At 40.6% G+C, this 70,495-nt stretch overlaps 4 protein-coding genes and 2 long non-coding RNA genes across 8 annotated transcripts in view; 2 read left to right on the top strand and 4 right to left on the bottom strand.

Moving 5' to 3' along the window:
• Window positions 1-4,255: 4,255 nt before the first annotated feature.
• Window positions 4,256-6,993, bottom strand: LOC106939141 (uncharacterized). Of its 2 annotated transcripts, none has more exons than XR_001422768.1 (3): window positions 6,679-6,993; window positions 5,516-5,644; window positions 4,256-4,384 (listed from the first exon to the last, which is right to left on the bottom strand). It is a non-coding gene; the product is annotated as an uncharacterized LOC106939141 (long non-coding RNA). The 2 variants fall into 2 exon arrangements; XR_001422767.1 differs by having other exon boundaries at window positions 5,523-5,644; window positions 6,679-6,969.
• A 5,635-nt stretch (window positions 6,994-12,628) lies between these two features.
• Window positions 12,629-25,424, top strand: adamts13 (ADAM metallopeptidase with thrombospondin type 1 motif, 13). Its single transcript, XM_015021450.1, has 30 exons — window positions 12,629-12,874; window positions 12,911-13,044; window positions 13,580-13,625; window positions 13,766-13,899; window positions 14,178-14,261; window positions 14,457-14,581; window positions 15,389-15,535; window positions 16,071-16,205; window positions 16,797-16,947; window positions 17,081-17,185; window positions 17,279-17,430; window positions 17,508-17,571; window positions 17,963-18,089; window positions 18,176-18,324; window positions 18,407-18,527; window positions 18,616-18,696; window positions 18,784-18,965; window positions 20,059-20,212; window positions 20,317-20,446; window positions 20,555-20,734; window positions 20,897-21,095; window positions 21,171-21,273; window positions 21,360-21,489; window positions 21,768-21,947; window positions 22,062-22,266; window positions 22,541-22,865; window positions 22,948-23,091; window positions 23,201-23,380; window positions 24,791-24,966; window positions 25,049-25,424. Exons 2-30 carry the CDS (start codon window positions 12,967-12,969, stop codon window positions 25,202-25,204), a joined length of 4,143 nt encoding a protein of 1,380 aa, XP_014876936.1. The 5' UTR covers window positions 12,629-12,874; window positions 12,911-12,966; the 3' UTR covers window positions 25,205-25,424.
• Window positions 25,301-34,056, bottom strand: LOC106939143 (carnitine O-acetyltransferase). 2 transcript variants are annotated; one of them, XM_015021451.1, is made up of 14 exons: window positions 33,901-34,056; window positions 31,417-31,686; window positions 30,455-30,573; window positions 29,212-29,265; window positions 28,927-29,092; window positions 28,637-28,811; window positions 28,344-28,522; window positions 28,161-28,261; window positions 27,957-28,076; window positions 27,718-27,840; window positions 27,477-27,612; window positions 26,222-26,284; window positions 25,992-26,129; window positions 25,301-25,865 (listed from the first exon to the last, which is right to left on the bottom strand). In XM_015021451.1, the coding sequence occupies exons 1-14, from the start codon at window positions 33,925-33,927 to the stop codon at window positions 25,650-25,652; spliced, it is 1,887 nt and encodes a 628-aa protein (XP_014876937.1). In that variant the 5' UTR covers window positions 33,928-34,056; the 3' UTR covers window positions 25,301-25,649. The 2 variants fall into 2 exon arrangements, with proteins under 2 accessions (XP_014876937.1, XP_014876938.1); XM_015021452.1 differs by lacking the exon at window positions 33,901-34,056 and adding an exon at window positions 30,902-30,967 and having other exon boundaries at window positions 31,417-31,495.
• A 3,598-nt stretch (window positions 34,057-37,654) lies between these two features.
• On the bottom strand, window positions 37,655-39,384 carry LOC106939146 (immediate early response gene 5-like protein). Its single transcript, XM_015021454.1, has one exon. The coding sequence runs from the start codon at window positions 38,620-38,622 to the stop codon at window positions 37,726-37,728; it is 897 nt and encodes a 298-aa protein (XP_014876940.1). The 5' UTR covers window positions 38,623-39,384; the 3' UTR covers window positions 37,655-37,725.
• A 27,274-nt stretch (window positions 39,385-66,658) lies between these two features.
• Window positions 66,659-68,163, top strand: LOC106939145 (uncharacterized). The gene is made up of 2 exons (XR_001422769.1): window positions 66,659-67,034; window positions 67,204-68,163. It is a non-coding gene; the product is annotated as an uncharacterized LOC106939145 (long non-coding RNA).
• Window positions 68,164-68,178: 15 nt separating this feature from the next.
• LOC106939144 (ankyrin repeat and SOCS box protein 6-like) overlaps window positions 68,179-70,495 on the bottom strand; it is a 3,776-nt gene continuing 1,459 nt past the window's right edge. Inside the window, exon 4 of the mRNA XM_015021453.1 lies at window positions 68,179-69,036. Coding sequence (XP_014876939.1) covers window positions 68,315-69,036 — 722 coding nt within the window. The 3' untranslated portion in view covers window positions 68,179-68,314. The remainder of the gene's footprint in view (window positions 69,037-70,495) is intronic.

Consider the following 70,495-nt stretch of genomic DNA (forward strand, 5'->3'; position numbering starts at 1 on the left):
TCGAACCATTATACCTAGGATTCCTGTCGGCTAATGTGTCGTCTCTCAGGTTTTGAAAATGGGCCGACAGTCGGCCGACAACTCGTGTAGTGTAAGCTGGACATTACACTAAGGAAATGAGGAAGGGAGGGTCAGTGGAGAGCACCGGAGATGAGCCTTTTTTCATTCAGTGTCATCAAGAGAAAGAAAAAAGGCAGGAAGAGACGATAAAGCTGATAACTGAAATGAGGTCTATGGGTTTAATTTATTGTGTGATTAATTGATTTATCGTTTATCGTGACAGGCCTAGTCACAAAGGGATTGACACAGACAGCAATGCGATGCTCACGCAGGTGGTGACAAAAACATGCAAAGAAAATATGTTCAAAACCACAATCACCAGCCAAGCAGCCATCCTTCCATGTCTTTTCTGCCAGATTCAGGTTCAGTCACTGCTAAAAATCCAGTCTCATCAAACCAGGTGATGTGTTTCCAATGTGTTGTTCAGGTGTGGTGAGCTATTGTGAATTTTAGCCTCAATTTCCTGTTCTTAGCCAACAGCATTGCAGCCTATCCATGAAAGGCTCAACATGTGAATTCAGAAATGCTATTCTGTGTTGCACAACAAGTGGTTAAGCTACTAAGGTATTTCTATCATTCCAAACCGGCTTCTCCTTTCTGACCTTTGACATCAACAAGGCATTTTCATCTACACATGTCATGAGTTTCTAAAACGCAAAGACCAACAATCAAACCACAAGTAAAGTTACTGAACCTCTCTTCCCCACTCTGATGCTCTGTTTGTATTCAAGTAAGTTGACTTCACCTCATCGAGAGTCCATGTTATTGCCTCATTTACGAGTTGCATTAAAAACCAATTAAAGATCAGCCCATACATAATCTATACCCGCATATCTGTAGTGCCCATCTCCATTGGTCATGTGGCCCAGTGCCCTGCACTGGACAAACAACCACCCTCTCACAGCTAAGAACAATTTAGAAAGACCTGTTAAACTATATTTCATTAAATGTTTTTGGACTGTAAGAAGAAACCGGAGTACTAGGTGCAGAAGGAGAACAGGCAAAATCCATAAGTCCAAGAACTCTTCCACCATTTGACAAAAGAATTAAACAGATGTATCAAATAAATTTGACCAGGGAGCGGGTGTTTCAAAACCAAAATAATAATCAAATGTTATTGGTAATGTCATTTTCAAACACACTGTCTTTTCTGATTTAAGTAAAAGCAATAAAATTTTATTACACATTCTTTTTTTAGAAATTTGTGTTAATATCAAGAAATCATGTTTTGTTTTTGTTTTTTTCCCCACACATTCACCAAGCTCAGGCTCTGTTCGGCCAGAGTCTGCTAGAACACGTCCTGCTTGTTACTCTGTCAACGATGAGAGCCATCAACTCTCAGGACTTACTCAACTGTCGTGCCATCACATGGCTCTGCCCCACATCCCGCAGAGATTTGAACAGGACTGCTGCTCTGTCCACGTGATGCCAGAGTGGTTATTAAGGCAAAAATAAAAAAAATAAAAACTCCGTCTGGAATTAAGCTCTTTGGAAACAGCAGGTGAGACCCAGAATTTTTTTGTGTGCAAAAAACAGGAAAACTATAGACTTTTATCCACAATCTGTACAGCTTAATGCTGCCTTTAACTACAAAGTAAAAATAATTGCAATACTACAAGTGAAGCTTTAAAACAATAGATAATGTCACAACAAAACAGAGGAAAGACATGTACTGTGCATAGATTCTTTAGAAATAAACATGCTTTGCTTTTTTTTTTTTGTTGCCTGTTAAAACATGGGACATTACTTGCTGGGAAAATGTGCAGCTTTTTATACCAGTCAACTAAAAAGAGACCTTAGCACAGAGAAATTTAAGTCCCCAATCTGTCAAGAACTAAAAGAAAGCACTGAATAAGATGGCAGACGAGGCTCCTCGTGGGAGGGCAGGAGAAAGATGCAATAGGATGAAAGAAAGCAGAAATGATAGAGTCTGAATGCAAGCAACAGAACGGGGGGGGAGTGATCACAGTGGGAGAGAGAGCTTGGTGCCCCTCTCAGCGATGCTAACCAGATAAGATCCTAATTACACTATTCCATTCCCCACTCAAAGAGGGCAATTAGGGGGTAAAGTGAAAGAGAGAGGCAGGGTGAAAGGGTAAGAGAGAAAGGGAAAGACAAGGAGCGCAGGACGGCAGCGAGCGGTCCAGCCCAGCGTGATGCCTAATCTTTCTGCACAGCAATTTCCTGCGACAACAGCCCTCCTTGCTTCTGCTGCGGAGACACCATCCACACAAATAACAGTGTCATTAAGCAGCCAATGGAAGTCAACTCCCACCCACACCTGCACGCTTGTACCACTCAAACAATAATAATCTTGTGCTCTGAAAATAACACGCAAACGATTCAAATATAGTCTCCGGAGAAAAACGCTCCTGTTGGTCATTATGACTCTCATTTCTGCTCAGGGTTTTGATTTAAAGACAATGAGAGGACACAAAAAAAAAATAAGAAAATAGATATCAACAAGTGGGCAGAGTCTATTTTTAGACATTTCCTGTATGCGAGCTCCCTGTTGAAGTGATGCTCCAGTTTGTAAGAATGAAGTTCGGCCAGGAAAAAAAAAAAAATTGTGCTTTAGAAATTATAAATCTTTCTTTGATACCGATCACAAAACAGAATGAATGAATCCCTGAAGATGTTCAGTATCAGTGAGGTTTGTAAAGGTAATGTCAGAGAAGGCATAAAACAGGGTAAAATGTTTAAAATAAATATTCTATAGAGCCAATTTAATCTGCCATAGAGTATGCTGGACTAAAGAGCAGCACATCATGTCAAATGATCACCACAGTTCCAGTTTGTGCAATATGGCAATGTATATCTCAGCTATAATGCATTCAAACTCTGTAAGCCAAGAACACATTTGGCCAGATGAAGGGACTCTTAACTTCCCTTGATGCACCAGAGGACAATTTCAGTAACCGAGATGCTAAAGCTGACAGAAATATTGTGTACAATTTAATCTGAAAAGAAGTAAAAAATAAATAAATAAATAAATAAAATACTGTAAATGATGTACATGATTTTCTGTTGGAATAGAAAGAGATCTTATCGAAAACTCAAAGTTGGATTTAGGTTAGTGCATTAAACATTCTTATTGCTAATAAAATGCACCAAACAAAGCCTAAAATCTTTATACCAAAAAGTCTGCTATATTTTTTTAGCTGGGTTTCGTTTGAAGTGATCCCTGTTACATAAACTGGAGAGCAATATGGGCATTATCGTCTGTTTTGATAATTATCATCAAACCATTTCAAATTAAGTCTGTTTTTTGAGATAGTATCTGTTTCAATACAAAGTTTAAAAAATAATACGTAACAAGTAGAAAAAATAGTAATATTTCCTTACGAAATTAATTCTAAACAATTATGATTAAATTTAGCTTATAATATTAATAGTGGCACTTTCTTAACTAGCAATAAATTAACTTACAAATCACATTTACAGGACTATTTAAAAGTGAAGTTTGAGTACAACCAGAAAATAATGCAAATCAAATCCAAATTACTGTTTGCAGTCTCTTCTCCATCTTGCAAAAAGGCTAAAAATGTATTCTCCAACTAAATTTCAAACTTTTATGATTATTGTTGACATTGTTTATTTCCCATCATTTTTCTCAATGTATTTTTTGATCCTTCAGTCACACAGAAAGTGATTCCTCTATAACTTTGTTAGGTTTTGGACCGCTTTACTCAGAAAGTACACTAAAGCATTTTGTCATTACTTAAAGTTAATAAAAAGAAATTGGATTTTTTTTCTTTTAAATCAGCATAGGCAGGTCAGAATTTCACAAAATGAGTAATCAGAATTTGGCCTCCAAATTAAGAAAATAGTTCAGATCCTCCACATTTTCTCCCCCAAAGCTGCAGAATATTGCTTCTCGACTCAGCCTTTAACAAATTACAATTAAATGTAAATCAGATGGAGAGCTGACATTTAGACGCAGCTCTGGTTCATCGATAATCACCGTTAAAAAGTGCTAAGTCAGGGCAGGGCTGGTCATTGTGCAGCCTGGGTGGCACACGGTGGGTGGAAAACATCGTTAGAAGACCGCACCACTAAAATCAATAGCTTTTCTTTTTTCATTGCGCATGTTTAGTCATTCCTTTTAATCTTTCTAAAGTTCAGAGAACTTCCTTCAGGCTGTTTGAAGTTAACGAAGAAGAAGCTTCGGGTACTCACAGTAGGTTTTTCTTGTCAACTCCTCCACCACTTCTGGCTTGAGCTTGCTGTTTGATTTCCCCATGATCTTTCAGCTCTCTTCCACACCTCCAAATTCACCTTGGCACGCTGCACCTGTTACTACCTCCTCTCCAAGCGCGCTCGTCTGCCAATAACATACAACAAATTGTGGGTGCAATGACACCAACAAGGGGAAAAAAAACCCCAACAAAAAACAAGGAACACTGTCTTCTTGTTTGGGTAGGAAAAAAAAAAAGACAACATAAAAATATCAAAAGAAGAGGACAAATTTCTATTCACAAGAGTGGATCCTTCACTCTGGCTGCTGTCATGATTTGCTCAGTCATCATCCCCGGCACATCAGACAGATGCATCAGACCCCAGGGGGGAGGAGGAAGACGAGGAGGAGAGGAGGGGGACTCTGTGAAACAGGGCCAGGCAGGTTGTTGAGTCTACAAGAGCGCCACCGAGTCCCCGCTCATCGTCCGCCTCATTTCTTCACAGCAGTCCGTGGGCGAAGAGTGGCGTTCGGATGCGTTGCTACCTCCGTCCTTGGATACAAGAGTCACTCAAAGGCTGGGTTAAGCACGCTCGCTCCCTCACAGTCGTTCACTGTTCTTCTCACTCCACCCACCCCTCCTTTTTCCCACCACTATCTCTATTGCTCGGGGTAAGTTACTGTCGAACAGAATCCTCCCTCTTGACAATCGAGATAAGGAGGTGTGTAAACTAAAGCACAATGAGCCGAGCTTTTGCTTGGATGCAACCCTCTTCTGCACTTCTGACACTCTCACAGCACTTTTAACTCTAATCCTTGAAATTCATACAGACATAACGTTGTTTAATTAAAAGGTTTGGAGTATTTTACCAATAATTGGTAGAGCACAAAAAAAAACAAAAACAAAAAAAAGATGCCAGGTCTCCTTTTAGTCCAATACTTTTGGAAGCCAACACGGCATCTGGTGCTGCTCTCAAAATAAGCACGAGAGTCCGCCCGTCTACGAAGTTTACAGGCGGATTTGAAGAGTGACGTTTTTTTTTTTTCCTTTTCCCTCTCCTTCATTCTGACTCATAATTCTTCCTCCTTCCTGGCCTCACGACAGAATAGCCTGGTGATTTCCTCCTCCGTCACAGCAGCCGAGAGATAGGGATAATGGAATTTCTTTGTATCGCGGGCCCTGGCGTTGTCGTGCAATGATGTCTTACGACAGAATCAATCTGAGGCAAAGAGCACACAGAATAGCAACAACAACAACAAAAAGAAGAGGGTATGTACTTGGCACCTTCAATGCAAACATCTGCTCTCTGTGTCCGCAGCCAGTGAAGTACTTCTGAGGGGCGCTACGCTGGTAATCATCATCTTTGGTGTGCTTGAATCTTGAGATGTGGGGTTTTTACTTAGGCTCTAAGGAGATAAAAAGAGAGCAGTTAGAGTCTGTATGGCAAGCACGAGCGCTACATGTTGACAGGGAAAACAGCTGCTTTTGTCCACATGTATATCTAACTGTAAGCCTGTAGATATTACTATACAACAACCGTACTCCTTCAACATTACATTACATGTTTTTCATGTAAAACCAACCAACTTCAAAGTATGAAATTAAGATTTTATGCAATAGGTCAACACAAAGTAGTGCATAATCACACTTAAGGCAGTCCAGTCATATGACAGTTGCTTTGATTGACATTTGGGCAACATGCAACACCTTATGCATGACTGTCATCATTGCATTTCACTTTTAATACAAAATCCTTACTGTGGTGGCAGCATCATGCTGTGGGGAGTATTTGTTTTTATTAGTTTAGCTAAATACAAGAAAATCTGCATTTTCTTTCATTTGGGGTATCAGAGTAAAGGGGGCTAAATAAAAATAATAGCACGCCACATATTTTTAACTTGCAAAATATGTTGAAAATCCTTGTCGCCACTTTGCAATTTTGCTGGTTTATCATATAAAAGCCCAACAACATGCATAAAAAGTTTTTCGTTCTAACGCGACTCAAGGTGAGAAGTTAACAGGGTACTTCCACCAAGCGCTGTAAACCCACCCAAAGAACTTTTTCCAAGAAAAAATGTATACAGACCAAAAGCTGGAAGTGTTTAGGTAACAGAAACCTCAAAACTTGCGCACTCGCGTTTCCTTCACAGCAGCTTAATTAGGTGAAATGCGCTTTGTTTCAGTTTAACACCTTTACAAGAGGGGAGAAACGCTATGGTCGCGGCAGCAGCAGGTGGGATGTTGCCTTTAGGTACCATAGCAACGTAGTTTATGGCTACAGCACAACAGCGACAATGCGGGGAAAGCTTTGCTAGTCACTGGGCACTCGCCACGTTTGGTACCCACGCCACTCCATGTTGCCAGCCGACAAGAAGAAAAAGCGGCAAGCGCGCCCTGAAATGAATAAAAAGCGTTTTCCAAGTACAGAGAGAGGCTTTACCTGAGGCGAGCTGCCGTCCAGACAACGTGTCCCGCCGCTGTCCTCTTCCGCTAAGCTCGGCGCTGCTGCGCTGCTCCTGCTCTGGAAGCCGTCCGCGCTGCTCTGATGCCGCTGTCAGGCAGTGACGTTGCTGCTGGCCCCGACCAGCTCGGCTCAGAGACGGAGACGCTGACGTCGCGGTACCGACGGGCATACAGTGACTCTTTGTGTGCCCAGTCTTCACACGTGTCATTCAGGACTGTATGGATTACCTTTTAAAGTTATACTACACTCTTCGGCTGTATCATGAAGTTGCCAAAGATGATTTAGCTCAGATGAAAAAAAAAAAAAAAAAAGTCCTTCTCTTCGGATTAGTTGACCACTAAGTGTTGGCATGGGCGGATTTTAACTCGGGCTGTGTCTGGGCACAACTACGCGAAACGCCCCCAGTCCTCCACCCCAGTTCCTATAAAAGATGCTTCCACAACTAAAACTGATGTAAACTATTCAGATAGAATTTCTGTTTTCCTTTCTTTTTTTTTTTTTTTTTTACCTGCTATAGTTGTATTTTGTCCCTTTTTCACTATTTCTGTCACACTTAGATTTTTTGTTGTTGTCTGTTTTGTGTCTCTTTTACTTTTGTGACTGTGAGGAAGATCTAAAACACTAAATAACGCATTCAGTGTAGAATGTATTTAATTCACTATGCATTCTTTAAAGATTGGGTGTTCTCATTAGAAACCAGAAATGTTTAAACAAACTCAAAAACAAGTGGTTATAAAATAGAAGCTATATTTCTTTCTCATAGTCAGAAGTGGAAGAGGAGAAACTTGAATTTAGATTTTATTTGTGTGTTTAAAATTATAAAAATGAAACCAGCTGCAAAAGTGAATGCCCATTTTGTCACATTCTGACTCTCTATACACCCATCTTTGCCCTAAAGCTTCACTTTGTAACATCACTGCAAGAAATGGTAGGGGCTAATATTGACATCTGGCTCAAAATATTTAAAAAAAAATGTTTATCCAAATTTGTTTTTATCATTTTAAATATTTTTAATTTGTGGTTTCTTGATCAATTCCTCTTGCCCAAACGTGGATCATATTGAAATGTAAAAGGGTTAAATGCATTGATGTACATAGTTTCCTATGGCAAAATTTAAAAATTAGGTTTTATAAAAAAAAAAAAAAACGATCCTCTTATATTTAATTTTTGTTAACTTCTTAGTCTTTACATCCATGTTTTCAAAACAGCTAAATAAACATGTTTACTGGACCCAGCAAAATTTAGTGTCCATGAGTATAAATACTGTAACTATGCTAATTCTTTATCTAAATAAATTATCCTGGTATCACTGAGGCGGCTAGGGTTAAACTTGTCATTTGATGTCTTCTCTTGAATAAATGCATGTATAAAGATAAGAATATGCATTTGTGAGAAGGTACAGCTAATTGTAGCAGTGGGAATGAAACAGTGGACCTTTATTTTGTTGCCCTTATTTCACAAAAGTGGGAACACTGACTCCTTTTGTCCAGTTGTTTGGCTATTTTCTGTCAAAGACAAACTCTAAAACCCCAGTTTACATAAACTATCATCTAAAACGTGTAGAAGACCAATTTGAATAACTGGGATTGTCCCAGTTATCTCATTGTAATTGATATATGTGCAGATTTTGCTCATTTTTGATACTGGCATGCATCCACACAGAAAAAAAAATCTAACTTGGAAGTGAAAGATCAATGATCTGTTGTTTTCATTTACGTTAATCTGATTTCCTTCTGCTCCACTGATGCAATGCCAAGTCCTTTTCCCACAAGTCTTATTAATAATTTTTTGTTGCCCTGAAAGTCAACACTTGACTTAAAAGCTCATGCAAGGCATTTCCAAGCACAGCCTTTCATTATTCTCCATGCATCCGCAGCATGTAGACAGATGTTCGTTTTAATAGATTTGTAAATGAACACTTTTGCGCCAGTGTTGCTCTTTGGCCTGTTGGAAGGGTTGGATCAGATAGGCTGCTTGACATTGGCAGCTTAGCTTGCTTTGCTTTGCCCTGCCTGCCCTGTGCTCACTTAATGCATTCAGCTGAATCTCCAATTATCTCACAGGTAGAGAGGACCTGAGAGCGTAGAAAAGAGGCCATTTGCAATGTGGAGTAATGAAAAACTGAACTTCAGATGCAGTTAAAACTTGCAGGATTTTTTATTTTTTTTTTCAAATTTAATGAGGTTAGACATAATTGAAATAGCTGCACCTGTACTGACAAACTCACATTGCAGGAATGCAATTTTTCATGAGCAGCCGCATCCAGTACAGGGATAAAACCGCAATTGCTTTCCTTCCAAGCTAAAGGACGGAGGTGTTTTTGTATGGGAAGCACACGTATTGCTCTCCTACTGTTTTTAAACTGGCACTACTTCAGGGCCCAATTTACATTCCTTTTTGTTTTGTGGCTGTGACACTGATAGAGAGCTCAAGAGAACATGCAGCACATTTAGGTCATCCCACGCTCATTTCTGAATCGTTGCTTCTGGAGACCTACACTTGCGGACCGAAATATGTCAGCGTTACATGTGACTCCCACTCTTTGATTATTCATTTACATTTAAACAGAAGCGAGATCTAATGCGGGCCTATTAAAGCAACAAATACTGTTAACTGTTGCCGCTTGTTTTTTTCTTTCTTGTTGTTTCTTCCAGGCATTACAGGAGCACTTCCCTTGAAAGGATTCTGCGCAGTGACTGCATAATCGTCCATTTATAAGACAGCATACCCACACTACGATCATTAACTCATCAGCAGCGGGGCGTCATTAAATTCTCTTGCAACTTTTTTTTTTTTTTTGCATCACTGTAACATGGTGACATATGCTAATACAGCTGGAGTGTCTCCTGGAAGAAAGCCTAAAAGTGGAACGTATCTTTGTACGTTGTTGTGCCGTTGAGCTTCGGCTCCCTCAGTGTTACATTACGCCCTGGAAAGTTATCATCTCATAGGAGGACCAACACAGTATTCATCTTAACTCAGCAAAGAGAGAAGCATGGAAAGCAGTGAGAACGTCCGTCAGCAGGAGGGCAGGAACAGTGCTGGGTTTGACAAAATTTCAGTGCACTGCATCTTGAAGAATGAGACACCTGTCTCAATGATTGAGCAAAAGATATTTGGAAAACAGATTCTATAAGGCCATTTTATTGTTTTTTTTTGTTTGTTTTTTTACGCCTCGCTATAAGTTTTATTCAACATCTGACCCATCACTTTAGCAGTTTTATAAATAGTCATGCACTTAACTTGGAAAAGAAAATGCGATGAGTCAGACATGAATGGAGTGCTAGATTTAGCCAAGGCCTTTTGGTTGTGGCAGCAATTGATAGCTTTGAAAGATAAAAAAAAAAGAAGCACAATCAAGCCAAGGCAATTCGTTCTTTGCACACATCCGGCTTTTAAATCACCAGCTAGACTTCCAGCTTCTATAATTAACTTTTTTTTTTTTTTTCTTTTTTTTTTACTTTTTATAAATAAATACAGCCACAATCTGGCATTTATTATTATTTAATCCTTGGGAAACCCATTGAGGGGAAGCCCTTATTTATATTGGTGCTGAGGTCCATTCATTACAATGAAACTATTTGGCACTGTGAAGAAAAAAAAAAAACACAAGAAATGCAATTAAAACAAAATAAAAAACAGAACAAGCAGCTGAAGTCCATGAGAATGATCCAGAGTCATTGGGTTTTAAGCTTCAACTTTTCATCAAACCAGATGCTTTCAGATATCGTTTTTTCAGTTTCTCAATTTCAGCGTTGTGAACTGAAAAGGTTTCTTGGCTCTCATAATTAATGTTTTAAGAGTCTGCAAAGAACATAAATTTAACACATGAAAAGTCTAGAAGAGTTCAAACCTAGTTAAGACTTAAGTAGCTCTTTTAAATGAAATCTAGAATGGTGTAATGAGAGAAATCTAAACATCAATAAGGATTTTTTTTTTCCATCAACATAAAACTGGAAGCAAAAACTGGATATTGAAGAGATAATATGGTTAATATAAATGATAAACATTAATGGTTTAAGGGCAGAACCCTGGAAACTCCCAGAGAAACTGAATGAAAAGAAGATTGATCAGAATCTGTCAGCGAGCTATATGCTGTATTTATCATACAAAAGGAAATATTTTATCTAGTCCTAAACATAAGAACTCTAGTAATAAATATGAGTGGACATCTGTGTAAAAAAATCCTATTTTTTTCGGTACGTTTCTGCATTTTAGCTAAGACGGCAGCCATGTCACGTAAATCATGGGTGGCAGCACCCAATAGTGATATGTGCCTATTCGAAGTTAGACTGGTATGGTCTTAAAGTATGAATAAATTAAATGTTCAGTGCTGTGAAAACATATTTGCCAAATAGATTTTTTGTTTGTTTTTGTGACATACTTTATGTGTCATTTCATCAAACAAAAGTTAAAAATCAACACTTGATAATTATTTAGTAAGAGTTAAAATGCTACTTATACCAACCTGATCCTAAAGTCCTTAAAAGAACCTTGAGCTCTTTCTATATATGAACTGTATTTCTTAACTGTGTCTGAATTTCTTTAGATATAGGCATGACGTTGCTTTTGGCATCTCCTAGCCCGTCTCCTGTTTTCAGAAATAATTTCTCAATACCAGTTTGGAAGTAAACAAGCTTGGGTGTGACAAGTGAAATTCAGCTCAACTTTCCAAAAAGAGCTCTTCCAATGTGACAAAATAACAATAGTACAGTGTACGTAGAACACAGCTGAAGCAACAGATGGAGATGATGACAAAGAGCAGGATTTAAACGGCAGTCCTTTAATGCACAAAATGACATCCGCTCCAAATGAGTGCATCTCCAAATCTGAGACAAGAGGTCAAGCTTCATAATTAGATGCACTCTCATAAGTCTTGTTTTTACATTAAAATGGGGAACTCTGCAATGGAATTCTAGCAAAACTGATACGGATGCTTAGCTTCCTGCGCTAAACGTCTTGACAAATGAACAGCTTCCTCCCCTTTATCCAAAAACTGCAACCAAACAACATTTTCCTGAGGCATCATCTGCTTGTGCCCGCTTCAGTATCCCATATGGCTAGTTATGTATAATTTAGGACTTCATAAATATAAAATCCCTTGCTCCCCTCTGAGGGAACAGAGATGGGCGTGAAAGATAGAGCGGCATTTATCACAGTCTTGTGCTTGACAGATCCAGCACCGAGGTTTCAGCTGAGCGCCGATGCCGGCGTTGCGTCCGCGCCAGCCAGCTGTTAATCCAGACTGACAACAGGCAGAACAACAGCAGATGGGCTTTTGGGTCCCAGAGTTGCTGAGATAAACTACAGCCCTTCAGGAAAGAGGGGCGCTGAGCAGAGCTGAAGAAATACTTGGAGAGGAGAGTGAAAACACTTTATAGCCTCGTTGTCACATATCTGGGGTGGAAATTTATGGATGGAGCTATTAAAACTAATGTCCAGAAGTATCAAATTTAACTTCAAAGGAAAAAAAAAAACTTTTGTCGGGGATACCCTAATTTTTTGGTTTTACAGTTTTCCATTGTATAAATGGAGCATTTTAAAATACAAATACAAATACACTGAGAATTCGCTTCCCTCTTAATATGCAGCTTAGCTTTGGCTTTATGTCTTCGACGAGTTTCAGGGATGCCCCTCTTTTTACATTGCTGTGGAGAGAACTGCATTCCTCTTCATTCGTGTTCCGGTAAAGGATCGAGTCTGCCCTCTAGAGGCTGAGAAAGTCAGTGACACTCTGGGATATTTGCGACAGCAGGAGGGGTTAATCCGGTAGTTAACGCAGCCTGAACATAAGTATGGGAGAATCTGTAAGTGACTTTTGGTTTCTTAATAAAGCATATAGCTTAATAAAGCTTTATCATAAAGCATATTCTTAATAAAGCAAATGGAGCCACTTCTCAGTGGTTCCATTTGATTTCCATCAGAAATATTTCTAATACATGATGCCTTTCCTTTAATTTTAACATTTACGCAGTTTCATTACTCTGAAGCAAGGCCAGATTTTACACTTATTAGTCATTTCACAAATCCAATAAGAGATGCCCTTTTGATCCCAAATCTGGGGAGGGGAATCAGGAAATGACGTATGACACACATCAACTTTGTCCCTACTGTTTACATAAACACTAATGGCTAGACTCAGTCCCACATGAGCAGGAGGGAACATATATATATAGATATAGATATAGATAGATAGATAGATAGATAGATAGTCTGAGCGTCACAGCAGAGCAGGTAGACACACAGAAAAAAGGAGGGGAAAAAATGTTTATTATGACTGTGGTCTATCTTCTGCTCCTACTGCCTGGCTTCAGCTCTCTAATGGGATCTCCTCGGGATGAGGTAGGTGGAAAGCTGCAGGCGAGCTGGAGCTCTGCGGCAGATGATTCTGCTTCTCACTGAGCTCTGACAAAGTGCATTGAACTCTTCCAACTTTAAACTGGGTAAAACTGAACTTTTTTCTGAGGAATCGCGTCTCACTAAAGGGAGCCTTTTAAAATACAAATACTGAATTGGGGTGAAGTAAAATGAAGATACGACACGTTGTTTTACGACGTTTTCCTCAGAACACAATTTGAAAAATCAGGTGCTGCACTAAAATTTGTGTAGTCGTATTTAATTTGACACCCCTAAATCAGTATGTGGTAAGAGCACTGAAACATTTATGCTCTCCGTCCAATCTTAATGAGTTTGAATAATTTTAAAGAATAGGCAAAGAGACTTTCCTTTTACATCAAAATGATACACTTTGAGTTGCTTTTTCATGTTCTATGATGACTTGCATAGAGGCTTGGGATTTTAAGGCTGTTGAAATGGTATAAATACACTAAAAATGTTCTTTTGATTTTAAACTGATGCTGTTTCTCCCTCACAAAAGCCACAGGACAAAGTCTCCGCTTTAGATTCCTCTGCAGACACCACAGGTACCTAAGGACACAGTTAAAATGGTCATTTATCTGCTTCATTGAATGCAGTCTCAGTAACTGTTTCGGAGCAACAGCTGTGCCCAAAAAGCTGTTCCTTGTTGTCCGTCTCAACAAAGTGTTTTCCCTTTGGTTCATAGTAAGAGACCGTTTGCGTCGCTCAACTCTGATTCCTGACATCACACATCTGGAGCTGCTGGTGGTCGTGGGGCCAGATGTCCAGCAGGTCCACAAGCAGGACACGGAACGATACATCCTTACCAACCTCAATATCGTGAGTCTACGCACATAGACCTACAGTCGAAGAATTCCTCTCCGAGTGATTTTAGAAACTGTGGATGGAAATGTAGGTGAAACATACGGTTAGGCTGCAATAAGGAGTGATCAATAAATAATGAAGAAGTATATTAGAGAGGGGAGGGGGAATATGTTTTGAAGTTGTACAGTTTATCCTGAAACGTTCCAGTGATAGGCTCTGCAGGGCAACAGCGTAATCACACTCTGAGCAGCGGAAAGTGTAACGATCTGATCAATAATGTAAATTCTGATCAGGCCTCTGAGCTGTTGAGAGACATGACCCTGGGAGCCAACATGAGGGTTCACCTGGTTCGCATGATCATCCTGTCGGAGCCAGAGGTAAGAGGTTGGAGAAACATCATGTGATCCTCAAAAGGGAAATTACGCTCTATGCAAAGTTTACCTCAGTTTTATAGTGTAAAGGTGATAAAGCATTCATAAAAACACCACTATGACTTAAAATTACTCTAAATGCGTAGATAAATTTTTACAGCGATGCTCTAACTCATATTTTTACTGTGGATAATCTTCCAGCCAGAGATCCAGATGTCCACCAACATCACCTCGTCTCTGAGGAGTGTGTGCGACTGGGGCAGAAGGATCAACCCCTCCAATGACTCAGACCCGCTACACGCTGACCTCCTGCTGTATATAACAAGGCATGGATGCATTCCCTGGCATTTAAAGTAGACATATATATGCCTTGTAAAAATTCATCCAAGTCCCTTGACTATTGCCACATTTTGTAACTTGAAACCACAAATCTGAACGTATTTTACTGGGATTTCATGAAATCGACCAATGCAAACAACACACAAATATGCTTTGAATTCATTCCAGCTCAGTGTAGCTCTGGCTGCATGTTTAGGGTTATCGCAGAGGTAAAATGTAAAAGGTTGATCTTTACCGCACCAACAGTTCTATAAAGTTTTATCCAAGGATTGATTTTTTTACTTAGCTTCCACAGCTGAAAAAAAAAAGCCAGCCCACAGCATCATACGTCCTGTCTGACGTGTTCCTTGGACTTTCTGATGATGTTAGTTCAGTAATGTTCCCTCAACAGTAGCAGTGACCTTCACAGAACAGTTGTGTGTCATACCTAATAATTTGCTTGTGGTTGGACTTAATAAGCTGGTGACTTCTGAAGGAGAATCAGCTCAGTAAGTCCAACCACATGCAGGTGAATCAGAAGCTGTCCTCCACACAGGGAGAGCAGATGTGGATTTCATTTAGTGGTATTAAGAGTAAATGAGGATGAATTATATGAATGCGCTTTTCATTTTCTTTTAAAAATCTTACTTTCCTCTGACTTCATGTTTACGTGCCTCTGAGATCAAATCTGAATAGATAGTGCACATTCAAGTTTGTGGTTGAAACATGGCAAAATGTGGGTGGGATTACACCCACATTCTGTGTCTTACTCCCGTACAAATAAGGCGACGATCTAAATATATCATGACCATCAGGTATGACCTGGAGCTGCCCGACGGGAACAAGCAGGTCAGGGGGGTGACACAGCTGGGAGGGGTCTGCTCCAGCGACTGGAGCTGTGTGATCACAGAGGACACGGGATTCGACCTGGGCATCACCATCGCTCACGAAGTCGGCCACAGGTACAACACCGAGCCATCCGTCAGTCTGCAGCCGCCTCCATTTAGATCATTCTCTAATTTATAGTTGCTTGAAAGTATTATTCTTTTTTGATATCTGAGCCAGCAGAATTTGGCATGAGTCACAGAGAAAGTGTCCAGCCTCCCCACTTGCTCCTTAATAATTCATGTAAAACTATAACTCTCGTGTTGCTAAAAGCATAAGTAGGACATAAAGTCAAGTGCCCAAATGACTGACATATTTTCAGATCATTATTCAAATAAAACGACAAAAGGGCCGCTAAATTTTTAATGACGCAATAAAATTGAATTAGAATGAGAGCTGTTCAAAGCGAACAGCTTTAAGGCAGGGTCTTTAAGGGCTCTTAATCCTTCATAATCCTTTTTTATCACTCGGAGAGCAGGTGTAGTACTGATCTAAGAAACGATTAATAGACGGCAATTATGCGACGGCTTTAAATGCCACCAGTCATCATGCTGGATTCGTTCTGCACTAAGGTTACTTCTGCAATTTTCAACGCCATTGCCTGGCGTTTAGCTTCGGAATCGACCACGACGGATCGGCGAACGGCTGCAGTCGGAGCGGCTTCATGATGGCCTCGGACGGAGGTTATAACAGCGTGGATCTCACCTGGTCCCCCTGCAGCAGAAAGCAGCTTCTCACCTTCTTCAGGTGGGCCAACAATCACACAGACCTCAGTGATGCCAAAAGGGAATTTCTTCTACAAGTTAAACGTTTTCATTTTATTATTATTATTATTATTATTATTTGTGTCCTTTTGAAATTTTGAGTTTGGTCAGTTATTGGAGCTATTGGAGTAGAAGTGGTTAGTTTGTAAGAGCTGTCTGAGGCCTTAAGCAAAAGATGGTAATTAAGACTATGGTAAGCAATCTTCAAGTCAGATTTTCCTCTACATTAAAAATAATTCACGGATGGGGGGGTAAACAAAAAAAAAAAACTTCCAACATTCCCAGCAGGTCTCGCCATCCGAGCTAGTATACACTGTGAGCACCTCCCAAGATGGTAAAAGGAACCTCCAAAAACACTAAAATGTCAACACAGCAACTAAAGTTGGCTCTTGCTATCGTTCATGCGATCATGTATGTCTCTATAATCAGAAAGACGCCTCACATGTTTAACTTCCGTGGGATGTGTGTGCAAGGAAGGTCTCTTAATAAACCCCCTAAAAACCAGACCACATACATGAATATTTTCACTCTATGTATTGGGGAAATTGGACAATAATCTATTTAATATTCGCAGTGAAGGGAGAGCTGAATGTGTGAAGGATTTCCCCGCACTGAGAGGCTCCCTGCAGGACTGGAAGCCCGGGCTGTATTACGGAGTTGACGACCAGTGTCGCATAGCCTTTGGCAGCACTGCCAGAGCCTGCTCTTTCTCCAATCCTGACCTGGTATGCCGCCTGTAATGTTAGCTCTGGATCACTAGGTGGCGCTCCCCCACCCCCCAACTTCATGGAAGTATGCATGCAATTCCACTGTACGTGTTGATTCATGTTTACAATTATCGTCTAAATTTTCCCGCAGCCGCCTTGCCGTGCTCTGTCCTGTCATGTTAAACCCGAAGACATCGGCTCCTGTAAACGCCTCCTGGTTCCACTGCTGGATGGAACAGAGTGCGCACCCAATCAGGTAACGCTCTCTATGTGTTCATGGAGAAATGCTGCCACAGTCATCCCAGAGTCGAGGAGTAAACACAAGCACATTGTTCATTCTGTCTTCTAGTGGTGTCTGAAGGGACGCTGTGTGTCCCCAGATGACTTCGGCGTCTCTGTCGTAGTCAACGGCTCCTGGTCCAGCTGGTCTGGGTTTTCCTCCTGCTCCCGGACGTGTGGCGGAGGGGTCGTGCTCCGTACGAGGGAATGCAACAACCCCAGGTGGCAACTGTCACGCAAGCATTAGTATCTGCCCGACAGAGCTTCGTCTTAAAGAAGTGCGTGTGACGTGTTTTCAGACCTGCTTTTGGAGGGAATGACTGTGACGGCCCAGATATCGAGGCTGAACTTTGTAACCAACTGGTGAGTTCTCTCTGGTTTTGTTTACACTGGGCCTCGCAAAAGCTTAGACCTTCATTCTCCATGAAGCTCTAAACATTTGAGTGTGAATACATCATTTAAACAAGACCATTCCATCATGGCTGCCTACAAGGCTGCAACCTTTGACCCTGTGTAAAATTTTTGTAGCCTCTAATAGACATTTCTTTAAGGAATGCCCTGTATTTAACAGACTGAATGGAGTAAGTTTGTGTTACTCAACATGCTTGTGACTCTCCACATGCTATTGAGTACATTGTAGCTTACTTTGGCATCGATGCTAAAAGTATAGAGCAGCTGTCAAATTTTTAGTTGACAGCTGCTCTATAGCGCAGAGCAAGATGTAAAAAAGTTCCTTCCACTCATGTTGCTTTAGCCTTGCGAGCGGACCCAGTTGGACTTCATGGCAGAGCAGTGTTCCCAAACAGACCCCCAGCCCTTATACTTGCTTCCCAACACTGCCTCCTTCTACAAATGGATCCCTGCTGTCGGCTTTGTCAAAGGTGATGGTAATCTAAACATTTCTAACATGTTTTAAAACAGAGAAAATCAGTATCTCATATTTTTCTTTCAATTTGGTGACAATCAGGGGATGAGCAGTGCAGATACATGTGTCAGTCAGATGGAGAGAGCTTCATAGTGAGCCGTGGGTCTCATTTTGCGGATGGGACTCGCTGCAAATCAGACGTCTCAACCCCTTACGGCGCAACAGCTGCTTGTCTTCGAGGGAGATGCCAGGTGAAAAGAATAAACGTGTCAAGAGAGTCAAGTCAGTTTCCTTTTCGTACGTTTTTACACTTGCTTTTGACTCTGCGATCAGGTGTTTGGCTGCGATGGCGTGCTGCACTCTGAGAAGGCGTGGGATGTGTGCGGGGTGTGTGGTGGAGATGAGTCCACCTGCATTTTGACATCAGACTCGTACAGCGGCGGTGGTGCCAAAGGTACCAAATGACTAGATAACTACTTGCCTTTCTTGACCTTGTAACACAGGTAACTGAGCTAATTTCTCTTTCCTCTTTTCACGTAAAGACTACAACACGTTTCTCACTCTGCCGGTGAATGCAACTCAGGTCCATATTGTCAACAGAGCGCCTGTCTTCACTCATTTAGGTGGGTGGAGTCACTTTATTAGAGTGACGTTTCAACAACAGCGTATTTGGTGAATGTAGAGCATGTGAGGTTGTCCTATGTCTGCAGCTGTGCTGGTTGGGGATCAGTACATCGTGTCTGGATCGGGTACCATGGCTCTGAACACCACCCATCCCTCACCACTAGATGACGACCACGTAGAGTACCGCCTTCACCTGACTCCTGACCTTTTACCTGAGATGGAAGAGGTGGTATTGCCTGGACCTCTGAAACAGGAGATAACCATACAGGTCAGGAAAAAGGGTGGAATTTCTCAAATTACTCAAAAAATGTTATTTCACACTAGATCCAAGAAGGCTTCAGCGGATGAGGAACAGTAACACCTTGACCATAATCATGGTGCTACTGCGCTATTAGTACTAAACAGTAGTTTTAGTACAAAACAGGCTTTGCTCACAGAATACAAATGATATTTGTTTTTTAACAATTGTATAAACGCTTTCAGTCAATTGCCGCCTCCAGACTCCCGACTTCCTTGGATCCACAATTTAGAAATGCAGGGTTTCCCAAAGTGTATTATAAGTCTGGCGGGCCACCAGGCTTTACTTTAACTATAACAGTTATAACGTCATTGGAAAGTACACAGTACATGATATGTATTTAGTGGCAACTGCAGCCCGACTGAGGGTGTATGTGACAGTCTAAAACGTGTCTAAAAACACACATTTAGATTCAGGTATACCAATCTTTGATTATGGCAGAGTATTTGGTCACGAATTGTTGGTTTCAGCTGCTTACTGAGGTCATTTTGTTTATAGCCTGAGAAACAGGGGAGGGGAAGTGCTTCTGGTAGCTTTTTATTAAATTACGTGGAGAGTTGCCAGCCCAGTGTAGGTGTATTGAGGTTTCATTGGCATAAGGCCAAGATGGCCGCTCCTCCTTTGAATTTGCTGATGATCAACCCACACAGGTACGTGTGTGAGCCACATGTTACGGATGAGCTACTTCTGCTGCACCAGCCTGTGATCACTGGAGCAAATGATTATTGTGGTGATCTGTTATCAGATCTGTTATCACCACAATAATTAACTGTAACCATTACAATTTTTTTTTTTTTTTTGCACACTCATACCAGTTGGGTTAAATTTCACACTCCGTCATGCGTAACAGGACGCACGGTGTGTTGTTAATGCATCCCAGAGGACGTCTCTGTCAGGACTGCGCAGAGTCCATCCACGAGTTGGACGGTTTTTATATTAAAAAACTGTCCAAAATCAGTGCGAAGGAGGCCTTTGTACTTACAAAGAAAGGAGTGCTTGTCTGAAGTTCATTGTCCATTTTTGAGATTAGGCATCTAATGTTTGTAATTACTTTCTATTTCAGGTCTATCGCAAATATGGAAAGGAATATGGTGAAAAAACAAATCCAAACATCAGCTTTCAGTTTTATGTGCCAAGAAACAAGTCTCTGACAGACAGCTCGCCCAGAGGCAAATGGGCTCCGTTAGCAACACCTTGCTCTGTCACTTGTGGATTGGGTAAATAAATAAGTAGAAGTATCTAATGACAAATGTGTGTAATAAATGGTACACATGCGATGAAATAATGCATCCTCCCAAGGTTTTTTTTTATTCTTCCCTAGGTATACAGAGGAATGAGCATGTCTGCGTAGATGAAGACACCAACGAGCTTTTGAAGCCACACTACTGTAAAGCCCCTCCTCCACCCACAGCACTACACACAAGCTGTCAGCTTCCCTCCTGTCCCCCCAGGTTAGTTTTACTCTCAGCTCCGTTTTTCTTTTTTTTTTCCTTCTCGTCCTCTCTTTGCAGGTACGCACGGCCCAAATGACTACACATGAATAATTTACTGTTTTGCAGGTGGGATGCAGGAAATTTCGGGGTCTGCAGTGCCTCCTGTGGCGGCGGATTTCGGGTGCGTCACGTGCGATGTGTTCAAAAGCGTGAACATATCGTGGTGAAAGTTCCCGATTCACAGTGCTCCGCTGATACCGCTCCCCACCCTGTGGAAAAATGTAACCTGCACCACTGCCCTGCCAGGTGTAACCTGTGATTTATCAATGATTATGTGACCTTTAATGTATTTGTTTTGCAGATACAATCATTTGCTCCAGTGATCACAGAATATAGAAGACTTTGTTAAAATACATATATATATTTTTTCCTGCTCCTTTGGTGTAATCTGAAACACTTTATCTTCAGATGGTCTGTCTCAGAGCCGGGGAACTGCTCTGCTGTGTGTGGACCGGGGGAAGCAGAACGCAGCGTGTCTTGCGTCCGGCAAGAAGGCGGCTTAGATGTCGAGGTGGACCACAGCTTTTGTTTAAATCAGTTCAGACCTCCAGATTGGGTGCCATGTGTGGTGAACGTCTGCCCCATCGGGTGGGACTCTAAGGGGGAGGTAATGTCAAGAAGGCATTGAATTTTTGAGTTTAATTACCTAATTTAACGCCTAAACATTGTTTGTCTTGACCAGGAGCAGCCCAGTTTAAAGTCTGGCCTGCTTCCACGCTCCAGACAAGCTCCTGTGTATGTCTGGAGCCCCGTAGTCAGCCAGTGTTCTAGGAGCTGTGGGAATGGTAAGCTGAGAGCTGTCAAGCAGCAGTCACTTCAGAACCTTCTTCTTCGGTGTAGTAACTCAAGGCCCAATGCTCATGCGCGAAAGGAACCCTACAGGTTTGGTTTTCTTGTGTGGATCACCAGACCAGACTGGGGGTCCCTGACTTCCACTGTGACTCCTCCAGCAAACCGGAGCCGCACACTGAGATGTGTGGTTTTTCTCCCTGCCCTCCAATGTGAGAAACTTTTAATTTAACAACTACTTGCATTTTGTTTGTAGCATTAACAGCGCTGCTTTGATTTGCAATCATATAAAAAAAGGAAGGAAAATAAAACATAGCTTTCAAAATTTGCTCTAAGTAAACAATTCAAAGGTGCCCAGCTCCTTTTTCATTCTAATATCCTAACTAAAAACAAAATGCTTTCAAAAGTTAACTCTGAACAGGTTAAAGCAGTGTGGATACTCCTGAAAAAACACGACTTTACAAATGCTCCTTTTTCCTCAAACAACCAGGTGGCGCTCTAAGCAAGGAGTCTGCAGCGTAACGTGTGGAGGAGGGGTAGCCAAGAGAGTGCTGTACTGTGCTAGAGAGGCAGATGGAGAGGAGGAGGAGGTGTTGGAGGATTACAACTGCAGCCGCTTTCCCAAACCAACAGCAGTGGTTTCATGTAATACTCACAGCTGCCCTGCAAGGTGAATTTCACACAAGCAGTCTGAGATCTGTTGGTTTTTTCAAAACAAAAAAAAAAAAAAACAAAAAAAAAACACGGGACAAAAGTCATCTCACCATCAGCATCACTCATCCAGGTGGAAGGTATTTAGGACATCGCCCTGCTCCGTGTCCTGTGACCTGGGTGTAGCTCAGAGGAATGTGTCCTGTGTCCAGTTTGTCCACGGGAAGGAGAGCGTGGTGCCAGAGGACGGCTGCCGTGCAGCTGTCAAACCTGCCACCACTGTGCCTTGCCTGGTGCAAGCGTGCACCTTCAAGTGGGAGGTGAAACCATGGAGCCAGGTACATGTGACGGGATGGGATGTGAAGATTAGTTCAGATTGATGTGAATGCAGGATTCAGTTCAGATTTAGCGAGAGTATGCGTGTCTTTTCTGAGAGCGTTCCTTCCCAGAGTATATTATTTAAACCTTACACCAACTCTTCATTTGAACACTGCTAAACCAGGGGGTCTGCAACTTGAGGCTCTGGAACCATGGATTGTAGAGGTTGCGGACCTCTGCTCTAAACAATCTGGTGTGCATAATCCATCTTACGCTGTGCCATGTGCTCTTCAGTGCTCAGCATCCTGTGGATACGGTATCCAGTCCCGAGCTGTGTCCTGTATGGGCCCCCCTAAGCCTGAGCCTCTCAGCCCTCTGTTTTGCATGCACATGCCCAAACCGATCACAATCAGAGGCTGCGACACGGGCAGCTGCAGAGACGTGGCCTTGAACAAGACCACTCAAACCCTGAAAGCAAACTCCACAGAAAAGCCTCTTCCATCTCCTCCTCCGGTTCATAAAGATGCGCCACGGCGCCGCATGGGCAGCCTTCCTCCGAGGCCGACAGAGACCATGGCCGTCAAAGAGACTACCACAGCCACTCCAACACCTAAGCCTAGTGAGTGCTGCGTCGTTTATCGCAGCGTGTCAGCAGATAAAGATAGAGCATGATTATCATCACAGTGCATGTGCTTTTTGAGATGCATGTGGACGGCTACTGCTGGAGGAATCGGGCACTGTGGATTTGCACAATGCGCCGAGCAGATGCACAGTGTCGATTGGTCGGCCCCTCGACGAGGTCATCAGCATCACACTCGTATCCAGCTCTTTGGATTGCAGAAAAAGTATGCTCCGATTCAACCGTCGAATAATTTTGAAAGTCTGTTGCAGACACAAGGATGTACGTAACCCTGTGTGTGTGTGTGTGTGTGTGTGTGTGTGTGTGTTGCACAGGGGAATACGTGGCGTTTTTCGATCGTCTGGCTTTCGTGAGGAAGTGTGTGCAGGCAGCAGGCAGTGAGCTGACCACCAGAACCAATGTCCTGCTTGTCCGGCAAAGTGTGGTCACTCCTGGAAACGGGGTTGTGTTTACCTACAGATCGAAGAAGAATACGAAAAGGAGTCACCATCAGGGTAAGGCAACTTATTTAATAACCAGTTTAATATCACACGTTACTCCCAACATTTGTTTTTATAGCTAAGGTGATGATACACAGCTATGCGTCTCTGCAGAGCTAAACGGTTTTGCAACTGTTCACTTTAATGCCTGACTATAAACAAGAAATGGATGAACTACCTTTTTTTTCTTTTCCTTTTTTTACTGTATCGGGACATATCTTGGTTGCACAGTGTGAAACAGTGGGCTCTGTTGCCTTTGTAGGTTTGAATCCCAGCCTGGGTTCTGCTGTCATGGACTTTGCATGTTTTCTCCAGGTACTCAGGATTTCTCCCACAGTAATGACTTGTAAGGTTAACTGATCTCTCTAGGTCGCCCTTAGTTATGAGTGTGTGCGCGTGTTGGACTGGTAACTTGTTCAGTGCGACATTCCAAGGATCAGTTATTCACAGCTTTAGCACAAAATAATTTGAACCCTTTCATGCATAGTGGTCACTGCAGTGGGACATTAATGCATCATAAAATACACCATCAACTACTGGCCATCAGCTGCAAATGCAAGCAATTATTTTTGTTGAATCCAATATGGCCGACAGACAAAAAGCATGCCGACCGACCCGGTCCCTCCTTCTACTGTAGACGACTCTTGCAGGTAAAAAAAAAAAATATTGCGACATCAGATAACCCCTAAAGAACAATACTACTGACGTATTTTTTCAAATAACAACTTTGTATTTGGAGAAAATTACAACTGATCACCGAAAAAAAATATTTCTTTCTCTCTTTTTTTTAACAAATTTTTTCTTACCATTTTTTATGCCTTAAGAAAATTTTAAAAAAATGGAAAAAAATCCTGACACAAAGGATCATAATTCAGGCATAAAAGAGTTGATGAGTCTTTTTGACTGTTCCCTGTTGTTTTTGTTTTTGTTTTTTTTTTACCATCTTAAAATTATTTTCAGTTTTATATAACAATATTTAAAAGATTTGTTGTGTTGTTTCTTTAAAAATGTCATAATTTGGCATCTTTTATCGGTACTGAATAATGGAATTTAAGATAAATTCATTTCAGTGAAATGTAATATTTGAAATAAAGAAGTACTTTAAGGAGTTCTAAAACATCCTGAGAGGGAAATACTCCCTAATTGTTTAAATAAAAATGATTAGAAGAATTGTAAAGTGACCTCTGTATGACTGGTTTATTTATATTCATGGCTTTACTAGTTGCTGTGGAGGGAGTTTATTCTGGGGATTTCCACAATAAAGTATTATTCCAGCCTCAACAGTACAACAGAGAGGAATATGCTGCTGCAAATGTCCTGACAAAATATCATCTCTAACTTCTCACAGACAGAACTGCATTTGAACGCATGTGATCTTTTGCTCAACAGACAATAAGTAAACTCTTCCTCCTTCTTACCTCGCAGATTGTGACATTCAGCTATTTTCCCCCAGCGGCATTTTTGAGAATCCGGTTACGTCCAACACCAGCCACACCTGCCGAGTGCTCATCAACGCCCCTCCCTCGGTGAAGATCAGGATCCAGGCGCTCCACATAGCGTTACCATTCAACACCACCGGCGCCCAGTCCACATATATCATGGTACAAAACAAGCTTTGTTTTTAAGACACGTGGAATTTGGATGAAGAATAAAAACCATGTTTTTATTGTGTTTCTTGCTCAGATCCGAGACATGGATGCCTTAAAGACCAACGTGTTCAACGGCCAGCAGCTGTTCCTGTGGCACTCCTCTGGAAATATGGCTGAGGTTGAATTTCATGGCGACTACCTGAATTCCAAAGGAACCTTCAGAGCCGAATACTCCTTTGTGCGTCTTTGATCCACGACATAAACCATAAAGAATAGATTATATGTGTAGCATCTTTCTTTTTCATATACAGTACCACTATCATTTATTCTATTTCATAGAAAAATCCTTTTTCATTTACTTTACATAGCTAAAATATATGCTTCTTGATTTTTCACCTGAAATAAACATACAAACCAAGACGTCCGGGATCTGTTAAGATTCACCAGGAACTGGTAAGAGAAAAAAAAAATATCTTTGCTCAACTACAATCGCTCGCACAATATCTTAAAATACACATCTACCATTGACCGTTTCTCCATTTGAAGGCAGTGCATTTTCAGTTTGTTTTCCACAAACCCTTTGGTGACAGGTTTCCTCTTAGTTCTCCGTTGCGCAGCGTCGGCGTTCCGCCAACAACGCTGGCAAGGACTCGATTCAGTTTCAGCTTCGTACACAAGCGGGCTCATGTGTGGGATCACTGTCTGGCCGCGGCTGTTTCTGTGAGGAGAGCTCTCATGTCCAACAGCGCTTCCTTTACAGCCTGGGCGAAGTTGGCAGCGTTCGTGTCCTCACAGCTGTTGAAGGCCGTGATCGCGATGTTGATATGCTCATCCATGGGATTGTAACACACCCCGTAGCCATCTGGCACCATCGGACCGAAACACATCACGCAGTCTGTCTTGGAGCCAACCTGGACGCAGAGACGCGAGAGAGCAAACGCGCAAATAAATAAATCGGAGTGTAAACAATCATTCTTTTCGGTAATAATAGGCTGTTGGGTTCTTTGTTTGTTGTTGTTTTGGTTTTTTTCCCATACCTGGCTAGTATAGAGGTTAAAATGATGAGCTACTGCATAAGAAGTGTCCATGAATATCTCAGGCATAGAGGTCAAATCTTCAATACTCTGAATTTTCAGCCCAAGCAGATGTCTGTCGATAGCCTGTCCATGGATTGCCTAAACAAAAAATAAAATGGGTAATGTGTGGTGATAAAACTAATAGGAAGCTGAAAATCATAAACTACATAAAATTAAACAACAGATCTCACATTGTGCGTGTTTTCCTTGTGAGCTTGAACTGCCTTCTGCAACAGAGCAAACCTCTCCTTGTTCTGTTGGGAACATTTTCTGCTCAGTAAAGCATCTCACCTCTCAAAGATAGAATATTTATTGTCCCTTAATATTCTTCATATCCCCTGAATTTTTCACATTTTGTCACATCACAACCACAACCCCACCTCAATGTTTTTTTTTTTTTATTGGGGTTTTATGTGATAGCACAACACAAAGTCTTATATTCCAAACGACATTCCAGTAGCACAATCGCATATACAAGTAAATAGAGTCTTTCTGCGTGCAATTTGACGGCACAGACGGACAATATTGATCGGAGAAGAAGCCGACAGGCCAGTGGCAGCTGGAGGAGCTGCAGAAAACTGTCAAAAAAAATGACACTCGCAGGAGCAGCCAAACTATGAAAAGAAATCTGTGACTTATAGTCCGGAAAATATGGTAGTTGCAGACTCCACAAATCTGGGCTTTATGGGAAGATTGTGAAGAAAAAGGCAGAGAAAGACAGCCATAGGAAGTCCAGCCACAAATCATGAAGGGCCCACAGCAAACAAGTGGAAGAGCGTCCGATGGTAAGCAGACAAAAATTTTATGTTTTTGCCTACAAAATGTGAAGTGTATTGAAAAACCAACCCTGCACATGAGCCTTAGACCCCCATGCAAACCTTAAAACATTGGGAATGCCTTTCCTCATCAGGTAAAAGGAAATAAACTGGAGTTCATGTGAAGATGAATGGACCAAAATGTAGGGCAATCCCAGAAGAAACCCTGATGGAGGCTGACAGAAACACAATGGACGGGGTTATATCAAAGCACATTCCTGTGATAGAATGGCCCAGTTAGTGTCCAGACCTAACTCCCAGCTAGGGTCTGTGACTAAGATTGAAAATAAATGTTTAAATACGCCCTCCATCTAATCTGCATTGATTTAACCATTTTAAAAGCAAAGTATTTTTGCCTCACTATTCAGATTTTTTTTTTGTTCAAAACAGTTTCCATCCACTTCACAATTAAACACTAATTTGTTTCAGACTCTATTTGTGCAAAAAGGTGGTGAAAAAAAGCATATGCATGCCACACTTGTCAGATTTGTAATAAAAAAAATCTTCACATCTGTACTTTGTGTTGCTCTACCGCATAACATTCCACTAAAAACACTGAAGCTTATGGTTGTGATGAAACAAAATGCTTCTGCAAGGTGCAGGATAAAAAAAAAACCTGCTCTGTCCTTACCTGCTTCGATGGGTCTTGCATTGCCTGAACAAACTTAAGTGAATCCACAGTGGTGGATCGGATTGCTTCCGTGCGTCCGTATTTGAACATTCTCAGTGTTGCGCTCTCATAAGTAGGACAGCAAAGATCATACATCCTAAAATATAAAGTCAACACAGAGATATGGATTTTATTTTTATATGTTACACTTATTTTCCAGAGCATTTTTTGTTTGTTTGTTTACTAAAGAGAGATTTCGTACCTAAAGTAAGCCAGCTGTAGAGCCATTTGCACAAACGCATCTGGACTCAGCTCATGCTGCTTTGGCAAATTTCTTCCAAAATGAGAAAATGTGAGCACCTTCACGTCCAAGTCCTGCACCATTCTGAAAAAAAAAAATAAATTAAAATAAAAAATAAATAAATAAAAAAAAAACAGTAAAAAGTAAAGAAAATGCAACCAAACACTGAACACAAGCATATTTGTTAACAGCGTACGCACATGTTCATATTCTGTTTGGCTTTTTCTATGTCTCTCTTGATCTCCGGCGTGATGTTGAAACGTAGCTTCTGAGGCATGGACAGAGGAACCATAGGAGAGCGAACCATTTCAGGTCTCTGCCTGTCGACAAACGCAAAAACAGATCAATCCGAGCTCAATCAGAAACAGGGGAAAGCGGTCGTCCAAAGACCGAAAGAGACGCACATGTATTTAACAACGTAGTCGATGAGAAACACGATGGGCGGACCCTCGGCAGGAGCATGCTCGTAGACCAGCCCACACGTGCCGTCCTCACCGATAATAAACTGCGGATGAATACGTGGAAGTTCTCAACCAATGCCAGAGCGCTGTTCATTGTTTTAGCCTTTAGTTCCTTGTCAAACTCACCTGCAGCGTTTTATCAAACCAGCGGTTGCCACTGTTCCACCGTGTCCCTCCTCCGTGGAGCATCTGGGCTGCCACTCGGCTCAGATACATCTCATCTGACACTCGGAGCATCGGAGCGTCCAAACAAACTGTAAATATGCTCTTCTGGATGGCACGGACTGACTCCTTATTTGTCCTGTCTGAGGGTAAATAAGAGCAGAAGGAGTTCACATTAAATGTTTTCTCAGAGCAACGTTCAAAAACAAAAATAAACTGGAATGTTTCTCATGCTATTTTCTCCACGTCCTACTCACCCTTTATTAGGTTGTTGTAAGCTTTTCCCCAGGTGTTGCGGTGCTGTGACGTCAGGATGCCAATTGGTTCTTTATTAGTTTGCAAAGAAGAGTTCCAGATCTTCTCCAGCTGCATGGTGAGCTGATCTACTGTCAGCGGTGTGCCGTCGCTGTTATAAACATCTAAGACAAAAAACTAGAGGAGAAAACTTCAGTTAGCTTTAACACGGGTCAAGATTTTCTCTCCCAACTTCGAAATTATTATGAGGTTGCAATGTTAAAGACTATGCAAACATTTGGCTGCACGGTACCTGAAAGTTGTGGACCACGGTAACGTGGCTAGGAGGTGTCGTCCCTGCAGAGTAATGCACCACCGTGTCTCTCTTTGGTCCGGGAATACGGCATGTGGACAGGATCTGGTAATACTGGTCCATGCACAGAGGCTTTCCATTCAGATACTGGACAGGCAGAGTTTCTCTGCAGCACAACACAGTGTTAAATTAACAGTTTAATACTGTTAAACCAAGATCAAGGACCAAACCAAGATCTTCCTGTCGCACAGCAACAATGTCTGAAGTAATTTCAGGCAGACTCACGTGTCGACCATTCTTTTAAAGTCCAAAACCCCTGCAATGAGTTTGGCAGCAAACCTGCAGAGAAGAAAATCAAAGCTGCTCTTCACAGGAGTGGCTACAAAACACGTCCATAGCAACCACTGCCAAACACTTAAATCAATCTTATACATTTCAGAGATTAATATTGTTGTTGGAAAGATGATAAGCAAACTAGGGCTGAGACGATTAATCGGATGAATTGTGATGAATTAATTCTTGCAATAACTGATTTAGTAATTGAACTGATGCATACTTAGTAACTGAGTATACTGCCTATGCAGATTCTAAAAAAAAGGCCCTTTGCTGAAAGAACAAATAGCTCAGAGCAGAAATTAGGCCAAAACTGTACAAAAACTATATGCATTTTCCATTTAAGATTAAGAAAAACAACTTTGTCAATATGTTCACCTAGAACTTCTCAAGTGACGTAGTTTTAGCTTCACTCGGTTCAAATTTGTAAAAAAAAAAAAAGACATCTCCTACCTCCTAAGTACTTTCTGCATAAAGTTATTAATCGATTGATCCAAAACAGAGTCAACAGATCAGACCTGTGTTGATGTTAAGTCAAGCAGAAAGTGCTGAGCTTTTCATATGTTGATGTTACAAGGCTTATTTTTTAGCTGCAGATGCATCCGTTGCTGCAAATAATCAAGCATTCACTAAAAGAATACATAATATTCATTTTCTTATTTAAAAATGGATTTATATTTTTTTGTTCACTGCATGTTTTCGCATACTTCTGATGTTGTATTAAAAAGGCGTAAGTGGTTAAATGATAAATCTGCAGAATATGCCAATTATTTTATCCGATTAATCGATTAATCGTCAGAATAATTGACAGAATAAGGTCCTCTATGAAATAATCGCCAGTTGCAGCCCCAGAGCAAACTCTGGCCTCCACATTCACAACACATCCCATATGTCACAGCAGCTAAAAACAGCTGAGCAGCTAGCAGGCTTTAAATAGCCAGCACGAAAGGGGAAAGACTCTGCGAGTGTCAGCATTAATCTTCCAACTTAATACCACCTTGTTTACACTGTAAGCATACTGTAGTTATACAGGTTTCTCTCACAGCCCGACACTTAAACGATCGTTATACCTCAGAGTATCACCCTGAAGGTGTGCTGAAGTTGGAAACACAGAGAGCCGTGCGATTGTTTAGCGACGGCGTTTTAGTTTTCGCCACTGGTTCAACAAGAGAAGACGTTCGTCCTGGTTTCTCACCTCATCTGCCCTTGACGGTCTTCGAAGTGCATTCGAGGCAGAGCGACTCCAGTGCTCGTGTAGACGGCCACAGGCATGCGACAGTCCAGATATGTCGATTGCATCCACCATTCTGACAGCTAAACGCACATCCACAGTCAGAGAGCATGTCACACGTTTGAATGGACGGATTCAAAGAATATGAAAGCCAATGTTAAAAAAAACAACAATATAAATTCTTGTCTGCAGTTTGCCACAAGCCTCGACGGGGAACATAGTAAATGTCTGGTAAATATCTGCAGATCAAAAAATTTTAAAGCTTGTTTACCATAAAAAAGACCTCTAGTTTCCAAATTATTTTGGACTCCACTGATTTTCTTTTTTTTCTATTCCTAAAATATCACAAGTGAGACTTTTTCTTTAAAAAATGCTTGCAGCACTTATCCAAGTTTTGTTAAACACAAGTACCTTGTGTCGCTGCAGCTAACCTTTTCCCTCGTAAGACGATGTGAATCTGTCTGTAATCGGTTAGCCCTAATGAAAAATTAAAAGACTCAATAAATACCTGTGGCGGCAGGTCAAATTTGTATCATTCTTAAATTGACAATGCTGCAAAAAAATTCAAATAGCAAATAACCCTGAGGCCACACATTGGACTTACTTTCTAGCCTTAGACTGAAACAAATTCAAGTGTGACAGTGGTCTACTCAAAGCCCAGGCCTAAATCCAATTGAGAATCTGTGGCAAGACTTGACAGTCGATGGCCACAGAAGCTCTCCATCCAACTTGACTGAGCTGAAACTACTTTCCAAAGGACTGGTCTGAAGTTTTAGTCACTAGATGTGCAGAACTAGTGGAAACATCTTCTAGAAGAGTGGACTCAGGCAGGGGGTAAATACAAAGGCACAGCACAGTTCTCACATATATCTACCATAATGGAGCCCAATCACATAAACCGAAGGCAGACAGAGCCAAATATCTACCCAGTTATCCGTCTTTCTAGCGCGTCTCTCAAGCCCCTTCTGGAGCCGTTCTCCTACTCCGCCCTTCAGGAACTCCTGTATTAGAACGCGAGTGTGTTCCAGCTCTTCCTCGCTGACGATGGGCTCCAAGGCGGCCAGGTAGCGCTCACACGTCTGCTTCAGAGGCGGAACAGGTAGCTTGGGCAAACCTTCCTGATGAACAAAGGACCTCTCTGATATCTGCGTTACCGCTCTGAGTAAACGGCATGGGTTTGCAATGCCTGGACGCAGCTGCAAGACAGGAAGAGACTTTGTTTATATATTCAGTGAGAAATCATAATAAATGTCCTACTCCGTTTGTACGAAAGAAACGCGGTAATCCGGTCAAGTAAAGTATAACAGGCTATAAAGATCCACGGCGTGAACATGTTTGTGTGAGAACACCTCTCTGAAACAGAAACTTGACTCAAATTTGTGGACAACAATTTGAATATTCATAAAGGCAAATAGTTCAGTGATAGATGACTGAGCATGTGAAAAGGGACACCGAGACAACTAATTGGAGCTGTTCCACTGTTTGTTTGTTGGGAGCAGCGGGGTTGTGCTCTGCCATCCTATAAATAGAAGGTTGACACTGCTGAACTGCGACGGGGTGGTTGCTAAAACAAACATGCATGAAAGCATGAAATCCATCTGTGCCACACATGTTAACATGCGGGTGCCATGTTCATAAGGTCCATGCTCGTCACCAGGTACAAAATAAATCTTAGATTGAAAGTCAAAGACAAGTAACCAAATGTTCAATGACAATACAAACAGTTGCTGAGGAAGTATTATTTTTCCTCAGAATTAATTGATTTCGAGAATGTTTTTAAAAATCACACTTAAAAAGAAAAGAGGAATCACCTTCTACTTTGTGCGTATTTGATGACATCACAAGAGCCACAAGGGTTGGGCTGATCAGCACAAAACACATGCAGCTTTTGACAGAGTCAAACCTTGATCCTGAATCATTTGAGTTGGAAAAGGTTCAGCCATTTTTTTTTTTTGTTTGAGCCAGAGTTTGACCCTCCCAGGCCATGATGCATACAGCTGTGGCTGCAGAAGCAAATGTTGGTGAGTCAAATCTGTTTATAATCCTTTTTATGTTCTTATATATTTTTGCTACAATGCATATTCCCCATGTATGAAGTAAGATTGTTTTTTTTTTTTTTTGTTTTTTGTTTTTTGCACGTAGTTCCCTATATAGTTTTGTGATTTGCTAGTGCAGGCTGGTCTGCAGATGAATCGACTGTGCGACTGGCTTCTAGGATCGGGTTTATTATTAGTCACTCTTTCTGGCAAGTAATCTTGGCATCTGCAGTGGTTATGGTGGCAGTTTTACTGTAAATACTGGGACTTATTTTAATAGAACAGATCGACTACCAATGTGGTTTTTAGTAAAGGAAAAAAGAAACACATTTCTGAAAATAATTACTGATGATCTTTGATCATCTGGCCTTTCCAGTCTGCACTGGTCCTCTTCACAAATTACAAATTACTTCAATATGTTTTCAGTACGTTTTCCCTGAAATCCATGCAGCTTTCCCACTGAAGGCCCAGAGGATTCTGTGCGTCCGTAGAGATTAGAAGTGAACATCTCTGAAGGAAGCATTTAATTAAAAACATGCAACTGTCAAAGGGATGGAAAACAAGAAAGAAAAAAATATGAATGCACTCTTTCAAATGAAATCGGATTAGTTGCTTTGTGTCATTGCCATTGGGGGAAACTATTGTTTAAGGGAGCTTTATTTAATGACAATTTAGAACAAAATAGCTCAACAAATATAAAACGTACTCAGCTGTTCCACAGTGAACTGAAGTGAGTTTCATTGATTTCTTTTCTTCTGTTTTTTAAGTCTGGCTACCAGCTTTAATGTACGGATGTAAACGGAAATGACGATGAAGTGGGAGGCTGTCTATCATTTCACATAATATGTACAGATGTGTGTCACCTCTATCAAGGTCGTGGGAATAAGATAGAAGATAGAACTTCCGGTTAACCCTTTCAAAATAATATTTTTGTGACAGCTAAGTGCGGCAATGTCATTAGTTTTATACACCACCTGTTACAGGGAATGATGTGAAGCACTGAATATGTTAAAGAAGCGCCGTTCACTGGCACAACCTGCGGCTTTCATGTCGCCGAAGTTGACATTTTATCAGCATACGCATCTCGTTAAGCAATGCTATCGGAAATATTAAGCTAACCTTACGCAACACAAACGTTGTTAAAAACTGCACCTATATTAAAATGTACAATGATAACTTTGGTGCATTTGAAGACGTGAAGGGGGAGATTAATGAATATTCCTCTCGGTTCCTTCGGACCTGTCACTGTCCCGGTGTTGTTGTCCTGTGGCGCCCCACCCCTCCTCTCCTCTCCTCCTCCACTGCCTCATGCAGCCCGTAAACAACAACAAACCTCCTGCGTCTGGTTCAACGAAATAAATACAAGACACTCACCGCAGCTCTGACGATAACCCCCAACATGGTGCTAGAAAGACGCGCTGAAGCCTTTGACCGTCCCGGGAATACAGATGGGTAAACCCCCGGGCTGTCATATCTCAAGGACAGGAACACTGTCTATTCTCAGCTGCCCGCCCCCCGTCGGACCCACTGAGCAAAGACAAGTCAAAACTCTGGAGGAGTTTCATACATGTGGGGATAACAATAGCTAAGCATCACCTAAAGACACTTTGAAGCACTTATTATTATTATTATTATTATTATTATTATTATTATTATTATTATTATTATTATTATTATTCATCTTTGTGTGAATAAAAAAAAATTACACGAAGGTAAAAATATAAAAACAGAAATTGAGAATAAGACTGTAAGAGAAAATTACGAGCTGTAAGTTTACTGCGTCAAAAAAGGTGGGGTTCTCATAAACAATTAAGAGGAACAAGACAGCAAAACTGTAAGACATTTTAGGAATATATATATATATATATATATATATATATATATATATATATATATATATATATATATATATATATATATGAAAGTTTTTGTAATAAGTACCATTACAGCAAAAATACTATATTTCCAAAGTACTGCAGTGTTGACAGATAGCTCACAAGAGCTGTAAAAACAGCCATAATTATCTGGTTTGTTTGGAGCGGTGCTGATTTTGCAGCGACAAGAGGAAAGATTTGCAATACTGTTCTACTTTTCACTTAGTATACATCAGCCTGTCACTGAATGTGCTGTCCACATTTTTTACTATATCATCTTGTGGACCAAAGGGACAACCCAGGACAGAGCGTACCTTCCTGATCAGCTTATCCCACCGTTTCGTCTCATCTGTTGATAAGGTGCTGCTCTGGCAGACCACACCATAAAAGGTGGTTTCTTGAGGAAGAAGAGTAGTGTGTAAACATTTAGGTTTATGCTTTTCTTTTTAAGTAATAATCTGGAAATTCAAGGTTTTAGTATAAAGCCAGATGCTTCTCACTGAGCTCAACTTCAAAATGCAATATGGCCTTCTTGAATATTAAACATACTGGGGAAAAAAAAATGTTTTCAGTAAGTTTGAAGTTTATTAGCAATAGATTTTTCACAGCGCGTTACAAAATTTTGTTTATTAAATGTGTTACGTTGTTTTAATGTACAGACATGTTAAGTTGCAAAGCTGCAAACAATACTGAAAATAGCTGTAATGCGACATAATTTGCGTGAAGCATAACAATAAAAGCGGTTAGCAGCTGGAAGACTGGATATGCCGCTTGCTAACATTAGGGTGATTTATTTTTAGCTACATTGAGCACGGACATAGAATGGGACCGATCAACCAATGGGCTCATTTATTTGTACATCCAACAAGCCAGAGATACTGGCTTGCTCCAAGGCAAGTATTTTGTTTGTGTGGAGCAGTGCCTTCATGAAGGTTTTCCTCAATGTTTTTCATTTTGTTTTATCTTGACTATCTTAAATGTTATAGATCAAATAAAGCTGTAATATCTGACAATGAGAACTTGTGTTGTTTAAAATGCATTTTTCAAATTAAAGGTAAAACTGTCCAAACCAACCCGGCCCTGTGCGAAGAAACTAATTGCCACTGAACCTAATAACGCGACATACTATCATTTGTCAGCAACAATTGCCTTTATGCGTTTGCAATAACGATAAGTCTTTTATGTCATTCTGGAGAAATTCTGACCAACTCCAAAAACAAATCAGAAACGAACTCACTTACGCCTATCGGCCTGGAAAATGCAACTGACTCATTTCTAAGGCTTTGAGGCTCAAGCACTGATCAAAGTGTGACTGAACTTCAGGTCAGGACCTGATGGCTGGATGTTCTCCTTCAAGACTTTCTGACAGAGAGCAGAATTCACTGCTCCATCAACCAGAGGATGCTGTAAAGCAGTCCCAAACCATTTACACCACCCCCACAATGTTTGATTATCAGTGTTTTCTGAAATGCTTTGTAAGATTTAGGCCAGATATAACAGGACCTACATTTTGTCTAATTTGTCCAAGGTATATTTTACCAAATGTTTTGGGAAAATATGGTCTTTTTGATCAATGGAACCCTCACACAAATGCCATTTTTGTTCAGTCTCTTATTTCGTATGATTAAATCATGAGTAGGTCATGATGCCAGTAGAGCTACAGATCTTGTCCTGGGTTCTTTTTCTGACCTGCTGGATGCATCCTCGATGTGCTTGTCGAATAAATTTGGTGGTCTGACCGCTCCTCTGGAGGGTCACCTCTGTTCCAGGTTTTCTCCATGTGTGGATGATGCCTCGGCTCTCACTGTGATCCTCTTGACTCTAAAATCCTTCTAAGGTTTTATAATAAAATATTTAAGTAACTTTGTTTCTGGAGATTGGAGCGTGGTGTGTTGGCTAGACTTACTCACTTTTAACTCGCGTACTGGAAGACAAAATCACGATGTTGAAGCTTGGTGAAGTTCACCCATTCCCCTTGTCAAGTTAACTATATTTACATTTCAGTTTGCAGACAATAAGCACCATGTTGATAGCAGCCGGCTTCAGCCTGGCCACCTCAGCAGATGATTAATCAGCTAATAAGAGCCTGACATATTATTTTCATGTTATTTGGAAGCCAAGATGACATATGTAAAAATAAATTAAATCCAGAAGTTCGTTCTGTATTTTTGCTTAAATCTGTGCAACAAAGTCAAAATAACAAATCTAGAAAATATCACTTCAACTGAAATAATCAATGCTATCTTAGCAAAAAATAACGCATTATTGTTTCCCTACTTTTTAGACTCCTATTCTTCCAAACCAGAGAATGAATTAGACCAGAGGATTCTCACTTATATTTATCTATCAACCCCGAATAGGAGTATCTAGTTTATTTACTTTGGATCAACATTATTAGCGTTTTCTTCTTTTGCTCTTTCATTTGGTTTGTTATTTGGTTTGTATTTCCTTTTAAATCCTGTAAAGCACTTTGTATTGCCTTGTTGCTGAAAATGTGCTATAAAAAATACCTTTACTTTTATGTTCTAAATGTAAAAATCTGCTTGTCAGAAACATGTGTTTTTTTAGTATATGTATATGATTTTACTCTTGATATCACTACTAAATCAAATGTCATGTTTTACAGACTTGTCAAAGTAAGAGACAGTGGCTTCCACCTCTTTATGAACCACCTTTAAAGAATAATATATATATATTTTTTTTTTAAAAAAAACGTCAAATTAAAGGAGTTACATGAGCAGGCTTTTGTTAAATAATGTTAACTTTATTTATTTATAAAAAAAAAAAAGGTCTTGTTATAAATAATATATTTACAGAATGATATCCTGCGTTAAGCTGGTGCATGATTCTGTACAAATCATCAGTGGCCACATGATGGTGCTCTTCCAACATCTTTTCACAGAAACAGTACTGACCAGTTTCCTCAGGAAATACAATCCAAAGACGGACTCCATGATCATCTATTCTAAGCGGGATCACAAGAAAATACACTTCATCTATAAGTGCAGTAATGACAGAAGTTGGCATGAAGAAAGTCTATGTGCAAAAAGCCATTGGAGATGGATGTGATTGCTCTATATGAAGTCACATTTCGGCAATATTCTTCAATAACAGCGCAGAGACAGAGAGAGAAAGAGAGGGAGAGAGAGAGAGAGAGAGAGAGAGAGAGAGAGAGAGAGAGAGAGAGAGAGAGAGTGTGTGTGTGTGTGAGGGAGAGAGAGAGTGAGGAGTGCAGTCGTGACAAGATTTATTTGAAAACAACAAAGTAAAATCATACAATGAAAATAAAATAATAATAATAAAAATTAAAAAGCAATCACATAAATCAAAACGCTTCGATTGCTCTGGTCCAACCACTGCCTGCCAACAGTGTGTGTTTTAAACAAATTGTCTGAGTGCCGAATATCTGCTCAAGGTCCATCTGCTGCCAACTCACAAACTCAGAAAGCCCACCTGATCCCAGAACCGAGATCAGGTTGGAGATGTTTGCGCTGTCCAGCTGCTCCGAGTCCGATTGTAAATCATCCTCCTCCTCCTCATCCTCACTCCTCATCCTCTTACACGGCACGGGCACAAAGTCCGGCAAATAAAACTCCGGGTCAACAATGTAATAACTTGTGTCCATCTTTCGCTTTCTGGTGTAGCACTGCGCGCCCGCCTGCGGCTGTTTTGGCTGCGCGCAACAGTCTGAGTGGAAGTATCCGTTCGTCACAGTTGTCACCACATGCGTGTCCAAGTCCAGGACGGTCTTTTGGTTGGCTTGTGCGTTCAGGATGGGTAACTCCCAGGAAGATTTGTCCGCGCAGCTCCAGCAGGCTTCTGAAACCATGAGCTCAGAGTCACTTGGAGAAGCCATTGCGCACGCAGAAGCGTCTTGGTGCGCCAGCTCCGAGGGCTGTGCGCTGGACTGGTGCGCTCCGCAGTGCCAAGTATCCGACTCCACGCCTGTAAAGTTGCAGTAGAAGTCATCAGCCAACTCCGTGAAGCTGCCGGTCAGCTCGATGTACTCTTGCCTCCTGTGGACCGCCGCCGCATCCTCGTACGGAGGTGTCCTCTGCGTCTGCAGTGAGTTTTTGCTCATGTAAAACTGCCTAGCGTTTCTGAGGACGTACGTTACCAGCAAGTTCTTGTGGAGCTTGATGCCGCCTCTCTGCGTCCTGGAGCTTTGGATTTTCCTTAAAGAAATGGAGATCAGGTTCTGTGCGTCAAATGCACACTCCATCCTCAACTGGGCGACCCTTTGTTTTGTTTTTTTTTTTTGTTTGTTTTTTTCCCCTGTTCCTCTCAGTGTCTCAAAACGCTCGTTCTCTAACAGGAGAAATATTTATCTCGTTGGTTGAGATACCTACTAGGCTCGCGTAGACTGTGTCCATAGCGCTCCATGTCTTCCCAGTAAGGGCATGGATTTTCAACTCTCATCTTTCCTTTGCCACGCCCTCACGTACACATTGTCCAATGGGAGGGAGGCGGTGCTTCTGTTATAACCAAATATCACTACTGGCCTCATTGAAAATGCACGGAGGAGCAGGCATGCTGCATTTCACTAAATGTGCACCGATCTCTGTAAATATTAATACCAAAAGGGGGGGGGGGGGAAACTGACTTTTTATGAGTAGAACAAAATGGAATAGAACTCACAAGAATCTTGTAAACCAATGGAAAAGAATTAATGACGGAATGTGTTTATACTAATGCAGAAAACGGGGAGAAAGCGTTAAATAAATACAATAACTTCTATTTATGGCATTTCTTTATTTGCAGAAATGAGCATTATAGTCCAGAAGCTTAGGAGTAGAAAACAACCAAATATTTTTCAACTCAGTCTTGGACAGGTCAGGTCCAAGGTTTAGTCTGATACATAGGTTATAGTTTCTCAACTAAAAACGTGTTAAAGTGACTAATTTCCATCATTTATTCTGTCAAAGAGTTGGCTGAAGCAATAGATCATTGGGGGTTTCAAAAGCAAACTGAAGGTGCAAAGTTTTGTTAGTGAGAGCATTTATTTTTTATTTAATTTCATCATAGGTTTTAATGAACTTTTTGTTTTTATTTTATTATTTAATTTGCTTTCATTTGCTTCTTCATTTTGGTTTTATTGGTTTGATGAATTAACTTCTCTTTCCAGTTGTTTAAAATTAACGTAGATTTCAGTTTATTTATTTATTGATGTACTTTGTTATTTATTTTTAATTCATATTTAATTTGTATTCATTTTTTTTTTCTTGTTAACAATCTCAATGGGATGTGAGAATATATGTTTGTTTGTTTTTTTGGGTTTTTTTTAGAATTCTCATCTCCACATTTAGTGTTTTCTCATCATTACCATTAACAAAGCAGTTTGATTGACTGATTGATTGATTCCAGAGAATATCGATTGATTGCAAAGAATAATGTCCGGCCAACGTGTGTTTGTGGGCCCCGTGTGGATTTGGCTCAGGCTGAGTGGGTAGTAAACGGGGAAAGTAACTGTTTACATGTAACTGTTTACAATTTCCAGCATATTTGAAATATAACAGTTCAAAACATGCAATATAAGCTTCACCTTATGCTCACAGTTGTCCTGCGTTACATCGAAGGAGTCACTGTGTAATCCATAGGCAATCTAAGGTTAATTTTTAATCCCATTTGCTACTTATACTGGCCCCATGAGTAAATGTCGGCTACGTCAGTTAGTAAACAAATAACATCTGGGTTTAAATTATATTTACGTGTGGTTTTAATTTTATTAAGAAAAAAAAATCACATTAAATAAATGACTTGTACTGAGAAGGTAAGGCAGATTAGAGGGTCCTGCAAAGGACAGTGAGGGGAGCTGAACAGGTTATTGTTCTGTGCCCGTCCTCCGTATAGAATCTGTTTCAAAGCAATCTGCAGGAGCATGACTCTGAGCATGTTCAGACAATCCTCACACTGCCTCCATGCTGCCATTAGGCAAGATGTACAGCAACAAAAGAGCCACAAAATCCTCAAAGCCACCCAGCTTTGTGTTCCCGATCAAACTGTTAAATCACTAGCTTGCTGTTAGCAAATAAAAATTCACAGTATGGAATTTTCTATCTCATGCTGTTGTATGCTATTTTGAAATGACTTAACGTAGATAGCAATTAAATGCATCATTACATGCCACTGTATGAAGTATCGCTTGTCCGTGTTGACTTTATGATTCTTTATGGTTAATTATTTGGTTAGAATGTAAACGTTGAACATAGATAGCACTAGCTTATGCCAACTGCTTTGCAGGTTAAAAAAAAAAGGCTAATGTTAGCCAAAGCGAACAAATCCATTGTGTGGCGTGAGAAGTCATCGACGTAGCCCAATAAAATGAAAATTATTTTACAGCCTCATTTGCCATCGTAGCATTTCTTATTTCATCCTGTGGATACGGTTCAGTGCTCAAAATGGAGGCAAAAAAAAACAAAAAACTGGGCCACCATTTCTGACCCAGTTAAAACACAAAACTTTGACTCAAACAGCATCAAGTCAGAATTTGGGTTAAAATAATACCAGCTGCTTAATTATACGTTTCACAAACATCAGCATAGAAATAACTTGAAATATTTAACAATGTGGAGGGGGGAAAAAAAGACAGAAAACTGAATAGAAATGATGAAAATTGGGGACGATAGAAGAAGAGAGTGGACCAGAACGAGACCAGCACGACGCACCCTGCTGGAGAATCCACTCAAACAGTTCTAATTAGGTATTACGAAATACCTTTATTCATTTTTTTAAAAAAATAAGTAGCACAAATGGCTGTATTTTAATGCAGCACTAAAATCTTTGGCCGCATAAAAGCGCAGACCGCAAACATTTCTGTCTAAAATGTGGAGAGAACACAAACTCTGCTTCACTCTTTGAGCAGGAGGCTTTGCTGGTTCTCCTGTATATGCACCGACTCGTTGCATAATGTCTATAAGGCTGCGCCGGAGACTGCAATTTTCTCCACCGCCATCTGTTGGGGAAGCAGCATCAGAGACGGCGACTCAAAGAAAGTGAACAAACTGATGAAAGGAAAAGTCTGGCTTTGTGCTGCATGAGAACAGCTATGGACCTCACGGAGTTGACAGAGAAAGGGAAAAATGTTGCACAAGCTGTGCAGCATAATGGACAACACAGTGAGCGCACAATGCGCCGATGAAGCAGCAGATCTTCGGCAAGAAGTTTCTGCAGCACACATGCCAAAACAAAAAAAACAACAAAAAAAAACCAGAAGTACAGGAGGTCATTCCTTCGAGCAGTAATAACCTTTTTATAGTCAGTGTGCAGAGGAGGGAACTCCTTTGACATGCATGGTCTGCTTCGCTTTTTCCCCTCTTTTTTCTCTCTCTTTTTGGTTAATGAGGAACTGTATGTATTTAATTTCCTTTTGGGATTATCTAATTCTTCCTTGATTCAGTTTAATTTATATAGAACAAAACAGAACAGAGAAGAATAAGGAGCACTAGAATAGTCATGAAAAGGTAACAATACAATCACCTTTCACATCACCAGCACAGTGTTTTTTATTTTATTTTATTTTATTTTATTTTATTTTTTCAAGGGTGAATTTTGAAATAAAATAAAGTACATTTTATGTATTTAAAATTTTAGTACATGAAAACACAGCAAAAAAAATATTTCTCACAATAATGTGCTCTAGAATAAAATAAGATTTTAATCGGGTGAGTAAAATTCAACTGAAAACAATCACTGCTCTAGCACATCATTTGTGTCATTTAATGTTGAGCATCTCCACATACTGTGCCGAAAACTTATACAGTGCCTTGCGAGAAGATTCCTACCATTCATTTATCACATTGCACATTTAATAGGACAACGTGAAACCAACTCAAAGAAGCGCATGACTTCTTTGAGTTGGTTTACAGGAAACCAACACAAGGAAAAGGATAAATAGTTATAAATAGTGCAGTGTGAAATATATTTGCACCGGCCCACTCTTAATCGGATACCTCTAAATAAAATCAAGTGCAACCAACTCTCTTCAGAAGTCCGTATTAATTAATAAATACATTCCATCTGTGTAACTTCAATCCCAGCTGCTCTGAGACATTTGTTAGGGGATTATAGAAAACCAACTGCATCAGTAAGGCTGAGGACAACAACAAACAGGTCAGAAATAAAGGCCCAGGGAAGTTTAAAGCAGGGTCCTTACAGAGCTTTTTCCCTCCATTATCCAAAAGTAGAGTCTGACAAGATTGGAAACCTAACAAAAGGTAGACAGGGTGATAAATATGCAGGGAAAGATTCTCTAGTCAGATGAAACTCTGCATGCGAAACGTTAAGTGCGCAGGACAACTAGCGATACACACCACAGTGAACACACCATCCTCATGGAGAAACATGGCGGTAGCAGCATCATGCTGTGTGAATGCTGCACCTTCAGCAGGGACATGGAAGAAGCATTTTTCCCAGTTAGCACACAGACAATAAAAAAAAAGATTAGTTGGTAATATGAGGTGTAGTATCTTCCACAGGGACTTTCTAAAACGAGTCCTTGGGAAGCTGGAATCAAACTCACCACCCCTCGGTTGCCAAACAATCGTGCTTCCCTGCTTTACTCTGAAGCAAGTTTTCGTATATAGTCACAGAGATGGCAATGAAGAACGGCGAAGGACACAACACCAACACAACTCACAGTCTGTGTGTGGATACACACCGCCTGTTTAGCACAGAGTCACACCAGGTAGGAACAGTTTCTGCAAGGTGTGCCAGCAACAAAACCCTTAAAACAGTGGAAAAGTAGGATCTGTGCTGAGACTAACATGAGCAACAAAAAAAAGAAAAAAAAAATGACACAACAAGCGAGTTTCATAGAAACCATTTTAAATTATTCAACCTGATCAGACTTGACTAAAGCTTTTCCACAAGAGGAAATTTAAAAAAATGGTTAGATGGTGAAACGATACTGCATACAGTGGGCTGTACTCATGACTCTACTACACTACAGAACCAGTTTGTTCACTCCAGTTAACGTTCGACAACAATGTGTGCATGGACGTTTGTGCTCTATGTGATGGACTGTCAACGGGTTGGCAGCTAGCAGCTAGCATAGAAAATGGAGGGAATTACCATCCACTGTATAACCCAAACAGCCCTTTAGTTATCCAGGTTATGAATTATGCTTTTCAACATGCAATGTGATAACCTTAATGTTAGATGTAAGTCACCTCAACCAATTTCTTGTGTTGAAATCCTCTCCCATGTTTGGCCAAAACCAGTAGCCCAAGGCTGAATTCATCCGTATTCAACACAGACGCAATAAAAACCAGCCATTCTTTGTATTGTGATGAATAATTTAGAATTTGGCATTGCTCCTGCACTTGCCTCCCAAGAGTTTAGTCCCACCTCTGAAAGCTCTGACTCCTTAAATATGACCGTACCAGGCAGCACTTAGAAATTACGTTACGCTTTTAGGTTTAAACAATGTCTACCTGAAAAGGTATGGTACAGTATTTACCTTCCCTCTGTAAGCACCCTGCTATCAGCTGTAATTCCAACTCTTAATTCAGAAAGTAGAGTTGTACTTTCAGAATTACCAGCTGATGGGTGTAAAAAGTTGGAAGAACCAACGACCCATCGGACTGATTTTCTTGTCTTGCACAGAAGAAGAAGAAAAAAAAAACATATTGTTTGCAAACATCCATTAAATTATGTACTTTGAGAGACTGACAATAACACCATTAAAGACTATCTCTGATGACAGAAAACCTGTCACCACACTCAACTGAGTGGAAAAAAGCTCTTTATGGAGAGATTATCTGTCATCTGTGCCCCACATCTGCTTGTGTGTACACGCACACACACACATATGGCTGACATCACACCCAACACCTGGATAGGACTTTGATTTCCTGCCAAATAGGTGGTACAGGGGGGACAGCCACTATTATAGTTATCATGCTCTGATAATGCTGTTAATTGGAGTCAGACATGCATAGTCTCATGGGAATTAAGTCTAAATGGCAGACAACAGATTGATGCCGAGTCTTAAGTGGTATTGCAGGAACAAATGCGGCGCAAACTTGTCAGTCTGGGTTTTCTTCCGGACATAGCCTGGCTTTGTAATAATACATGCTGCAGGTGAATGCTACATGCACTTGCTGGCCACTTTATTAGGTACACCTGTTCAATTCGCTTTAACGTTATAAGAAAGTTAGCCAATTGCATGGCAGGAACTCACAGTTGATCTCAAGAGTTTATGTTCTTCGAGGATGAGCAGGGATAAGTTTGGAAATAAGTCTTTTGTGTGAAATTTGTTCTAAACAGATTAACTGAAAAAAACAAGTCTGCTTAGTGAAAAGGTTGCAGTGACCTGCATGAATGTTTTCACCCCTGAACTAATCATTTGTTAACTCAGTTTGATTTAATCTCTGCATTCTGACGTCTTGATTTAACACTTACCGACTCCACAAAGTCTGATGGACCAGAAAAAAATGTATCTGTTCTTTAAGATTTTACTTACCTTTAGGATTTCCTCATTTGCATGAAGGTTATGTGGTTACTCAGGATAACAAAGATCAAAAAAGGATTCTCACTGCGCAATGTGTATCAGTCAGGTAAATGGTACAGCTGGAGAAATGAGCGACTAACCATGAGGAAAACTGGAAATTTTTCCGGAATTGCTGAAAACATGAGGCAGAAAATGGTCAGAAAGGCTGCAAAGTGGTGAACGGTAACACCAAGGGAGCTTTGTGGATCTTTGGTCTCTATGTAGCAAACTGTTGTATACTTCATTATGTCTGGACAAGGACAAAACTTTTTCTTCCAATGAGAACATTGAGGCCTGGATGAAATTTTTCAAAAAACTTAAAAAGTTTCTATATCTTGTAGGTTTCAAAATCCGGTTGCAATAGCTTTAAAACACAGCGTTTCACCAAATGCAAACCCACAACCGCTGGAAAACACGGCTTTCTTCTGATGGGACCGGAGTTTTTGTCAAGCAAAGATTTCCAATAATATGTCAATTTTGACCCAAAGCCTTCTAGTTTCTATTTAAAACTTGAAGGTGAAGAATAATTTATTTTTGCAGCATCACAGAGAGCCCAAGCACACATACATGCTTCCATGATTTATCTCAGATCCAGCTTTATAAAGGGGTGTGTTTACTTTTGAGAGCTGCTGTGTCTTTATATGCCTCGTCTTTATTTATTTAGAAGTTTTAGTAGCTTCTTCAGATTAAACTGTCACATTAAATAGAACATGCAAACCCCATGCCGGGATTCAAACCTGGCCAAAATTAGAAGAACTTCATTTATTTTAAAGACGATAAAAACAGCAGCTGCGGGCCACAGTTTATTACCAAAACGGACACATTCACATGAAAATGTAGCATCAGTTTGCAAAAAAAAAAAAATTAAAGAAAGGTATCATTAAGGATATTGAAATATTTTAGTTAGCATCTTAGTTTCACAAATCTTTGTTTGCTTTTATTTATTTATTTTTTTTTGTTTTGTTTTTAACACCAACAGTCATACAGACAAGAATCAGGTGGATGAGGAATCGAAGGGCTTTAAATAAACTGAAACAAAAGCTTCTTTCTCAAAATGACTCAAGAAACGAAAAGACAGCAGTTTACACTAAAACGTTGCAGGGAGGGAAAGACAATACAAGAATCTGACAAAGGGCGGCAGAAAAATGTGCGAATAAAAACACTGTGGGAGATGAAGACTAACACGGGGTAAGTGTGAGGATTATGAAACCAGGTGTGAGAAGAGCCGAAAGAAAGAGAAAGAATAAAAGCCAATGACCGTCACATTTAATGAATGGTTTTATTTGTTTTCGTCTGAATTGTGGAGCATTTGTTCATGTATTTTGTCACTTATACGGTATAGTCTTTAGGACTGTTATATTCCAGGATATCTACTATGCTTCACTAAACTGGAACAAACTCCCAGAAAACTGCAAAACAGTCGAAACACAGAGTTTCTTTCAATCAAGGCTAACACCCCACCTGTTTAGAGTTGCCTTTGATTCATAATAACTGGAACATTAATCAATATATCTGATACATATTTGCTTAATGATTTTGATGATTTGACAAAATGCAAATCAAAGCATTTTGATTTGCCTTGTTGTTGAAAAGTGCTATACAAAAAAACTTGGCTAACATGTCTAACTGCAAGCAAATGGGTGATTTTTTAAAATGTATTTATTAAACATGCCTCTACACAGGACCCATACACAGTGCTTTGCAAAAGTATTTACATCCTTGCATTTTTTTTCCTCATACTCCCTCATTACAGCCACAAACTTCCATAGAAGATTTTCTAGAAACTTAATGTCCCAATTCGCACACAGAAATCCATCCCGTCCCACAAAGAGATCACCAAAGTCAATTGTCTACAATAGAACCACTTATCCGAGTGTGCTTGTTTAAATGTTCAAGAAAATGGAGACAGTAGTTCATTTAGTAGCTTCATCTAGAAGAGAAACACAGCTAAACAGATTAACTCAGTTTTAAAGGGCACAGGATGAAAAGCAGCACACTCGATTAGTTGCAGTGATCGCTCCTACAATGCATGAATATGCTTTGATCCAACGCATTCAATCTGTCCCCTGCATGACTTGTGGCAAACTTCAAAGAAGACTTCTTGTGGTTTTCTTTTAAAAGCCACTGTTTTCTTTTTTCTTTAAAAAAAAAAAAAAAAGCCAGGTTTGTGGGATCCACCACTAATAGTCATCCCCTTAAGTGGGATTCTTCCACTAAGTTGTGGATCTTTGAGGCTCCTGCAGAGCTTGACTGTTCCTCCTCCACTTGCTTTGCCATGCATGCGATCCCACAGATACCAACAGATCCCTTCATATGTGCGTTGAAGTAATTATTTCATATTATTCAAATCATTCCCTGGCAGACTTTGCAGTTGTTCTTGTGTAGCCCAGAAATAACATAGTTGGGCCGTTTGTAGCTCACATGTCCCGTCCAAGTTCAGACTAAATAGTACATTAGTCAGTTTGATCAGCCCCAACCACAGTTACGTATCAATAAACATCAGCAGACATTTAGACGTGTTTTCACCTGTCATCCGTCAATCACCCATTTATTTGCTGCTTAGACAAATACCACTTGCTTTTTTTTATGTCTTTTTAAGGCATTTCTAACAACAAAGTTGTTTAATTTATAGTTCTGGTACATGTTGGTATAAGTTTTATAAGTTCAAATAAAAGTTTAAGGACTGATTCGGTGTTCCCAGATGTTTTTCAGAAAGTTTGATCAATCCCACATTTTTGAGGCTAATGAATGATTGCTACCTTGTGGTGAAAGCATAACTGGAGACTTCCCTTTGTTGACTGAGAGAACGTGTTCTTCTTTTGGCTGGATGTTTTAAGAGATTTTTCTGTAAACCATGATAAAGATTCTTCATCCACTCACCAGTATTTTTTGTTCTGCAAACCTCCAGGGCTTTCATGTAAGGACCTTGTGAGTTGTTTCCTTTTGTTCCCCCTTTAACTAATCTACCTCATGATGCGACCGTTAAGCAAGCTTGAAAGCATGCAGTGTGCTTTTTTAAATAGTTTATGGTTCTCAACAACAACTTCCAAAAATGACTGACAAACTTGTCAAGAACTTCAGATGTTTAAATCCTGTTTAATTGACGTGGAAAATGTGAAACGACGGCGCACTTCCGTAGAAGTTTATATTCAATTATCCAATTGCATTTTCAGGTAGCCTAGTAAAAACCATGTGCTTGTTCTAATGCTTTGCTTTGAACAAATGGTCTAGACCTTCAGTTACCGGGACATAATTGTTTGCCGGACTTGTGCAGTCTGTTGAAGTTTTAAATTGTGAGAAGTGATTTTATCCAATTGGTAACTTTTGACTGTGATGTATGTAACGCGCAAGCTGATTGGTGAAGGAAACTACGCTATGAAGCTTACCAGAAATTGTATGTGCTGTAAACAACCCCCTCTGTCCCTCTGGGAATAATGAGGTGCCAAACCAAATGAGATAACTATGTGACAGTGAGACTATAGGCTTTGTGAGATGAGACTGAGCGTGTTTCCGCACCTTATAGTCCGGTAGACTCGTTTTGATTGGGGACCTAAATGGCTGCTGTTATTACATTTTTAATTGGTGAAGTTCACATTCGCACTGGACTGTGTCAAACGATTCAATCCCTTTAAAAACATACTCAGCAATGCTTGTAGTTTTAAGTTGTATTCAGTGTCACATGCAGGTAAGTTATTCCCCAATTGATTTTTCTAAAAGTGTAGGAATGTCATGACAGTTTATGAATAACATTTAAGAGAAAAACACAACATAGCTTCTTGACCATTCATCCAAAAGGGTCGGTTTTGCTCACAGGCTGTGTATCTTTGCAGGGACTCTGTGAAAGGAATTGTATTTATCCACTCTGCAGTCGTGGGTCATTGCAAAACTGTCTTATTTCTTCTAAAATGTTGATTTGGAACCTGTGTGTCTCACAGGACTTTTGCATTTTGAATAATACAGCAACGTTTATTGCACAACAATCCGATTTTACAACATCTATCCAACGCCGTGAAACGTATTTGCTCCTTTTGCAGATTTTTTTCTGATTTTTTTTCCCCATTCCTAAATATTTCAAATCATCAAAGGAATTTCAAAGTCAAGGTTTACACGAGAAAATAGAAAATGCACGTTTCAAAAAAAGTTAACCTTAACAACCTGGTGTGTCGAAGTATTTGCTCTCTAATCTTAGCAACTGGTTTTGACATCCTCAGTGAAAACAGCTCCCTTTAAATATTTGGAATAACTGCCAGTGAATACTGGTTAGAATGCCATTGTGCATTAGTTTGATTGTAATATAAACTTTGACTAGGCCTTTCTAAAGTCTTTGTTTTTTTATGTTTTAGGGAAGTTTGTCATTAAGAGGTGTACTTGCTTCTTTGCTTTGGATAATTATTCATCGGCATAACCCAAGTCTGTTTGATCACTGCCAGTCATCTAGGTGTGGAAGCAGCAGACCATTAATCTACCTCCACCATGTTTTACTGTCATAATTGGGCATTATGTGCTTTTGTTTTGTCTTTGGAAAAAAAAAATCATTGGGAAACATCAAGATGTTTTTGCCCAATGAGGAATGAGTGTTTACAGTCTTTTTGGTCTGAAGTGCTCTTCACCCTGGACATTTTTGCCCAGACTCCGTCTTATTGTTGAGTTACAAACACCTATCAGAAGTGAGGCAGGTGAAGCCTGCTTTCTAACCCCTTCCAGGCATGTTTGGGATCATTATCCTAATGGAACGCCTCATTGTGACTCCAAATGCCAACCATGTGACCCAGACTGTTGCCGTCAGATGAAAGCCAAAAGGTTAAAACCTCTGAGAACAACCCAGAAAGCACAAAGGCCCGAGCCTGTCATGAGCAGAAACTTGCTGGAACACGAGTGCCGTGTTTTATATTAGTGAATATTAGTGATGGTATATGTCAATATTTGAGCCTGCAGGTTGGATGTTACATATATAAGTCAATTATTTGTTTTCTTAAGTACACACTTGATTCTTGTTTTGAAAATAATTTGTAGTTGTTTGTGTTGTGGTCATTCCCCATCGGTTTAAATGCATCACTAAATGTCCATGATTAATATCAAAGTTTTCGCTATCACATTAATTTTCAGAGAACTGTTCGCTTTTCTGCCTTGGTTGCTGCTATAGGTTTGTAAGGTGTGGAGATAAAATTAGAGTTAGAACTAGCAAAAATATCCCTAAAATATCCTAAACATGTTGGTCTTTCTAAAAAAAAACAAAAACAAATGAAATACATTGCAGTAAGTGGTAGAAAAGCAAAATAAAAAAAAAGATAAAGTAGAATGAATACTTTCAAAGAAGTATTTGAAAAATACTTAGTTGTATTTGCTAATGAAAACATAGTATGGGAGGTTGTACGGCTGTGTCCATACAACAGTTACAATGATTTGATTTTAGGTTTAAATGGACGTAATCCTCTGCAGTGTGTAGAATGATTTGTCCTACTCAAACCTTTTCATATTTTCATGTTACAAGTACAAATTAGATTTTTTTTTTTATTGCAATTCAGTTTTACAGACCAACTAAAATGTATGGAAGGAAAAAGATGAAGGGCTATCAACATCCTTTACAGATAAGTATTGACGTGGTGTGACATACAATCTTTTTGTTGTTGTTGTTAATTTGCAGAAGCACCTTTTTCACCACCGTCGTCACGCTGAAAGGTAAAACCTCCCTGCCGGCCGAGTCTTTTCCAGGATTATTTTTCTATGATTGTACTCCATCTCACACATCAGCTGCTACCAGCTTCCCTGCATCCCCACAGCATGACGCTGCCTGTATCTTCTGTGGGGACGGTGTGTTCAAGTACGCATTGCTTTTCACATGGAGATGAAAAAAAGAAGTCCGTTTTGGTCTTCAATAACCAGAGGACGTTCACTGACATGTCTGCTAGCCCCCAGTTTACTACCATGTGTTCATCCGTAACTTTCTTATTGCCACTTTTCCATTAAGGCCAGATTCAAGGTGTAAAAAACTCATCTAAAATCTTAGGATGTTGGTTTTATAATCTAACCTTGTTGGGTTACTAAACTTTCCCCAAACTTGATCGCTGACATTGCTTTATCCTCATGATGATCTTTGTTCACAAATGCTAAGACCTTTACAGCACACCTGGGATGATAGTGAGAATAAATTAAAAATGAATGGGTGTCATGGATTAAATTGTGTGACTTCCGAAGGCCGTTGGTTGGATCAGATTTTATATAAGGGGCACCACACTTAAAAAAAAAAAAAAAATCTCAGATCATTTATTGTTTTCCTTTCACTTCCAAACTATCTGTCCTGATGAAATCTCAATACTACATTTTCAAGCAGTAAAACAGAAGATGAAAAAAAGTTTAAGAAATACTTCTACAAGGAAGTTTTATGTTAGTATTACACTTAGTCTGTGTTTTTTTCCCTGTTCAAGTTTAAAAATGAAGGAAGCACATGTGCATTCTGTCCAATTCTTTGTTTCAAAGTGACCCTAAGTTTAGCCCTGCTCAGGGTCAAGCTGGCTTTTTGCACTTAGCAGATAAATAATGAAAATAAACTTTAAAAATATTTTATTATTCAAGATTTGAATCCCACGTATAGGCCAGATTTGAAATATGACAAAGGGAGGGACTATCATGAAGTTTTTAAGCATTTTTTTTTTATATCCATGTGGAATGAGGCTTTCAAGTACTTAAAGATTTAAAAGGACAGAGTGACGCTTTCCTCTAAAATAATCTCGTCTAGCTTCAGAAGACGGTTCAACTAACCTCAGATGTGAGTTTAGTCATGTCACAGAAAGAAGAAGAAAAAAAAATCCAACTGCTTAATACGATATTTTACTCTATTGGCTCGACTTTTTGACACGCAGCCACATTTTGAAAAACCAAGGAGGGAACAAACAGAAAATAGAGACAATTCCTTTAGTGCAAGAAACCGAGGCTGAGATGTATTAATTTCCAGTAAGACTTAGTCAACGTGACGAAACAACAAAGAATGACTTTTAAACAAAGAGAATCCAGCTTTCCCTCAGTGCGTCCTCTGAAAGCCTCGGCTGAGATATGCTGCTATGTGGAAGATGCACACAATTACTTCAGAGGCGGGGTGCTTTATTTACATATGCAATATGCATAAGCAAGGTTACTGTGAGGGTGAAATAACCGAGAGATAGAAGGAGAGAAAGGAGGAGGGGTTTGGGACGGGTGTGTGTGTTTGTGTGTGTGGCTGTGATGGAGAAGTGTGCGTGGGGTAAGAGGGAGGCAGAAAATTGGTGTTATCAATATTTAACCAACCCTTCCAGCATATTTATGGCAGACAATAGAGCAGACATGCAACTGTCTCATGTGAGTGGAAGTGTATTTATTACGCACTGAAACAGAGCCTGTAAATAGGATGTTCATTGATACATCACGGTCACGGCGGCAAGGAATTAATGACGAGTGTAATCCTCGGAGCACAACTTCCAAAAGTTGATTTTGACCCCGCGTGTATTTAATAAGCACGCAGTCGTTGAGCCCATCGCCGATATTCATTAGCGGAGCTCTACATGTGGTGAGCAGCTGTATGTAATTCAATCACTTTCAGGAAAAAAAAAAAATGTAAAAAGCAAGGAAAAGAGGGAGAAGAAATACAATGTCTGGAGCTTTTCTGTTTTTTTTTCTTCTTCTTTTTCTTTTCACAGACCCATGGCCTCTCAGAAAATGTTTCCATGTGTTGTGTCTGAGCGCGCAGAGAGCAAAGAGGGAAAACATTCTCTCCTCCAAACCACATGCAACAGATTCTTTCTGAAGCCAAATAAATCAACTCTGTGCTTTTAGATCATGTGACACTTTTTGTGCTTTGTGTTATTCCCAACATATCCTGTTTCACCGCCCCCCCCCACCCCCCCGACACTCCCCTCCTACCACCACCACCACCTCAACCAATTCCACCCCTTCCTCCCTCCAGCCCCCTGCAAACGCAGAAACACTCAGAGTTTCCACATCCTGTGCGTAAGATCACCTGTACAGACAGAATAGCGTGCTTCGGTGTGACATGCTCGGGCAGGAAAACAGGAAAGGGAGTTCAAGGGTGTCCAACATGAAATACTCGCGGCGCTCGCTCAGTTAGGGGAAACCCAGAGCGCATGGCCCCGCTCCAGTTCCTGACAGCAGAGCGAAGTCTCGCCGGTGCCCTTTCTTTGCTTTAGTACTGCCATCATGTGCTCTAATTTTGCCTGTGCAAAAAAAGGTTGTGGGAGGGCAGCAGGGACACTACGAACTGCACGTTTCAGCCTTTTAACGGGATACTGCAGCCTTAGTGTTCTTTATCTCTTCCTATGTGACATTTTGCGAAAAGTAAATTACATGCAGTTGAAGCCAGAGGTTCACACTCGCTGTAAAATAAATAAATAAATAAATACTTTGCTCTCGCTTTGTGACGTTAAGCAAAACAGTTCCTGTTTTATGCCAGGAAAAATAGAATTTATCCTAAATTCTAAAGAAATTTCTTGAAGTTTTCATACACTGAGGTTACTGTGTTTTTGAACAATTTGGTAAACTCAGATTAGGGTGGCTTTGTAAGTTTGTGATTGGTTAGTTACAAAAGTTTTGTTAAATAGAGCCACACCTACAGATTGAATGCTAAAAGATTCTGCCTCCATGTGACACATTAAGAGATGATCAAAAGCGACCGTTTATCAAATGCCTAAATGTGCCTCGTTCCTCTGTTCAAACATTTCATAGAAACGGCATGAATGTCCAACATGATTTAAGTGTCAATTGAACCAGTTTGTCTTGGAAAGCACCTCGAGATGACATTTGTTGTGAATTGGTAGAATGTAAATAAAATTGAATCACACTAAACATGAATCGCCTCTAACATAAATCATCCGTACTCCTTATATTTGTTTTCCAGTATTTTTCCGAACCACCAATTACGTTGGTTTTTATTGGAAAGTACGTCATCAATACGCTTTCTGCTTCAAATTCATCATTGTTAATTTGAAGCAGATTTCTTTGGACCTGTGTCCAAAGAAATCTGAAAAGGTTTGTGTGCTTTTGTATTCGGTTTCCCTTAGTCAGTAATTTGCAGAACCACCTTTCACTGCAAGTCATCTGGGTGTACAGTGCATCCGGAAAGTATTCAAAGTGCTTCACTTTTTCCACATTTTGCTATGTTACAACCTTGTTCCAAATTGTACTAAATTAACCTATATCCTCAAGATTCTGCACACAAATACCCCATTGAGAAAATGTGGGCCTTCTTTTTTGAGTTTTTTCTTTTTTTGTTTTACAAATTTATTTGCAAAAATAAATCTGAAATGATCTACAGAGGAAAATTTGTCTTTTCTTAACTGTCATTTTTAAATCACTTCTTGAAACTCATCTCTCGGCATTGGTCTTTGACAACATGTGCAATGCTGAATCTAGTTTATTGCTTTATCTGTTTTTATAGTGTGGTTTCACTTACCCCTAAGACACAAAGAAACCTATTTTCTTGTGTTAAAGTTCCTTATTTTTACATTTTCAGAGGTGGAATGGAAATCTGATTTTCACCTGAATCTAGGTCCAGATTGGAAAGTTCCAGCCAACATAAAAATGCTTCAAACTAAGATGTTCCATTGTAGCTTTGTCTGTTTGTTTAGTGTTGCCGTTTTACTAATAAGGGAACCTCTGCCTCGGTCTCTACTCTTTCACAGCCTCCATTATTTCTTTCAGCACTGTCCTCACATAATGATGCTTTTACCAATATTTCTCCATCGGGATTCAGGATCACCTGTCAGTCTTCACAGAGATCCAGACATGCCGTAGCAACATATTTAAATTCTGGTTTGAAAGAGTCTTCTGAAAAGGGGCTTGTAGTTTGTGTTGTAGTTTCTAGTAGCTACTTCTAATTTAATTTGACTAACTGAATAAAAAATACAATAATAGTGATTGATTTTTATGTTGTCTCAGCACCATATGATGTCAGAATTGCACGATGTTGTTTACACTTGTCCACCAGTGACCTTGGACTGGCTGTTACATTTTTTTCTGTTGCTAAAAGGAAGCAGCAAAAAGAAAAAGGTGTGTTGTACTTTGGGAAGAAGCTCTCGAGTTCCAAATCTCAATTCAAAGCAGTAACACAATTCTTTGCCCTGAAAGCGTTTCATCTGCTGCTGCTTCCCTGAAATGGTTCTAAGAAGGAAAGTTTTTTTTGTTTGTTTCTTTTCATTTTTTTCTTTTTTAGATATGGTTCAGTGGAGAGGTTAAAGGTCATTGATCTTACCTTCACCACCTCGGTTTGGATAAGAGGTGAATGGTTAGTTCAAGTGGAATAAAAAAAGAATAACAAATTTAAAAAATCTTCAAAAAGAAAATCTGTAACAGCTGGCTTCTATTTTATACACTATTGACCCACGAAACATATTGAAAAGCTGTCTAATGGAAAAGTAAGGCAGTCTGTAAACTGCTGTGATGTGTTTTTTTACTTTGTAACACAGTTTCTAGAGTTTCTCAGTCCATGTGAATGGGATGCCATTGCTCTGGAGAACTATAGACCTTACTATAATTAAATACAGACTTCTAATACATGGATAATATTGACCAGTTCGGTCCAAACAAGTAGCATCTCAAAAGATAGAGAAGAACAAGCACTAACTTTGTTTGCAGGAGCCCTGTGACTGTAGTAAACTAGTAGCTTTGGTAAATAAGAGCAATAAAGCAGAGTCTGAAAGCACATGGATTTTTTTTTTTTTTTTTTTTTTTCAGGCTTATCCACAATTGAATATTGGCATAGGTTGGTAGCGGAATGATAACCTGTAGTTATCGATTTTACAGTGTCATGGTACAAGTCCAAAAAATAACAAAAATGTACAACCTGATCCGATAAAAAATAATAATAATAATTACAAAAGAAGTTGTCAAATGGTGATTTTATTTATTGGTGAAAAAGAAAATCATATCTACCAACCTTAAAATACTAGTAGCTAGCTCTACTTCTAAAACACATTTTCTGTTTTCCTTTCAGTAGCCACTCCCAGTCCGGAAAACTGCCTGACCTGTAGAATCAGGAAATTCCTTAAGTCAAAATTGTCTGGCAAAACGAAGAAGGCTGAAGGGTGTTAAAAAGGAACGCAGTAGGAACTGATCTAGAGGAGTTTGAAAACACATAAGAAACGATGCCAGTGACATACATCATTCTTGAAAGGGTTACAAAACCCATTTCTAAGAATTTGGGGCTCCAGTGATCCACAGTGAGAGCCATTACCCACAAATGGAGAAAACATGGAACAGTGGTGAACTCTCCCAGGAGTGGCTAATCTACCAAAAGTAGGAACAGCGACAACTTATACAACAGAGCACGGGAGAATCCAAAGCAACATCTAACGTTCCGCACATTTCACCTGCCTACGGTCACTGTTTTTCATGATTCAACAATCAGAAAGAGGATGGGCAAACACTGGAGCCATGGGATAAATACCAAACCAAAACTACTGCTGACAAAAACCAATACAAAGGCCTCTCACACGTTTTCTAAAAACATCTTGATGATCCGCGATACTTTTCGGAAAAGTTAAAGGCGTTCATCCTGTTACGTCTGGGATCGAAGCAACACACCTATCCAGAAAATAACATAATATCAATAGCTAAACATGGTGGTGGTAGAGTGATGGCGTGGGACTGCTTTGTTTTGACCTGAGCGTCTGGCAGTAAGTGATGAAACCATGGATTACAAGCAAGTTGACTTCTGAACAGCTTAAAAATCTAAATGAAGGTTTAGGGGTAGCCTAGTCAAAGTCAAGTCTTAAACTAGATCAATATAATGTGTTGACTTTAAACAGGACGCTCATGTTTCAGAAAAACTCCAGCTGTGATGAACTTTAAACCATTCTCCAAAAGAAATGGGCTAAAATTCCACCACAGCCACATTTAATACCCATTGCAAGTTATCACAAATGCTTGGTGGGATAAATATTTTTTAGGGGGTAATTATTTTTTCATATAGAGTGACTTTGATGTGAAATGAAATAGCTATTTACCTGGTTGATCATTCTTTGCTATTATCATTAGCTTTAATGTTTGCTCGATGATCTCCAAAAAATTACTTTAATGGAAAAGCAAAAACAGGAGAAATCATAAAAGGGGCTAATATTTTTTCTTATCCACTATTTTTCCCAATAGTTTTTGAGCTAGTATATAAATAAATAATGCAAGAAATATCTTTAGAGTTTTAGTTGTATTCATTTCTGCTTTAAATTTTGGCTTATTTCAACTGTTTTCCATGTCGTAAGGAAAACTATTCCTACCCATAGTTCCCGTCACTACAGCTATCTCACACAAACTGACAACATCAGTCTCTTTGTACTAAGAGGACTATTATGATACGTAAATATGAAACTACAGCCAGCAGCCAATGATTAGCCAAGCTTAGGATAAAAAGCTGGAAACAATGTGAAAAAAGCTTAGGATAAAAAGCTGGAAACAATGTGAAAAAGCCCAATAGGGTATTTAGAGAGTTAAGAAAATGTTTCCATCAGGCCCTATGAAGGTCACTAAGCATTCTACGTTCCCAACAAAGCATAAAAACCAAATAGTACCCTAAAAGTTTTAGGAAGTCCTGTAAATTGTTCTAATACACTCTAACATATTTTTTTGTGATAATTACTTGTATTTTTGCATGTTCTACTGCAACCTTGTAGCTCACACCATAATTGACATGGCAGCCTGATCAATCAGCGCTGTTCTCCATACGTGGGGTAACACAATGTTCCTCTGTGCTTCTGACAGTCATCCCGAACCCATTTACTGTCAAATGGGTTCTGCTCTCTTTGCCGGAGCTCAGATGCAGATTTATGCCAGAGCGATGCCGCTTCTTGCATATTAGATGAAAGCCTTGTTTGCATATACCCGCTCCCTCATCTCCCCACCACAACCGCCTCCCTCCCTCCCTCCCCTCATCCCCCTTCTTTCTCTCTCTTCCTTTTTTCTGAGGCGTCACTTTAATATGTATGCAAATGGGCTGAGCTCCACGGGCAGATATGTGTGGAACCCTGTCCTGCAGTCAGGAGGTGTAGGAGAGATTGTGTTTGTATTTATGAGGCATGGGCCCTGCCGCTCTTGGGAGAGAGAACGCTCCGAGTGGTGTGGTGGAGGCTCTGCAGTGCAGGCAGAATGCAGATATGCCAATGAGCAGAGGTCATGGCTGTCACTAATGATAGGAGGAGACAATTAGAGTTAACCAGAGCTGTAATGTAAACTCCTCTTAAACCCAGCAACAAACAGACAAACACCTAGAAGCTATCGTATTCCTGGTGTGGTGTGGAGAGAACGATCTGCCTCTTCTGGAATGTTCAGCACACTGCTGCAGCAGCAGCAGCCCTGCCTACACCAGGATGGGGAGTAATGGGTGACTGGTGTGTGTGGAAGACCAATCTATTGATCCTGCGCATCCCTCAAAGGGACGAGGATCACTGTCGGGAGCCGAGATAGGGAAGACAAGGTCAGGTCACCTATGAGAGATGCACCCCAAACCTATTTCATCAGCGCAGACCCTCCCAGACAGGCCTCAAAAGCAAGCGATCAATAACGCCTCAGTAACAATGGAAACAGAAATAACGCGCAAAGTAGGTATAGATGTCCGCCTAGGTTCGAGTGGAAGGAAGTCCCATTTACGGAAAGTTTTAAGAGAAAAACTCAAAAGAAAATAAGAATGAGCACAATGGTTTTATGTTCAAAATAATAATATCATGGCTTGATGCCAATCAATGATGTGCCATCACAAAACACGCACACATACACACAACTGTGCGCAAATAGCGTGCCTGTTTCCTCTCTCTTTCCCACTCTCTCTCCAGTACACTCTTCTCCACGCAGACACACACACACTCTCTCTCTCACACACACACACACACACACACCCTTCCTCCATCATGAATAAACCATACTGTGTCTGTGAGTCATATACCACCCCCACATCCCTCTCTAACCCACTCCCCCATTCGCTGCTGCTGCTGCTGCAAGAGTAAGAAAAAACACTAATTAACGTGATGGCTAGCTCCAGCTCCTGTCAGCAGCTTGTGGGGGCCCTTCTCATCCAGCCAGGCTCTGCTGGTCTCTGGTTTTAGCAGCTCTTTCGCTCTCTCTCTCTCTCTCTTTCTCTCTCTCTCTGTCTCTCTCTCTCTCTCTTTTTTGCTCTCTCTCTCTCTCTCCCTCTCCCCAGTCGCCATCTCGGGAGAACCGGGGCCCCCTTATTCATATGCAGCCCCAGTCACAGGCACCTGGAAGCAGCCGGCACCACCTCCACCAGCAGCACCACAGACCCCCACCCCAATAACGTGTCTATCACCAGTACCCCCACCTTAGTCAAGCCCACCTTCTGTCAATTTAGAACCCCCTTCTCCCCCCATACACTCCCAACAACCCCTTTCCTCACTCAGTTTATGGTCAAAGAAACTAACACATCCACCCATTAGCTGCAAAACGCATACAGATCCTTTACTTATTTTTTGTCTTTTTAAAAACAAACCAGAATACAAACTCTAGCTGAGGAGAGGTGGGAGCAGCAGACTTCATCTAGGAGATGACACAACCCAACTGATGGGTTGAATCACCCAACGGTGGAGAGAGCAAGAGAGAAAGAGACAGGAAGGGCTGCGTGCCTTGGTTAGACTGGCTCGGTAACCATGACAACGCAGCCGGGAGAGCGAGAAACAGGAACATACAGAATCTGTTTCTGCTGAGACTTGCACATGTGGCACAGTGCTGCTTTGCCTCCAAGAAGAAATGAAGGGGAGGTGTGTGTGCGTGTGTGTGTGTGTACTTGTATTTGTTCTTCTTATTCCTCCTTCTCTAGGACATTTTGGGGTATAATAAGCTGCCTTCTTAAGAACGATAGGCCTTCTGGGGACCAAGCCCGGTGCTAATGCGGTGGAATATAATTTTCAGGTTAAGGATTAAAGCTAGGGCTAAAGTGTGAATTAACCTTAGACTGAGATTAGGTGTGTAATGTTAATAATTCCGGTTAAAGGAACAAAAGCCAATGTAATGTAACAAGGATGTCCAAACTTAAGAGCCGGTGAAACTTGTTAATTGTTCCTCTGACGACCTACAGACTTTAAGCTGATCAAAGCCCAGTCCTAATGTGATGGGCTACTCTCTTTAGGGTGATTAGCATTAAGGTGTGAATAAAGTTTAGCTTACGGTAAGGCTTATGTGTGTACTATTACAGGGTTACAGATAAATGAGGTTACACAGTCAATATGATGTCCTAACAAGCATGCATGTGAGTGCGTGTATGTGTGTGTGTAGCCTTGTAGTTCATACAGTGAAAGGACCATTTTTCCAACAAATAATAGGTTGTGAGGACTGGCTGCTCTTTACAGGGTCCAGAGCCCGGGCCCCATCAGAAGAGGGACTGCTTTTGGGCTATAGTTAGATTTGGGACTAAGGTGTGAGCTTGGTTAGAGTTAGGGTTAGTAATGCACTTTAATATGGTTAAGTTCATAAGGGTCAGGCTATAAAAAATTAATGAAAAACAAATGGAAGTCAATGTAAAAGTGTGCATGTGTGTGTGTGTGAGGACCATTCAAGGGGCATTTTCCACTAAAAATGGAGGTCATTTGTGAAAAGTGGGGACATTTTTCTGGTCCTTGCCTTTTTTGTTTCAGTTGGATTGCACTCTAGTAGTTAGATGTGGTGTGAATTAAGTTTTGGTTAAGGTTAGGGTTAGGCATCTATTAACAGCAAAGGGCTATAGGGAAAATGTCTGGGTAAGGCGTTAATGCCTCAACTAGAATGATCAGAAGTCAATACAAAGTCCTGTGACCGACAGAAGTACAAGGATGTGTGTGTTGGTGTGTATGAGCGTTTTAATGAAGCATACATGCTAGATCTCGCTCAAAGCTAGCCTGACTTAGTCACAGAGTGACTCACACTACAAAAGATAGCAAGACATGGTAAAAACAAAGCAACGAGTGCTGCTCTGAGTGGAAGACTTTGTTTGAATACTTGGAGTCAATCTGGACTAAAATATTCAGACATAAAGATAAAACTCAGAACACTGAGGCAAAGCAGGGCAACATTTTTTTTTTCCCGTAAACTCGTTTTTTTGGGGGGGTTTTTTTGCCTATTTTTCCTTCCCTGTGCCTCTCTCCACCGCTCCCCTTCTGCCTGCCTTTTCTTTTTTGCTCCCGCTCCCTCTTTCTACAGGCTCAGACTCACTCCCCCCTCCCTTCCCCTTTCCTCAAGGGAATAAAGGTCGTAACGCAAATGATTACTCAAACCGGGGTTGCCATGGAGACGGCATCACGTGACCAGGGAAGGCATGCATAGACCACAACAAAGAGGTGGATCAGGAACCAGCAGCTCTGGAAAAGAGCTGTAGCTCGCCTTGCTGGTGCCTCAGAGTATTTCACTCAGATTCAGAGGCTCTCTTTTTCAAAAGAAACAGGCGAAGCGAGCTGTGTGAAACACGAGGGGGAGAAAAAGCAAAAAGAGAGAGAGAGAGAGAGAGAAAAGAGCTGGGAGCTAGGTCTGGAGGCTGTAATGAATCTAGGCTGTTTCACTGCAGTGTGTGCTATATATTCTGCCATTCACCAGCATACCAAGGGTGTGTCCTATTCATCATGTCCTTCTTGGAGGCAAAGCTCAGGCGCCAGTTGTCTGGAATTTCAGTGAAATGGCGTCAGTAGTAGGGATGTGGAGGGTGGTGGACTTTCTGAAGTTCTAAAACAGGAATCAGGGTAGAGAGTTTTTACATTTCGTTGTTCCGCTTGGAAATCAAGAGTGTCAAGGAGAGTGACTATACTTTTCGGGTCTGGTTAAAAAAAAAAAAAAAACAAAAGCAAGAAAATAAACAAGCCCGTTTAAAGCAAAATCGGTACAGACATTTTTAGACTAGTACGACATTTAAAAGTTTTGATAAATGATACCCAGCAATTGTGGGGTTTGAAAATATGTGGAGGTTTACTAAACAAATCTTCAAAAGTCTCTTATCTAAGCATGCGACAGAGAATAAACCTGTAGCGACTGGTGAGAACGGCAGCCGGTATTTGTCAGGCTAAAGCAGGAAAAGACACCTGGAGCAGAATGAGAAGGTGGCCTGCCCCAACAGGATTCAGTTATCCTGCATCCTCTCCACCCCCACTCTGAGATTAGTTTGCGCTCTAGCTGAACCCAGCAGCCTGCGACACGTCTCTCAGAAACCACCCCCCTCCCACCCTCTCCAAGCGCATGCACACACACACACGCACTTCTCCACACCCAGTCAAAATGTTTCTTAAGGGTCTCACCCAAACAGCAATTTTCTAGAAGATAAAACACATGGAAGCCGGTAGATGTGAAGAATACGTGCTAGAGGTCGCTCGTTTTTGGTGTGCTCCGTCAAACGCGGGAGCGGCACAAGAAAGGAACGGGGTGCATTTTTTTTGCATGAAGTCACCCCATCTGCAGCTACGCATTTTTCTCAGTTTCTTTTTCTCCTGCCTTGCCTTTAAATCCAACACATACAGTAAATAGTAAAAAGCATGCACACTCTCTTTGAGGGGTTCTGCGAGCCCCTTCACTGACTGATGGCTGACTCCTGTCGAAGTCCACCTCAACTCCCATGGGGTTCCTGGCAGCAGCTGAGTGTTCGGTGATGTCTGCAATTATCCCGTGTCTAGACAATGTCTAGAGAAAGACAGGGAGATGCACCCTCTGCATGGGCGGCACTCACAGGAGAAGGGGGGTAAAAAAAAAGGCCCTGAATAAATCGTGGAGCCTTTTGGTAGTTGATAGAGTTGTGAGTGAAAAGGTCAGGGCCGTACAAGGAACTCACACTGCCTAAAGAGACAGAGGAAAATCAGTAAGATGCTTTTTTTATAAATATATAATATCAGCAGATAATGTATTACTATTGTTTTTACACTTGTTTCCCTTGGTTGGAAACATGTTACCTTTATTTGTTGAAAAAACTTTGAGGAATATTAGATTCATTAAAACATAGTCAAAACTTCAAAGTTTTGACTATGTTTTAATGAAAACGACTTGTGTCATAAAAAGATTGCTTTTGGATTTTGCTCTTCCCAATTTGTTCATGAAAATGGTCTGAATCTATTTTAGCTACAAACATTACAGTGGACCCTGCCCATTTATGGTTCACTATTCACAGATTTGCCTATTCATGGATTTTTCTGTGAAAGGTAGCTCCTTATTATTTGCAGGAAATTAATCAATTGGTGGATCTATTGTAGAGCATGTCTTAAATTTAAGAAGGAAAATGCAGCTTGGGAAGGTGAAATACCTAGGTGATATGCTACTGGCTGGTATTTGCAAAGCAGCCAATCCAGGAGTGCCATTCATTTTCCTTGATACTGATTGGCTGTAACCTCAAGAATGACAAACAGGAAGAATGTGGACTAGCTAGTGCGATAGTGTTAAGACAGGTTTTCAATGTGTGAATTAATTCATACTAAGACACATTTGATTTTTGAACTATTAACAAAAGCACTTTAAGCATTTTTGAACTGCATGGTTGTGGAGATTTCAGTTATTTGAGGGCAACTGTGGCCTTTAACCCCCACAAATACCGTTGGTTCACTTTACACAAATCTAAAGTTCTGGTAACACTTTATTTGAAGGGGTGTGCATAAACATGACATAACATCTGTCATGAACATAAAGAAGTCTTTATGAATGTTTATGACAGTTGTCATGAAGTGCCATTCGGTAAATTATGACACTTTTAATGCAAAGTGGCTCTAAAGGTTGCATTAAAAGTCCATTAAAAGTCCCAACTTTGCATGATTTTGTAAATTATGGTAATTTAATGCAAAGTTGGCATTTTTAATGGATTTTCATGACACTTCATGACAACAGTCATAAACATTCATAAAGACTCCTTCATGTCCTTGACAGATGTTATGTCATGTTTATGACTGTCATGTCAGTCTTATGCACACCCCTTCAAATAAAGTGTTACCAAAGGCCTTTGCAAAAATATTCATACTTCTTGAACCTTTCCACAATTGGTCAAATTTAACCACACACTATAATCTATAATCTATATTTTGAGTGTAGGTTATAAAACATGAAGTAGTCCATACTTATGAAGGAAAAGAAGTATGATACACACTTAACTTAAAAAATATATATCTATGCATGTGTATTTAGCACCTCGACTCTGATACCCCTAAGCAAAATCCAGTGCAACCTATTCTGAAGTTCTCTTATTTGCCAGTAGAGTGCACCTATGTGGAATCTAAATAAATCTAGTGATTCTGTGAAGGCATCAGATGTTTGTTAAGGAACAGTCTCGTGAAGTCCAAGTAACACTCCTGAGTGGTCTGGGATACAGTTGTGCAGAAGTTTAACAGACGTTTAGTTTAGCAAATATTGTCCCATCTCACAAAGCACTATTCAGGTCCACTATCCAAAAATGGAAAGTGTGGCATAGCTCTCCTCCTACACAGATAGGCCAGGCAAGGAGAGGATTAAGTAGTGAAGCATCTTAAGGCACATGGTAACTCTGGAGGAGCCGTAGAGATCTACACTTTCCCCTTGAACAAGCCCAATCAGACGAGAAGAAAGCCATTTCTGATAGGATGACAAAAATGTCCTATTTTGCCACAAGCTATGCTGGAGACACAGCAAACCTGTAAAAGAAGGAGACCGGTAAGATGTGACCAAAACCGAACCGCTTGGTCACAAAAAAAACCCACTGCCCACATTATTCAGAATCATACTGGATCAGGCCCAAGGAAGCTGGTCAGAGTTGATGCAAACGTGTGATAATAGAGAGAACTGAAATGAAGACTGTTAAAGCCTGAAGTAAATGGACTGAACTTATATAGTGCCTTTTCCAATCATTTTGATCACTCAAAGCGCATTACACTAGAGTCACATTCACCCATTCATACTCACACATCAGTAGGCAGGAGGAAGCTGGAATTGAACCTACAACAAGACGACTACTCTACCCCCACAACCACAGTCACCCCAAGGTGGTGGATGTTAGACTGAGACTGAATAGAAATAAAACATCACAGTCCAACGAGAATCAAATTTCCAGCTCAACTGTGAGTGATGATGTACACAGAAATTTGAACTGACAAGGAAAAATATCAGGAGAAATGTTGTCACAGAGCAGTAGCTTGGAGACACAGCAAACTAGCACCATACCAGATTTTTAAAAGTGTTTTTAAAAGCTGAGTATGCCTGTAATTGGCCACAGTGGTAAATGAAAACCTAAACTAAAATTTGAGCAGCAGTCTGGTAGATGCTGTAATTTCTTCTCTGGATCTGACCAGCAGGATCATCTGATTTACAATGGCATGTGCCAGCACTCCCTTTTCTCCAACCAACTGTGCCACCAAAATATTTTAGTGAAAGATGGCAAAAGTGAATAAAAGCTGTTGAAAGTCTCAATCTTGCCAGTACAATCGGTCTGCATTTGAGTTGTTTCACTCCAACACAGCAATCTAGCTGTCAAACTGTTCGTCCAAACACCCAACCTGTCACGGCTTTTGAACTCTAAAAGTCTGTTTAAGTTAATTTTTCACAAAAGCGTGCTGTTTAGACTTTAAATGTCACTCCAAATCATTTCCACACATGCGGTTAGTGGGAGGGAAATTAAGATACTGATAAAATCTGTTACTCATCTGGCTCAGAAAAAGAAGTTGCTTCTACGGTCGATCATCTTGAGTAAACAAGCAGAACAGGCGTTTGCACAGAGCGGGACATATTTTCACTGTAATACAAAAAATGTTCTTACTTGAGAAACTTTGTACTCAGAACCAACACCTGCTCCAGCTGGAGTGACTTGTTGATTGTCAGCGTTCAATTGTCACTGTGGCATAAACTATCTTATTCCCTCTACTTTTGGTTATTTCTTCCTTCCTTACCATGAGGTTCAACTGTTTTATATGTTTTTATGTGACAAAAACTTTGTTTTGAAAGTAACAAAACAAAAGTTCTTCGCTTTGAAATCATCACCCACTCTTCATGAGCACCAGGACTTTTGGGGAGATCAATCCTTTCTGTAACCAACTATCAGTGGCACATCCATTCCAAAATTTGACGTAAAAAAGGCCTTTTATGTGTGAGTAAATACTACAACCGTTTAATTTATGCATGCAAATGAACATAATCTTTATTGAATATGATTTTTGTATTTATTTCCAGAAAAAAATCATTATAAATCCACTTTTATTTCAAGAAATATTTTCATATGTTCAAAAAATTAGCAAACTCTTATAAGACCGATGGAGATGGACAATGGACAGACGGCTGTAGTAAATATGCCCAGCCTGTATGTGGTGATGTAATGCAGTCACTGAAATATACCAAAAGCAGAGAAGCTTTCTGTTAAGTCTGAGATTCTACGAGTCGAGGGTTAGTTTAGAGTTGGTACCGTGACATTTGCTTTCGAATAGTTGTGTATTGGTTTGCTACATGAAAATCCAACAAATTAAAATATCTCAGACTGATATGGGCTTAGAATTTTTCAAAACATCTGTTCATTAAAAAAAAAGGAAAAAGATTTGGGCCACCCAGAACCTAGGGGCCCTGGGCTACAGCCCCGCTAAGCCCTTCCTGAAGTCCGACCTAGGGTGGAGCCTTTCTTTTTTTAGAGAGGCGTAGCAGCTAAGGCCTGTTTGCTGCCCAAGAAAGTGTTGTTGAATTCCTGAACCTCTTCTGAGCTGATTGTGACTCATCCGTTTCATAATTTCTAGTTGTTTTTATTTTCCTTCAACAATTTTACATTGCTCAAAAGCTTTTGTATTTCAACCTTTCTGGTTAACACTTAGCTATTATTACAATCTTATATTAAAACCATTTTTAAACTACTTTGGACAAATTAACCAGGTATAGTACAAAATACTAAAAGTACAAGCCCTCAGAGACCCTTGGTATACAGCGGTGAGTGAAAAGGCTATCAGAGAATAAGCAGGTGTGCTGGGAAAGACCCACGGGCTTCGGGGAGAGGATAGATCAATAACTAATTTCAGTACAGAGCTTCACTCGCACTGTTTTTCCAATAAACGTTGGATGGAGAGTTACTGGCTTAGCCCTCCCCCCACTATCTCTGTTCCATCACCTTCCGCTAGCAGGGATTGGAGACGGTGGAAGAGGCTCGTTTCTGTCACTGCTGTGCACATCTGCGTGGTCAGGATTATGCTCCCGCAGCTTGTGTATGGTGTATATCTAAACCATTGGTGCTTTCTTTCATATGTCCTCTATGAGCGCACTCTCTCAACCGTTCCACGCATCCTGTCTGTGTATCTCTAATGTTTTTTTCTCTCTCTCTCTCTCTCTCTCTATATCTCTCTTCTTCCTCCTTCAACCGCCTCCCATCTTCCCTCCCTCCCTCCCTCGTCCGACCAGGGCCAGCGTTGAGGTTTTGTCAAGAGCATGCAGGCAGATTCAGACGGACAGGAGAGTGAAGCGTGTGTCATGCAGCTCTCTGCTGCTGCTGCTGCTGAGGCTCTTCTCCTCAGAGGCTGTGACCTAGATAACCAAGAGGAGCTGGAGCGCCTGCAAGCCTTGGAGCCACTCCAGCTTCAGCAATGTCAGGAAGGGGTTAGTTGTATAACACACAATGTCCTATTTAGTTTAGTCGGCACACGTACACATGAACACATGTGTACCCTATAGTCCCTCCTATACCGTCGTAGTGCGGATTTATGTATTTTATTTTTCATGCGTTTCTCTTGCTGAAGCAGTGTTGAACAAACCGAGTGTGAGGGAAAGAGGAGAATTCATCTGTATTTAATCAGAAACATTAGGAATGCTTGGTAAAGCTTTCTACTTCAGCAGCCACATTATGTCAAAGCTACAAAAGACAGACTCTTCCTGCTGTGCTGCTGCCTTTAACTCGCGCCTCTTTATTTAGCGGCTATTCTGAGATTCGGTGTATGAGCACAACCATGTGGCACATACATGGCATTAATTATTCCCCTTGTGCAGGTAGCCTGTGAGTGCAGCACTCCTATCTTGCGCTACACTGCCACTTACTGGACAATTAAAGGCAGGAGCAATTTTTAGAGAATGCAAAGAAGTGTAAAAACAAGCCAATAGAAAAGTGGTGATCACATTTTCTTTATTCCAATATGATATGGAAAAACTTTGATAAATTACAAAACACAGCATCACCACAAAAAGGCCATAAGATGTAGATGGATTCTACGGAAATGGAACAAGTTTATGGCCAAAGAAAAAAAAAAAATCTCATTTCATTGCGTGTGCTGCTGTGATTCAACACTGCCATCACGTGGTTTCATTTTGTACTGCAGCATTTTAAATTATTTACATTTAGCTGTACAAAAAAAAAAAAGATTGTAAAAACAGTATTTCAATGTAAAAAAAAAAAGGGTGGGTGGTAGGGGAAAGAAAAATAATTCAGAACAAAAAAGGCATTAAGGTTTTGTCACTTTTTGTTCAATTTGCAAATACAACAGCTAAATTTACAATTTCATTTCAGGCTAATTAGTTTCTATTAACCCTGAGTGTGTTGGGGTTTGAAGCAGGCCCAGCCAGCCTTTGGGGTGTAGGTGAGTTCCGGAAGCAGAAAGTCTTTCAGTCTGTCTGGTAAAGGCAATGCTTTTACTCTGTCCACCAGCGGCCAGGGCTGTAGGTAGCTCCTTATGAATGACCTAGAAAGGCAACGTAGAGGCGGGGGGCTTCCTTCACGCTCCACTACACGATTGTGTAGACCTATTAGAGCCTGAGCGTACGGGTGAGAGTCCAGGTTGGCCACAGGGAGCTCCGGCCTCAAAGGCAGATTCAGCGTTGGGACGTTTACCCTTGCCAAGTCCAGCAACATCTCCGCTTGTTCCAGGAGCTCAGCGGCGTGACTCTGATCGGTGCAGCGCAGCAGGGCGGTTTGGAGCCTCTGGAAGAGCAGGCTGTAACCCGACCAACAGGAGGAACTGTGGTGGGAGCAGACCAGAGAGGCTCCGCTCTGGATCAGGAGCACGGCCAGAGGAAAGAGCAAGTCGAAGTGCTCCAGGCTCGTCTGCGTCAGCGAGGCCTCGCCGTCCTCATTCAGGCAGCAGCTGGGGTCCACGCCGTGGGACAGTAGGAGCTGTGTGGCCTTGAGGCAGAATTTACCGATCTCGGCGGCATCCTCCGCACTGGCGTCCAGAGCCTCCTTCACCAGGAAAACCAAGGATGACTCCACCGTTTCGCCGTCTACGGTGGCAGCGTTGACATCGGCCCCTTGAGACGAGGGATACAGCAACGACAAACAGATGAGAATAAATAAACCCCAAACGCATTCTTACATTTGTAAAACCACATCGCATTTTATTGCTCTTTCACGTGACAAACTGAGATAAATTAAATTGCAACTGTGAAGTGAAAGAAAAAAGGACGCATGGTTTTCCAGATTTCTTGCAACGCTAAAAAAACCCTTAAGAGTGGTGTGCATCGGCAATCAGCCCTCTTGAGCCTATACTTTAGAGAACCACTGATTGCTGCATACTATATATAACTACAAGTGTTTTGGAGCACGTCTCTACAGAATCTGAATTTTTTTGCACATAGCTCAAACTCAGACTGAATGGATACCATCTCCGGTCATTAATTTGTAATTTTTTCAGATTACACTTTTAGTAAAAAAATAAATAAATCAAACCCACAAGTCTGTTCTGCTCTACTTTATACTTGTGCTCTAACATGAGGTTGCAATGTGACACAATCAAAAAAAAGTTCAAGTGTATGAATACACTTTGCAACTAAAAAAAAAAAAGTTACATAAAACAAATTAAGGCAATTATTTCTTGTATTAACTTATTGTTTTCTTGGGCTGTTTGGAAGAAATAACACACACCTCTGCTAAGACCGATAAACAGTTGGGTTCATGCATTTGGCGGCTACGTAGTTTTTATTTTATACAAAGTTCCTAAAGGTGGATTAAGTTGTTTTCAGCAAACATTTCTTAACACCAGCATGGTTTTATTAATTATACGACAGAGAAACATGTCTCGTATTATTCCATTACTTCCTTCTGATTTCGGACATGCGGAGTTCAAACACAAAATCTGAAAAAATTACAACAGAGATTAAACAAACTCTTAAGAAATATCTGAAACTTACTTGGATGAGCTGCCGTAGCCTAAACTGAACCCAAACCTTCCTCCTGATCCTCAAGGATTTAAAGAGGCTGCCGGCTTGTGAATAATCAGGGGAGACAGCTGCAGAAGCAATTGTTTTTTTCTTCTTTTTTTTTTTTATTTCTTTTAGCTTTTGTAACGCAGCCTCAGACGACCCCTGACGGCGGTTTTAATTTTCTTCTGGAGGCTGAACAATCATCGCGGTGCTGCGGCGGAGACTAGTGCTCCCCCTCAGCCGTCGTTCGGCGGAGTCAAAGAATTTCTCCCAGGAAAATGATTAGAAGTTTGTTCTGCAAGAGTCTCAGAACTCTGAAGCTACTTTGCGAGATTGTATTTTGACCCATTTTGTACAACCTACTGTGTGAGTTTTGCTCCAGATAATAAAAGATGTGCGTCTCTGCCTCATGCCTGCAGGAGTGCCATTGATCAGAACTTGAACTGTTTCAATAACAACCAAGTTGGACAGAATGTTCTACAACAGGTAGGTTGTTGTTGAAGCTGGTATCATGCTGGTTGTATAAGGGTTCTGAACAGCTTTAGCATGCACTAAGTCACCAGGTTTA

The sequence above is a fragment of the Poecilia latipinna genome, unplaced genomic scaffold, assembly GCF_001443285.1.
Source record: "Poecilia latipinna isolate Pla-1442-1.1 unplaced genomic scaffold, P_latipinna-1.0 Scaffold2784, whole genome shotgun sequence".
Taxonomy (NCBI): Eukaryota; Metazoa; Chordata; class Actinopteri; order Cyprinodontiformes; family Poeciliidae; genus Poecilia; species Poecilia latipinna.

Coding starts and splice junctions, on each gene's coding strand:
- adamts13 (XM_015021450.1), top strand. CDS start 12,967: ATGTTTATTATGACTGTGGTCTATCTTCTGCTCCTACTGCCTGGCTTC. Junction 20,213..20,316: donor CTCTGTCACTTGTGGATTGG/GTAAATAAATAA, acceptor ATTCTTCCCTAG/GTATACAGAGGAATGAGCAT. Junction 23,092..23,200: donor CTCTTTGGATTGCAGAAAAA/GTATGCTCCGAT, acceptor TGTGTTGCACAG/GGGAATACGTGGCGTTTTTC.
- LOC106939143 (XM_015021451.1), bottom strand. CDS start 33,927: ATGTTGGGGGTTATCGTCAGAGCTGCG. Junction 30,574..31,416: donor CTAGAAAGACGGATAACTGG/GTAGATATTTGG, acceptor ATGTGCGTTTAG/CTGTCAGAATGGTGGATGCA. Junction 27,841..27,956: donor GCCAAACAGAATATGAACAT/GTGCGTACGCTG, acceptor TTTTTTTTTCAG/AATGGTGCAGGACTTGGACG.
- LOC106939146 (XM_015021454.1), bottom strand. CDS start 38,622: ATGGAGTGTGCATTTGACGCACAGAACCTGATCTCCATTTCTTTAAGG.